At 42.2% G+C, this 60,948-nt stretch overlaps 1 protein-coding gene across 2 annotated transcripts; it reads right to left on the reverse strand.

Annotated features, from left to right (window-relative positions):
• Positions 1–28,779: 28,779 nt before the first annotated feature.
• On the reverse strand, positions 28,780–60,200 carry SLC26A7 (solute carrier family 26 member 7). 2 transcript variants are annotated; one of them, XM_075270310.1, is made up of 18 exons: positions 59,999–60,200; positions 57,304–57,414; positions 54,208–54,380; positions 50,397–50,561; positions 49,129–49,281; positions 47,893–47,975; positions 46,321–46,468; positions 44,996–45,109; positions 43,530–43,607; positions 43,357–43,452; positions 41,044–41,150; positions 40,196–40,262; positions 39,447–39,560; positions 36,989–37,037; positions 33,921–34,018; positions 31,684–31,738; positions 31,503–31,609; positions 28,780–28,946 (listed from the first exon to the last, which is right to left on the reverse strand). In XM_075270310.1, exons 1-18 carry the CDS (start codon positions 60,195–60,197, stop codon positions 28,902–28,904), a joined length of 1,962 nt encoding a protein of 653 aa, XP_075126411.1. In that variant the 5' UTR covers positions 60,198–60,200; the 3' UTR covers positions 28,780–28,901. The 2 variants fall into 2 exon arrangements, with proteins under 2 accessions (XP_075126411.1, XP_075126412.1); XM_075270311.1 differs by having other exon boundaries at positions 44,996–45,106; positions 46,318–46,468.
• Between the last annotated feature and the right edge of the window lie 748 nt (positions 60,201–60,948).

Below are 60,948 nucleotides of genomic sequence, written 5' to 3' on the forward strand. Positions count from 1 at the left end.
ATCATTCTTATATAAATAATGTGATTAGATTATTTGCCGTCCTGGACAGATTAGAGCCTTTTATACTTACCTGTTACAGTTATGGATCCTATCCGTCTATTTTGGGATATGCCTGATGATTCTTGGTCTTTGCGGGAATTTCTTTTCTATTTCCGCGATCTTGGCCTGTAACTCTTCGGCTTCCGTATCCGTGCAGAACATTTTCAGGATAGGACTGGCCATGCGCATGCGCAGTTTGGTTCCGTGATGTAATTGTGGCCATCTTTTTTGTGGGCAAAGAAGTAGTGAAGTGGAGGTATGTATCTCAGGAATATTGCGCACGTATACGATTATTAGCTTCGGTGCCTGGGGTGGGATCTTTTGTATACGGATCCACTTTGGAATCCTGGCAACTTATTAGGCATTAAGTGGATGGATGTGATACATTTCATCCTATGCTTATCATGTGCGTTTATGATGCGTTATTATAGTTCCTGGTTGGATCATTGTTACATTCGTGGTGGTACTGATAAGTATCGGAATTATTACATATTTTTTGTGTGCGTTATCCTTCATGTTTTTTAATTTTTTGTTCTTTTTTCTGTATTTTATGTGTACATTTATTTAATTAATGTTATTATGTTCATGTGATGTTGCACTATTTAAGGAGGGTGGGTACTATTGAACGTTTGGGCTATGACTAAGACACGCACGTGTTGAAACGCGTCAGCCGACGTCAGTTGTTTCTTGGTGTATGGGGGTAAGGAGCACCTCTAGTCGTATGGACACATGTTTTTTAATGGATAAATAAAGATTTCCCATTTTATTCTACGTGGATGCTGGATTCAAACAGTTTTTATTTTTCTGTTGCGCCCCCTTTGGGAAACCTTTAGCATATTGCTTACGTTTCATTAACTCTTTCTTATCAAGAATGCAAAAAAAAGTCAGTTTTGCCATTTTTTTATGTTGTATATTTTGTGAGATTTTTAATATTTTCTATTGTATTCAGTGTGTGGGATAAATAACATTTTATTTTTATACTCATGGTTCTTACAAACATCAATACCACATATGGATAATGATACTAATTATTATTATTATTATTATTATTATTATTATTATTCCTGTAAAAATATTTGGAAAAAGGTTATTTATTTATTTATTTTATTTCTAATTTCATACTTTATACATTTACACTTAGTCCCATACTGGCACTTGAACACTAGGTGATGCGATAATTACTATAATAGATGGCAATGCTTCTGCATTGCCATGTATTACAGTGTGCAAAGAGATGAAAGCCTCACTATAAAATGTTGCCAGTGTTCTTCAGTAGGCCCATCATTGGCGCCATCTTCGTGACATACTACCCTGTTTCCCCTAAAATAAGACACCCCCCTTCACCTTCTGGATCACATACAACCGGCAGTCATGCCGGCGCTCCGCTAAGGAAGCATCAGCATGACTGCCGATTGTTCCCCGCTCCAGCCGCTGCATAAGACATCCCCCGAAAAGAAGAAAGGTCATATATTTCGTTTGATAATTAATTATAAGAAACTGTCTTATTTTCGGGGGAAACAGGGTATTAATAGCACAAATAGTATGTCATAGAGAGAGAACTAGTTAGCACCAATGAGTATCTGTTAATAGGACATACTAGATTGGATTGTCTGAGCCCCTTTTATTTCTTTGTGAACCCTATTAAAACATATGGACATTATAAAGGGGTCATCTTCAACCAGCCATAATGGAGAGATGATAAATTATATTAACCCTTCTTCTCTCTGAAAACTTTTTATGGTTATGTATTACCGTACATATATATATATATATATATATATTGTATATTATATATGTATTGGACCAAAAGAAACTCCCCAGTAATAGCTGATCATGTTTTTTTTCTTTTATGCAGCTGGAATTCCCAAAAAGCTCAGCTTACATGGTGTCGAACTAACATTGTCCGACTCTTCATCTTTTGTCCCTTCTACGTAAAGGTGCATTCTTGTTACCTTTTCTCTTTGCGGGGTATGTCCATATACATGTGTGAAAAGAATATACAAATAAGATCCTTGATGGAAAAAGGAAAACCTGCTCTAGCACCACCTTTTAGAGAGTAGCTCCCTATCAACTAACACATGGTTTTCCAGAAATCTATTCACATGATTTTGGAAAAAAAATAGTCATCTGTGTACAGCTTTGGGTTACTGCCCATCATCAGTGTGCTTCATTTTGGAGGAGACATTCAAGACTTGGCTTTAATCCCAGTTGATGTTTCTAGGTTTATGTAAAACCAGGCATTGAGATGGCACTACAGAAAGTTTACCTTATTCTACCAACTAGAACTTATTTTCACATCCTTTTCCCAGAATTTTTACCTAAACCCATGTGTGTCAAAACATAATTTTGGGATAATGTAGCGTCTCTGCCTGTTCGGGTCACTGCACCACCCTCTGCTCGCAAGCTGCGGTGCAGGAGGCGTGTGCAGTTTAATTCCTTGCTTAGAGTTTTTGGTTTATTTACTTTATTTTTTATTATATTTTTTTTAAAACTTCTTTTTTTTTTTCACTATTTTATGGGAGATTCTATACATTACTATTGTGGCTGGTCTTAGACCCCCCTCCCCCCAAAAAACAAAAACTGTGCTGAAAAATTCGGCTTATACTCGAATATATACGGTATGTTAAATTTAAAAAAAAAAAAAAAAAAAGAAAAAGAAAAATTCATTCAGAACAAACTTAGACCCCAGAATGCTCCCCTAAATTAATTTGGACCCCAGATCAGCCCAATTTTTTTTATTTTTTTATTTCTTTATCGTTGCAGCTGTTTGAAGACTTGCTTTTAGTTACACAAGCTTTCAGCGGTATCATTTTGGGACAAGGTAACTCATCTAAATTCTGGTATTTTCTTATTTTGAATTTTGCACCCATCACTGGATGGCATAAATAATGTTACCACTATTTTGCAGGTCAGTATGATGCCTAATGTATATGTTTTTTATGTTTTAAACATTTTATACAATTTTATATATTTATACATTTTTTGGAAAAAATATGTTTTTGCATCTTCTAAGAGCTATAAGGTCTCGTGCACAAGGAGTTAACGCGAGCGCATTTTAGCATAATACACGTGTATAGAATACACGTGTAAAAATAACACTCCCATTGACCTCAATGAAATTTTTTACACGTGTAAAAAACGTGTCAAAATACGTGTCGTGTTTTTGGCGTGTATTTTGACGCATTTTTTACATGTGTAAAATATGCGCGTATCACATTGAAAGCAATAGGGAAAAAAGCCTTCCATTGATTTCAATGGGGAGCGTTCTTATGCCGGCACCATTCAAGCCAATGGGAGCTGGTTTTTACGTGCTCATTCTGAACCACTTTTACGTTCAGAATGAGCGAAGCGTATACTCCATGTGAGGGCTCCCTTATAGTATAAAAATCCTTTCAGTATTGACTGTGGCATCTAAAGCGGTGTTCACACAACCGACATGGCTGGGCGGTTCCCAGCCAGACTGTCAGGAACACCCTTGTGACAGTGAAGAGGTAAATGCACCGATAGCTCTTCACTAGAGATGAGCGAACACTGTTCGGGTCAGCCGATCCGAACAGCACGCTCCCATAGAAATGAATGGAAGCACCTGTGACGCCGTCCGGCCGCCGGCAAAGTCAGCGTCACAGGTGCTTCCATTTATTTCTATGGGAGCGTGCTGTTCGGATCAGCTGATCTGAACAGTGTTCGCTCATCTCTACTCTTCAGCCAGGACATATCTGTAGTTCTCATCAGATTCCTATAAAGAAGTGTTCTGATTTTGGTAAAGTTATCGAAAAAAAAAAAATAACAGTTACAATTTTATTAGCTACTTTTCTTCATAGTTTACAAGAATTTGACTTGCTATCACTAAAGGGAGTCTGTCACCAGAATCCAGGATATCAACCCAGACCTGCAGATAGATAGGTTAGGGCCACCTAAATCAAATCTTGTTTTCTACTTGTGAAACTCTGCCTCTGTTGCCAAGATATCAACATTTTTGTCAATATGCAAATTAGCTCTTTAGAGTCACGAGGGCGTTGACACTTACCTCTTTGAAGCAACAAGAACACCCTCATTGCTCCAAAGAGCCCACCTGAATGTTGACAAAAACAGAAGTATTATACCAACTGAGCCAACAAGGGGAAAAAGCATTTGATTCAGGTAAGTCTAACCTATCTATCTGCAGGGCTGGGGTGATATGCTGGTGCTGGTGACACTAACCTATCTATCTGCAGGACTGAGGTGATATGCTGGTGCTGGTGACACTAACCTATCTATCTGCAGGGCTGGGGTGATATGCTGGGTCTGGTGACACTAACCTATCTATCTGCAGGACTGAGGTGATATGCTGGTTCTGGTGACACTAACCTATCTATCTGCAGGGCTGGGGTGATATGCTGGGTCTGGTGACACTAACCTATCTATCTGCAGGGCTGGGGTGATATGCTGGGTCTGGTGACACTAACCTATCTATCTGCAGGGCTGAGGTGATATGCTGGTTCTGGTGACACTAACCTATCTATCTGCAGGGCTGGGGTGATATGCTGGTTCTGGTGACAGTAACCTATCTATCTGCAGAGCTGGGGTGATATACTGGGTCTGGTGACACTAACCTATCTATCTGCAGGGCTGGGGTGATATGCTGGTGCTGGTGACACTAACCTATCTATCTGCAGGACTGAGGTGATATGCTGGTGCTGGTGACACTAACCTATCTATCTGCAGGGCTGGGGTGATATGCTGGTTCTGGTGACACTAACCTATCTATCTGCAGGGCTGGGGTGATATGCTGGTTCTGGTGACACTAACCTATCTATCTGCAGGGCTGGGGTGATATGCTGGGTCTGGTGACACTAACCTATCTGCAGGACTGGGGTGATATGCTGGTGCTGGTGACACTAACCTATCTATCTGCAGGACTGAGGTGATATGCTGGTTCTGGTGACAGTAACCTATCTATCTGCAGGACTGAGGTGATATGCTGGTGCTGGTGACACTAACCTATCTATCTGCAGGGCTGGGGTGATATGCTGGGTCTGGTGACACTAACCTATCTATCTGCAGGGCTGGGGTGATATGCTGGGTCTGGTGACACTAACCTATCTATCTGCAGGACTGAGGTGATATGCTGGTTCTGGTGACACTAACCTATCTATCTGCAGACAAATCCAAAAGAAAAAGGGGGAATGGGGAATAGGGAAAACCACAGCCTCCAGCAAAAAAAAAAAAGTCGCTTTGGACACAATTCTAACTTGCTGATACAGTCCAGTAAATGCAATGAAGCAATCAATTAGAAAAAAGAAAATAGAAAAAGGAAACACTCACTGTTATGAAGGAATTACTGTGCGGAACATCCACATTGATTCCCCTGGCTGGGAATGTGATATCACCAAGAAATACGTAAAAAAATTGGAGTCCAGCAATCCTTCTATATATTAAAATCCATCACATTTATTAAGTATATAAAATTAAAAATAGCAGGTTCAGTCAAAAAAACTATTTGGTGCAGTATCTGATGGAATAACGCTGAAGGGTATAATAGCACTGGTGTCACTGACGCGTTTCGAGAGTAGGTTCTCTCTTAATCATAGTCCTGACTCCTATCTATCTGCAGGACTGGGTTAATATACTAGGTTCTGGTGACACTAACCTATCTATCTGCTGTATACATAGAAAGAAGGATTCAGCTCACCCATACTTATCTTCTTTTGCGGCTTTGAAACATCAGTTCGGGGTGCACGGCACACTCTATTCCGTGAGTGTTATATTCCAATAGAAAAAAGACTTTTACCGGCAGCTCTCCGTGTATAAAATTTAACTTTTAATTATATAACATCATAAAATGACATAAACATTGATGTCTGAAATAAATCAAAAAACAAAAAAATAATCCCCCTAAAAACGCAGACGCGTTTCGGAACGTCTGTTCCTTGCTCAGAGCGTAACAACAATGAATTATCTATGGTATATATAGGTTACAACATATCCAAACTTCCGGTCATTAATACTGATTAATTGCACCTATTAGATATATTACCTTAAATTATCATACTGAAAAAACTTTACCTAAATAATTTAAGGTAATATATCTAATATAAATAATAGTATATATTTGGTCATGTGGTAAATACTATTGGAAAGCTGATATGGTATTTTCTTTGTAATCGATTATGTTTGCATTCAACTATCGTACTAGGAGTGATGTAGTTTTGTGAACTATGTCCATGTTACTAATTCACCCAGGTTTAGGTGCAATTAATCAGTATTAATGACCGGAAGTTTGGATATGCTGTAACCTATATATACCCTAGATAATTCATTGTTGTTACGCTCTGAGCAAGGAACAGACGTTCCGAAACGCGTCTTTGTTTTTAGGGGGATTATTTTTTTGTTTTTTGATTTATTTCAGACATCAATGTTTATGTCATTTTATGATGTTATATAATTAAAAGTTAAATTTTATACACGGAGAGCTGCCGGTAAAAGTCTTTTTTCTATCTATCTGCAGGGCTGGGTTGTTATGCTGGTTCTGGCGACAGAATCCCCGTTAATTATAGGCTGTAGACTGTACAGGTTAGTGGATAACCACAGAGGTACATAGCCCATTACAAGGAAGGACTCTGATGGCTGTACTGCCAATGTAACATACCATACACCATACCATATATGATCATTACATGACCAAGACAAATTCTCACCCTCTAAAAGTATGATATGAACATTCCCATAACAGTAAGATATCCATCATAATTTAAACATGCAGTGGAGACCAGGCAGCAATGCCCTCAACCAGAGATGCCCCCAATGTCCTTGTAGGCATTTAACTCTTTGGATGTCTTGGTTAATTGTAATTGAGACATCCAAAGATTTCTTGAGATTTTTGCCCCACAAGAACTATGACAACTGGAAAACTACTAAAAGTTCCGAGGCCTGTTATTGGTACAACAGAAGGGAATTGATTTTACAATATACTACAATACATTAGTATTGAAGTATATTGCACGGGCATTCACACCTCCTAGAGTTTAAAACCTCTAAGGAATAGAAAAATGAAAAAAAAAAAATTATTTAAAATCCCCTTTTTTTGTGCAACCAATCAGAGGCGTTACAGTTCCTGGGCCCCAATGCAAAAATTGTAACACTACCTACCTTGTGTCATTTAGAATAGTAGTATATGTTATGCGGCATGAGCTTTGGCTCGCCCTCGGTTACAAAGCCCAATAGTGACTGCTACTACTCAACAATAGCAATATAATTTTTTCAAAAAATTGCATTAAGTTAAGTGGAAGTGGTAAGAGAACAGCTGGAATGATGATCATTGTAAATGGGCCAGAGTATCTAGTAAAGTCTATGGCAGGCACCTAAATGTATATAAGAAGAAATGGTGAGACGTCTGATTTTAAAAAATTGAGGGTAACATCAAAAACTGTAAGTAACATTCTAAGTTGTTTTTCTTCAAATCTACAAAAGTGACATATATAGCAAAGGGACAATATGTGTCACTGTAAAGAGCTTTGTAATGCGGTAGTAGCAACTGAATATACTTCGAGGAGGCGATTGACTTCCTTAAAAAATAAAACAGTAACTCTTATGGAATCCCAACAGAAAAAGCCAAAGACAGAAGTGAACAGAGCTTATCTGTAGTGGTTATTGTATTCATTTATATAGCCCTAACATATTCTGTAGAGTTTAGTACCTACCAAAAGTGATCCAATCCCAATATAGAAGATCTACTAGTTCAGAAATGTATGAACAGTTACTGCTGAATAGGATTGATGTCCTTATTGTATCCAGGTTAAGGACTCGTTCACATCTGCGCCCGGTCTCCGTTCTGCAGGTTTCCGTTTTCTGCATAAAACAGAGCAGGAGACGGAAACTTGCAGGATTCTTTCTCACCCATTCATTTGAATGGGTGAGAAAGCTGTCCGGCCGTGAGCGGCGGTGAGGGTTTTATACTCTCCGCCGTGAAACCGGGTTTTTTAATCCAGACACAGAGTCGGACATGCAGTACTCTGTGTCCGGATTTTTTTTTAAAAAAAACGGTTTCGCAGCGGAGAGCATAAAACGCTCACCGCCGCTCACAGCCGGACCCGGTCTGTGGTTTCCGTCTTCTTGCATGCACACTACATGTATGAGAAGATACCCGTTTCTGTCTTCTTGCATGCACACTACATGTATGAGAAGATACCCGGTCACAATAAGGAATCATGGCTGGGTATCTGACAAGTCCCAGACCATAGGAGTCCTGCATTCATGGTCATATCCATTGGCAATCAAGACAACATTGGCGATCAAGACAACAGACGTCACCACTAAGATGGTTACAGAAAATCTTTATCACTGTGCAAAAATTTTTATTATTTAGAGTTGCAAAAATGTTTCACTTTTAATCATTATGTTTATGGGAAAACCTCTCCAAAGTATCACAGCTTGTGGAGTTTGGGGTTACATATCGGCAGACCGCCCACAGTGCCTATGATGATTCCTAAATAGGCTCTTAAGCATTAGAACTGGACCAGGCAACGATGGAAGAAGGTCGTCTTGTGTGGTGGTCTGAAATTGTGTTATATTTCACATCCTGCAGACAGTCAGGAGCGTTGTTTTATCTACTTTCTGATTTCCTTGGATGTCTGGCAGTCTGTGCACAGTAACTTTATCACACCTGCCCTCTGATGCACTAGACCAGTGATTCTTAACCTTGTTTGAGGTACCGAACCCACCAGTTTCATCTGCACATTCACCGATCCCTTCTTTAGTGATAAATCAAATATGATTTTTTTACAAATTCAAGACATAGGTATATGTTTTTTTACTGGTACACAAAATGAACCGTGCATAGGGCCTAGGGTTCGATCAAACCACTGCATTAGAGTAAGACAGATCAAGGAGATTTAGGATACATAGGCTTCACTGTCAGAAAGAAGAAAATTAAAAGGGTTGTCCAGGATATGCAATTTTCTGCAAAGAGGCAGGGGAAGGCGAAAATTTTTAAAAAATTTAAAAAATAAAAAACCATACTCACCTGTCCCTGGTGCTCCAGTGTCCCCTGCTGTTGTCCAGTTCTGCGGAGGCCGAGTTCTCCTTCAGGCGGTAGTTTTGCATCACATGACCACTGAGAGCAGGGACATCACTCACAAACGTTCTTTCCTCAGCGGTCACATGTAGCAAGAACTCCCACCAGAAGTAGCAGCATCGGACCACAGTGGGAGACATTTTCCTGGCCTCCTTGTGAAAAATTGTACATCCTGCACAACTCCTTTAACTTTTCAAAGAAGATGGGCAGTCTATATTAAAGGAGGGAGGAAATCTGAAGCAACAAGAGGGGTACAGACAGAGAAGAACAGGACAATAGAAATGCTGCTCAAAGGGAAGTGGCTGACAGCAATGAGGAAAAGTTGTGCAGAGGGGCCCAAGCTGAGCTTTTGCACCAGGGCTTCTGAGTCTTCAGCTACACCCCTGGAAGCATTCTAGTGCAAATGGTGTGATGCCCTGGGCAATGTTCTGCTGAGAATCCTCGAGCCCTGGCTTTCACAATAATGTTACTTTGATATGTATCACCTACCTAAACATTGTTGTAGTGCACCTCTGCATGGTAGCAGTTTCTGCAAAAAAATTGTTCAGTAATGGTTTGAGGAACATGACAAATTCCCCAGATCTCAATCCCGCTGAGCATGTGCAGGATGTGCTAATCCATGGAGCCCCACCTTGCAATTTACAAATCAGAGGACCTGCTGCTCGGGCGGACACAGACAGCCAAGGGCCCCTGTGCATATACAGTTTTCGGTATATCAGCACATAGCACCTCCCTTATGTCTCTATAAAAATCTGCAAATAATCATTAGCCATGAAGTTGATTATTGTCACCACAGTCTAATAGACAGTAAGGTGGTGGTAAGGCGATAGGGCTCCCTGACCTGCTGCACCAGTGGTATGTCCAGATCCCACAGCACACCATCAAAGGTCCTGCTGGGTCCACACCTTGATGAACGAGAGCTGTTCAGGCTGTACATGGTAGACTTGGATAATATAAGGCATGTTTTATAGCTATGGCTGATCGATCCATCGATGACACTTGTGAATGGCGTCTCCATTACGTTTTTTTATATTGCACTTTGTTTTTTTACATTTATCTAAATAACCTGCTAGAAATATAGAACATATGGAATATTGGGCGAGCAAACACCATCAGAGAGCGGCAACAAACCACTTAACAACAGGTACAATTAGCCAGAACTGCTGCTATATCCTTAAGTATACGGGAAGAATGATACGCGGTGTGTTAATTACATTACGAGATGATGGTTGTTACTAAGAATTCTCTCGCAAATAACCACATCCTAGTAAAACACGTACCCGGTGAGTGATTACATCTGACTTTGTACTAGCATTTATTCCGTGTAAGAGACCAAGTAAAATTGTTTTTGTTCTATTGTATTTGCCCTACTAATTACCCAGGGGGAAATTAACGTACGGTTACCCAGAGCCTGCCGTGCATTTATTTCTGAAAAATTATAAGGTGTTTAATTCAGCTCTGTGTGTTTACATTGTGCCCGGCGCTTAGCAAGCCATTGTTTATTAGCATCTAAACAGAATCTTTGTGTATTAATATAACCTTTCCACATAAACACACTTCACTAAACAAATACAACATTAAAATTGATGAAGCAAAGCTTAATGAACGAGAAAAATTCTTTTATGCATCAAGAGTCATCAATAAATCTGGCTTGGTGTTTCATGTTTCCTGCTCACTTCGCCCCCCACCCCTAGAGCTGCCCCCGAGCGGTTTATCTGCCATTTCCTCCACCCACAGTTTTCATAGCCCGGTTGTGTCACCGCTTTCCCCTTCTTGTCTTCGGTACTAAAATGATGGATTATTTAGTATAGATATAAGGCTGGGTTCACACTAGCACTCAGTCTCCGTTTGGCGATTCTGTCCCCCATTCCGCTTGATTTTTCTTCTTTTCTCGACACATTTCTCGGATGGAAACAGAGCGGACCCCATTATAGACTATAGTACACTGTACACTGCTGACTTTAGGCACAACTCCTCCAGCTGTTACTTACAGAAGTACTCCGATGACTCTGCTATAGTAGGCCTTATCACTGATGGCGACGATAGGGAATACAGAGACTAATACCGGGACTTTGTTGAATGGTGCCAGCAGAACCACCTCAGGATTAATGCTGGGAAGACGAAGGAGATGGTGGTGGACTTTAGTAAACGGAGAAGTGCTCCGACCCCGGTGGAGATCCAAGGGACATGCATTGAGATAGTCAGGACCTATAAGTATCTAGGTGTGCTCCTCAACAATAAACTAAACTGGGCTGATCACCTGGAGGCGCTGCACAGAAAGGGCCACAGCAGGCTCAGGAGGCCTTCGGAGTCCAGGGGACACTTCTTAGGGCCTTTTTCAACTCTGTGGTTGCTTCAGTCATCTTTTTCGATGTTGCCTGCTGGGGGGGCAGTATATCAACCAGGGACAGAAATAGACTTGACAGGCTGATCAGAATGGCCAGCTCTGTCCTGGGGAGCCCCCTGGACCCAGTACAGGTGGTGGGTGACAGAGGGATACTGTCCGTGGTGACCTCCATGCGGGAGAACAAATCCCACCCCATGTATGGGACCTTGATGGGACTTGGCAGCACTGTAAGTGACCGTCTGCTTCACCCCAAGTGTGAGTAGGAGCAATCGCAAGTCCTTCCTTCCAACCGCGATCAGGCTGTATAATCTACATCAGACCAAGCGAAGATCACTCCGCACAGAGAACTAATGATTATGACTATGACGTCTTCCTTCTTTCTCTTCTCTGTTCCTTAGCTGCTATGGACTCCTAGTATATCTTCTCTTCTCAGTATACCTGTGTCTACGTCTGTAATATATTACTCTGTATTATCCTGTACCTGTATTACTATGCTGCTGTAACATGCTGAAATTTCCCCACTGTGGGACTATTAAAGGATTATCTTATCTTATTTTAGTAGGGTGAGCAGGTTTCTGAGGGTAATCGCTTTTTAAGTAGATTGGGTTTTGCTTTTTTAGGTCCCCATGCAGACCTGAAGAAGTCCAGTAGTCCAGTAGGAGGTCCTATCAGTGATTTGCACCTACCAGTATATGCACAGTCATATTGGAAGGCTGTCAATCACTGAGTAGAACCGCCCACTGGACTCCTTATACCCAGGGAGAGGTTTCAATGTATAAATAATGGGGTATGCTATATCTTTTCCCATCAATCTGCTCAGCTCTATAACATACTACCTGCAGATCAGACATCATATTCAATATCACAGGTTCCCTTTAAGACTTCCACTTTCCCATCCCTAAAATATGGCCTTGCCCAATCTTTATCTCTAGTGACTCTTGGCAAACCTTTCTCATTGCTGTGGTATCACTTAGATAATATAATGTGATATTATTTAGGTACTAGGCAGTACTGTAATATAGACATTGTATAGCACTGTGTAGGTATTAATAGCATTAGAAGACGGTAGGTACTATTATTTGGCACTATAGGGTAGTTTTACTTAAGCATATGTCGCTATTATTTGGTAGCAAGTAGGGATCTTCTCATCAATCTCTGTTGACATTCGGTTGGTAAGATAAGATAAGATAATCCTTTAATAGTCCCACATTGGGGAAATTTCAGCGTGTTACAGCAGCATAGTAATACAGATACAGGATAATACAGAGTAATATATTACAGACGTAGACACAGATAAGCTGAGAAGAGAAGATATACTAGGAGTCCATGGCAGCTAAGGAAAAAAAAAGAAGAGAAAAAGGAAGACCTCATGGTCATCGTCATAATCATTTAGTTCTCTGTGCGGAGTGATCTTTGTTTGGTCTGATGTAGATTATACAGCCTGGTCGCGGTTGGAAGGAAGGACCTGCGATAGCGCTCCTTCTCACACTTGGGGTGAAGCAGACGGTCGCTTACAGTGCTGCCAAGTCCCATCAGGGTCCCATACATGGGGTGGGATTTGTTCTCCCGCATGGAGGTTACCGCGGACAGTATCCTTCTGTCACCCACCACCTGTACTGGGTCCAGGGGGCTCCCCAGGACAGAGCTGGCCCTCCTGATCAGCCTGTCAAGTCTATTTCTGTCCCTGGTTGATATACTGCTTCCCCAGCAGGCCACACCGAAAAAGATGGCTGAGGCAACCACAGAGTTGAAGAAGGCCCTAAGAAGTGTCCCCCGGACTCCGAAGGCCCTCAGCCTCCTGAGCAGGTAGAGTCTGCTGTGGCCCTTTTTGTGCAGCGCCTCCAGGTGATCAGCCCAGTCTAGTTTATTGTTGAGGAGCACGCCCAGGTACTTATAGGTCCTGACTATCTTAATACATGTTCCTTGGATCTCCACCGGGGTTGGAGCACCTCTCCGTTTACTAAAGTCCACCACCTTCTCCTTGGTCTTCCCAGCATTAATCCTGAGCTGGTTCTGCTGGCACCATTCAACAAAATCCCGGTTTAAGTCTCTGTATTCCCTATCGTCGCCATCAGTGATAAGGCCGACTATAGCAGAGTCATCGGAGTATTTCTGTAAGTAACAGCTGGATGAGTTGTGCCTGAAGTCAGCAGTGTACAGTGTGAAGAGGAATGGGGCGAGAACTGTACCTTGTGGTGCCCCCGTACTACAGATCACAGTGTCGGACACACAGTCCTGGGCTCTCACATACTGAGGGCGGTATGTCAGGTAGTCTAGTATCCAGTTGGACAGGTGATGGTCCACTCCACCAAGGTTCAGCTTCTCCCTCAGTAGCCCTGGCTGAATGGTGTTGAAAGCACTAGAGAAATCAAAGAACATTATTCTCACAGTGTTCCCGGGTTTCTCCAGGTGAGAGAGAGCTCTATGAAGAAGGTGAATGATGGCATCATCTACCTCAATGCCTGGCCGGTAGGCAAACTGGAGGGGGTCCAGAGCGGAGCTCACTAGGGGGCGTAGGTGTGTCAGGACCAGTCTCTCTAGGACCTTCATCAGGTGTGATGTCAGTGCTACAGGTCGGTAGTCATTGTAGCCCATCGGGTTGGGTTTCTTTGGGACTGGTACCACGCAAGATGTTTTCCACAGTTGAGGTACTACTCCCAGCTTCAGGCTCATATTGTACATGTGCGTTATAATACCACACAGCTGGTCACTGCACATTTTAAGAACTCTTGCGCTTATACCATCAGGTCCCCCCGCTTTGTTCGCTCTAATATTCTTCATTTCCTTACACACCTGAGACTCCTGCAGGATCAGATAGTCAGATTGCAGTTGACCGCAGGTCGGTGGGGGTTGGGTCTTGGTGTGTGAGGAGAGTGGGGTTGGCTGACATGCTGGTGGAGGGAGCATTTGCTTGGAGTCGAATCTATTGAAGAATAGATTAAGCTCGTTAAGCCACTTCCTGTCCCCTACTGTTCGGTGCCCTGTCTTTTCCTTGTGTCCTGAAATTGCCTTAAGGCTGTCCCACACCTCAGAGATTCTACCCTCCCCCATCTGTAGCTCCATCTTCCGCCTGTAGTTGGCTTTCCCTTCTCTGATCAATTGTCTTAGCTGTTTCTGAACCGCCCCCAGGCCATTTTTGTCCCCAGACCTAAAAATTCTCTTTTTTTCCTTGAGGAGAGTTTTAATCTCAGAGTTGATCCAAGGTTTGTTATTGGAGAAACACCTCACCTTTCTAGTTGGTACCGTGCTGTCCACGCAGAAATTAATGTAGTCCGTTATGCAATGTGTGAGTCCCTCAATGTCCTCTGGAAATGAGTCTTGAAACACTTCCCATAAAGTTATATCAAAGCAGTCCATTAGAGACTCGACACTTCCCTCTGACCAAATCTTCACTGTACGGGTAACTGCCGGTTCTCTGCGCACCAGTGGAATGTATGTGGGTCGCAGATGTACCAGGTTGTGATCTGATCTGCCTAGGGGTGGTAGGGCAGATGAGTTATATGCATCCCTCACATTAGCAAAGAGCAAGTCCAGTGTTTTGTTGTCTCTTGTATGGCAGGTTACATACTGTGTGAAGCCTGGTAGAGTGGATGCTGAGACATGGTTGAAGTCTCCAGACACTAGGAGCAGGGCATGGGGGTGAGATGATTGCAGCTTACTCACAACAGCATGGAGGACTTCACAGGCAGCGTCAGCTTTAGCAGAGGGGGGGACATATGCAGCTAGTACGATAACATGTGATAGTTCCCTTGGCAGGTAAAAAGGTCTCATGCTCACGGCTAGCAGTTCAATATCCTTTCCACACAATTGTTTCTTAACCACAATATGTCCTGGATTACACCATCTCTCATTGACAAATATTGCAATCCCTCCGCCTATTCGCTTACCGCTCTCCAGTGTTCTGTCCGCCCGAAGAAGTTTGAAGCCCTCCACGGAGGCAAGTATGTTAGGAGTGATTTCAGTAAGCCAAGTCTCTGTAAACAGCATCATACTGCACTCACGAAACTCCTGTTGATGTCTGGTCAGTGCTGTCAGTTCATCCATCTTATTCACAATTGATCTCACATTCCCCATAATGATGGACGGGATCACATGCTTTTTGTGTTTTTTTCCTTCGCGTCTCAGTATGCCGGCTCGTTTTCCGCGTTTTCTAAGTTTCCTTATTAGTTCGTGGGGGATGGTAAGAGCATGCTTGTACTGTAGCTTGTCCTGCAGCATGCTTCCAAGGTGTAATAGTGTCTCCTTAGTGTAAACCAGTCTTCCTTGTCTGTGTGGAGGCATGCTTCAGACAAAAAGGCTCAAAAAGGATTTCTTTATAAGAGTTTCTGCATCAAATTCCAGCCCATGGTAAGTTCTTATACTAATACTCCTTATAGTAATAGAAAAAAGTGAAGAAAAGTGAAGAAAAAAGGACGGGATAGAGAAAGATCAGTTTAGTTTTCAGCAGCTGTAAACACATGCAGCCTTCACATACAAGCCATGTGCAATGTATTTGTAACATATAAAAGTGATTTTATAGAAGACACTTGTTTTAACAATAAACACTCCCATCATTGAAAACCACTTCAGGTGTATCTAATAGCTTGTAATCAGAAAGACTCTGACCTCCATGTTACAGTGTAAGGGCAGAACAGTACATTTAAGATAGCAGAAAGAAAAGTACCAGCTTATATGTTATGTCTCAGGGTTATATGCTCACTGAACAGTCTCAGGGTTATATACTCTCTGAACAGTCTCAGGATTATATGCTCTCTAAACAGTCTCAGGGTTATATACTCTCTGAACAGTCTCAGGGTTATATGCTCTCTGAACAGTCTCAGGGTTATATGCTCTCTGAACAGTCTCAGGGTTATATGCTCACTGAAGCGTCTCAGGGTTATATGCTCTCTGAACAGTCTCAGAGTTATATGCTCTCTGCAGTGAGATCTCAGATGGTGAAGTCTCAGTGAATTAAGGGTGATTGATCAGTGCAAGAGGACGGGGGGGGGGTAAGGATGAGAAATGCCTCATAAGTAGGGTTGAGCGATCGTGTTCGGAAAAGATCGGATTCCGATCGGAGATCGAGAAAATTTCACGGAATTGGAATTCCGAACACAATCTTTTTAGGTGGGATCGAGATCGGTGATTATTTCCCACAATGCTTTGCTACTGGCCAAGCATTATGGGAAAAGCTAACAATGTTAGCCTTCACACTGAGTATACGCTCCATTCATTCTGAGCGGAGTGAATACTCAGTGCGAAGGCTCCACTGCGGTTCCATAGGAATGAATGGAAGCAGCCGGCACACAGCCTTAACCCCCTGCGCACTGGCTGTGTCCATTCATTCTAATGGGAGACTAGCTAACATCTCTATTAGCTACTTACCTGCAGAGATGGCTGATCCGGTGCCCGGTGTTCTCATTCTTCTTCGTCTCGCTGCCCCCGCCTCCCAGGTTAGTGTTAAAGAGCTAGGAAGAAGGCGGGGCTTGTAGTTTAGGAGAGTGTGGGTGGGTACAGGGCGGGGAGACATGATGTCTCCCCTCCCAGTACCCGCCCACACTCTTCTAACCTGGGAGGCAGGGGGCAGCGAGGCGAAGAAGAATGAGAACACCGGGCACCAGACCAGCCATCTCTGCAGGTAAATAGACACCAGGGGGACTAAGTAGCCAGAGGATTAAAAAAAATCACTACACAGCGTGGATTCTAACAATTAAAGCGTTTGATTGTTAGATTCCATGCTGTATAGTGAATAGGATTGTTTTTAAAATCCGATCTCCGATTAGTAAAAAAATCCCATTGACTTGCATTGGGATCGGAATTGGGATCGAGATCGGGTTTAAATGAAAAATGATCGGAAATCGGATTTCAAATTCGATCCTGAAAAGTCAAGATCGACTCAACCCTACTCATAAGTGGAGAAAGGGGTATTTTTCTCTGATAATCTTGATATAATGATCTTATAATGTTTAGTATATTTCCATCTACTATTGATTTATGCAAAGTTTTGCATAACTTTAAGGCAAGGTCAATGCAGTGTCAAATGAATGGCCGAGCACAACTCGTGCTTTTTATTCCGTCTTATAGAGGAAGGTTGCGAGCAGGGACTAAAAAGACTTTCTCCATCCTTTGATATCATCCCCTTCAGAAAAGCTGATTCATTACCGCTAAGAGTATATAGCATAGGAGCAGTCAGTTTCAATTACATGGCGGGGAATAATTGGCAATTAGAAAGTGCGGCTATTTACAAATCACGTAAAATATTAACGGCAATGGTTGATACATTGAATAATTTACACATCAGCAGTAAACAAGGGAAACAGAAGTGAGAGCGTCATTCTAATTATAGACATAGACCGGGGTCTCCTGGTGACTTTTAGCATACGCAGCCTCAGAGATTTACGCCAGAAATTGGGCCTTGGCGGGCTCGTTTCTGAACATGTATGGCCTAGGGAAAAAAAACAGCTGTTTGAAGACTGGCAAAAGCGACTACTGTACTCTCAGTCAAAGCTTTGAATGTGGATGTTAGATTTAATGGAACAGATGTTGTGTCTTAAAGCTCCAGAGTTGCCTAAGACTTTGTCTGGTGTCAGCTTTTCACTGAGCGAGGATTTCCCCCCCCCCCCCCCACCCCTTATAATGAATTCAGTCATTAATAAAAGCAATTAAACCTAACGGTTTCTCTGTGGCTTTGCAGCGCCGTCATCCTGTTCTGTTCCTGAGGATGGCAGAAAGCTTTTTTGTGTCCCTTTTTTTTTTTTTTTTTTTTTTGTTACAAAGCTAATCATTTTCTTTTGAAAATCGTAGAATGAAAAAAAAGCTCAATGCGAAAAGATGGAAGTCAATATCCCGTCTTGTGTTCAGATGTACGATTTTAATCGGCATAGTCTCCTTGCAGATGGTAGATATTTACGAGATACAATCCTAGAGGAGTTTTACATCCTGGTAATTAATAATTATGCGAGGCGGAAAATGGAAATGAAAGGTTCAACCGAGTCGCCTGTGAAATTGTTAGAATAGAAGACAGAACTGGGGGGTTTATAGAGGACGGCACGTAGCGGTGATGGGAATCCACATCCATCATGAATATAGTCATAGTCTTATGCAAATCGGCACATTGCTAGGATGGAATTGAATATGAGATATGATTTTAATATTTCTGTTTTATTATAATTAGATGGCATCTTTACAGTGTGTCAATTAGCCATATAGATCACAACCTCCTGTACATGGCCATATTACACCCCTGACAACCTATATGATTTATGGCAGCCATTGAAGACAAAGAATTGAGACTCTGGATTTGGTTATATTTCTGGTACATAGTGTCAGACATTGGCCTAGATTTACTAGCTGGGCTGCACCTCAACTTGGCACTTTAATGTGCACAATGGTGCATCTCTGTTCCTTTACCCTACTTGTCACTTTGAGACAATGGACGGAGCAGAGCAGGAATCTGGTTGGGCCAAGGTGGTGGACCCGAGTCCATCAGATTTACTATAATGAAAGTCAGTTTGGCATGAGTTATACCACAAATCTACACCAGTAACTGACTGTTGCAAACTTGGTTCACATCTGTACTTGGTAATCCATTCGGGGAGTCCACATGGGGACAGACTACAAAACACATTGCCAAGCGGTATGCAGTGAAAGCAACAGAACCCATAGACTATAATGAGGTCTGTGTGCTTTCCGTGCGCTGTCCGAACAGAACATGCGGACCTATAAAGTACTTCAAGATCTACTTCCATGTCCATACGACTCCTGCAGGCATTATAGTGTGTGGGGTCCGTGTACTTTCACCACTGCACACCGCTGTTCCCCTAGTTATAAACTACGTATCATAAATGAATAATACTGGTTAATGTATGAAACTTTTCAGGCAGAGTTTCTTTCTACATATTAGTCTATGAAGAGGGGATAGAAAAGACACTCAAGTAATTGCTGCTTTTTTAGGCCGGGGCCCCAGTGTTTTACAGTACCTGCTACGTGGATGGGATTCATGTCAATCATATGCCCACTTTGTGGCAAAAAGTTTTTGGAAATCGCGGTTTTGGAAATCGCAGCATGTCAATTATATCTACGGAAATGCTGGCTGCTTTCCCATAGATATAATGGTAACAGAAAGTCCGCAGAGGAAAACTCCCTGAACTTTCTGTTCAAAGTGCTGCGGGAAGAACCATGATGCGTTCCCACATTGCTTTAGTGCGGCGTTTCCGGCTTGTGGGACTTTAGCCTTACTCTGCTATTCTAAACTATTCCAACACTTCTTGGTTGTAGATAAGAGACTACTGGCATAGATAATGAGGCAATTAATTAACTAGCCACCATGACCATCCTACTCCCCCCTCCCTTCTCCATACAGACTAATATAATGCCCCCCTCGGCTTATAATATATACAGTCCTATGAAAAAGTTTGGGCACCCCTATTAATCTTAATCATTTTTAGTTCTAAATATTTTGGTGTTTGCAACAGCCATTTCAGTTTGATATATCTAATAACTGATGGACACAGTAATATTTCAGGATTGAAATGAGGTTTATTGTACTAACAGAAAATGTGTAATATGCAGTAAACCAAAATTTGCCCGGTGCAAAAGTGTGGGCACCCCAAAAGAAAAGTGACATTAATATTTAGTAGATCCTCCTTTTGCAAAGATAACAGCCTCTAGTCGCTTCCTGTAGCTTTTAATCAGTTCCTGGATCCTGGATGAAGGTATTTTGGACCATTTCTTTCTACAAAACAATTCAAGTTCAGTTAAGTTTGATGGTCGCCGAGCATGGACAGCCCGCTCTCAAATGATCTGAAAACAAAGATTGTTCAACATAGTTGTTCAGCGGAAGGATACAAAAAGCTGTCTCAGAGATTTAACCTGTCAGTTTCCACTGTGAGGAACATAGTAAGGAAATGGAAGACCACAGGGACAGTTCTTGTTAAGCCCAGAAGTGGCAGGCCAAGAAAATATCAGAAAGGCAGAGAAGAAGAATGGTGAGAACAGTCAAGGACAATCCACAGACCACCTCCAAAGAGCTGCAGCATCATCTTGCTGCAGATGGTGTCACTGTGCATCGGTCAACTATACAGCGCACTTTGCACAAATAGAAGCTGTATGGGAGAGTGATGAGAAAGAAGCCGTTTCTGCACGTACGCCACAAATAGAGTTGCCTGAGGTATGAAAAAGCACATTTGGAGAAGCCAGCTTCATTTTGGAAACAAAGATTGAGTTGTTTGGTTATAAAAAAAGGCGTTATGCATGGCGTCCAAAAAGAAACAGCATTCCAAGAAAAACACATGCTACCCACTGTAAAATTTGGTGGAGGTTCCATCATGCTTTGGGGCTGTGTGGCCAATGCCGGCACCGGGAATCTTGTTAAAGTTGAGAGTCGCATGGATTCCACTCAGTATCAGCAGATTCTTCAGAATAATGTTCAAGAATCAGTGACGAAGTTGAAGTTACGCCGGGGATGGATATTTCAGCAAGACAATGATCCAAAACACTGCTCCAAATCCTCAGGCATTCATGCAGAGGAACAATTACAATGTTCTGGAATGGCCATCCCAGTCCCCAGACCTGAATATCATTGAACATCTGTGGGATGATTTGAAGCGGGCTGTCCATGCTCGGCGACCATCTAACTTAACTGAACTTGAATTGTTTGTCCAAAATACCTTTATCCAGGATCCAGGAACTGATTAAAAGCTACAGGAAGCGACTAGAGGCTGTTATCTTTGCAAAAGGAGGATCTACTAAATATTAATGTCACTTTTCTGTTGAGGTGCCCATATTTTTGCACCGGTCAAATTTTGGTTTAATGCATATTGCACATTTTCTGTTAGTACAATAAACCTCATTTCAATCCTGAAATATTACTGTGTCCATCAGTTATTAGATATATCAAACTGAAATGGCTGTTGCAAATACCAAAATATTTAGAACTAAAAATGATTAAGATTAATAGGGGTGCCCAAACTTTTTCATAGGACTGTATGTATATATATATATATATATATATATATATATATATATATATATATTATTTTTTTAGGAGATGTGTATGGGGGGGGTGTCTATGACCAGCCGCAATATCATTGTATAGAATCTCCCATAAAATAGTGGGGGGAAAAAGAAGCTTTAAAAAAAAAAAATAAATAAATAAAAGTTGTAAATCCCTCCTTTCCCTAGAATACATATAAAAGTAGAAAATGACTGTGACACACATACACATTAGGTATTCCTGTGTCAGACAGTGCCCGGTCTACTGAATATAGGGGATCTGCAAGGGAAGGGGTTAATAGGAGCACTGCAGATACCCTATATTCAGCCAGACTGAATTCCAAGTGGGGGGAAAAAAACTCAGTATTCAAGCTCAGGGAAGGGGCAGACAGACAACCAAAACACCCCCTCCCCTTCCCCAGCACCAGCAACTACTGCACCCAAAAACTCCGATCATTTTAATTTTTGCAATTTTCCAGTAGCTGCTGCATTTCCCCCCCCCCCCCCCCTCAGCTTATACTTGAGTCAATAAGTTTTCCCAGTTTTTTATGGTAAAATTAGGGGTCTCGGCTTATATTCGGGTTGGCTTGTACTCGAGTATATACGGTATTCTGTACAATGTACTGAGAAGCTGGGAAAAAAATTCATAATGGGGTGGAATTGGAGAAAAAGTGCATTTCTGCGACATTCTTACGGGCTTCATTTTTATGGCGTTCACTATGCAGCCAAAATGACATGTCGCCTGTATTCTATGGGATACAAAATTTATATAAATGTATTTACATTTTAATGCCTTAAAAAAATCCAAAACTTTGCAAAAAATGTTTTTTCTTAATTCATATTCAAATTTTTATCCAAGACGAAACGCTGTACTATAAAAATATTTTTCTAAGTTTATAGAGCGGGCATTTTCAGACCACAGGGATACCTAATGTGTATGCGTTTCATAGTAATTTTTTAGTTTTAGATGTATTCTAGGGAAAGCAAGGTGATTTGAAGTTTTAGTTTTTTATTGCTTCTTTTGCATTTTTTAAAACTTTTTTTACTATATTATTATTCCCCTAGGGGCTTAACCTGCATCTGCATTGCAGACTATGGGAGATTTGCTACATTACTATTGAGGCTGGTCATAGCCCAGGGGGCCACTGCGTAATGTAATGCATGCAGTTAGAGCAGTGGTTCTTTACCTTGTTTGAGGTACCGAACCCACCAGTTTCATATGCACATTCACCGAACCCTTCTTTAGTGATAAATCAAATATGATTTTTTTTTTCAAATTCAAGACATAGGTATATGGTTTTTTTTACTGGTACACAAAATGAACCGTGCATAGAGCCTAGGGTTCGATCCCCAAATAAGAACCACGGAGTTAGAGTCTACTCTGGATCTCATTAGCTCTAGGTCTCTGCCGTAAAGTACAGTGGAGACCCGGTAGCTATGGCAGCTGCTCTGCAGCAGAGTGGCCACCACCTTTAAAGACCTGGTATCCGCCGTAATAGTATGGCGGATGACAGGAAGGAGTTAATATAATACATATTACAACATTTTTTATATTCACCTGTATTAGTCATTTATGAGAAGGTGTTTATTACTGGAGGTACACTCTAAGGGAAGACTGTCTACCTATTGGTATTTGGACTATGAAAGGAGGACTATCCCCTAGTGGCAGTCTCAGGCCGGGGCTCCATGGGCTGCAGTGAGCTCTTAATGGGGTTGTCTATTGTTGTACCCTGTGGGGCTAGTCTGACCCTGACTAATGCAGTTACATAAGTGTTGTTTTCCTATCCCCAACCAAAATCCAGCAATAATAGCGGCCACTGACATACCATGACCAGCCATGACCTCTCGAGTGCCATGAAGACACTTCAGTTAAAGCCTCACGTTGAGGAAACACAGCTTTTTTTGTTGTAGTTCTTGTTGCAGTTTTTAGATCCAATGCTAGGAGTGGATTGAGCAGGTGGTAGAAGTATAAGAAGCTTCCTATATAGTTCCCATTGATTTGTAGCCATTCTTGGCTTTGCCTCAAAAAAACACAGCAAAATCTACATCAACAAAAAAAAAGCTACATTTCACAACAGGCCTCGTCCACATCTGCATGGGTAATCCATTCGTGGGAAGTCTTCATGGGGACCCCCCCGAACAGGATACGAAACGCATTGGCAAGCGGTGTGCAGTGAAAGTACATGGACTGCATAGACTTAAATGGGGGCCGTGTGCTTTCTGCACAGTATCCACACCAGTCGTGCGGACAGGAAAGTAGATCATGAACTACTTTTTTATCCGCATGTTCTGTGCGGAAAGTACACGGCACCCATTAACACCACACTGACACTAGGTCTGTCAGGTTTCGCCCGAAAAATTGCAGACAAAAAAGTCCCGCTTGCAAAGCAAACACCGATCAAATGCAGATATACACCTTTAAGCATTGGTACATTGGAACCTAGAATATTAAGAACAAGTTCAACAAATGAAATCCATAGCATCTATAACATTAGTCAAAAAGCCATTTGTCAGGGGTCTAAAGGTGGGGACGGGGTCTGAATGTTTTTACAAATAAATTCTCTATGGCGCGTCGAGCCTCTGATTTTCCTAATGCATATCGCTTCATAAGAGACATATGGTAATTACACAAAAAAAACACAAATGGCTTTGAGAATAATTCTCGCAATGTGCAGAAATCTTTTGTAGACTGTATCCCACTGAGGGCCGCGCCGTTATTTCTTGTTATTTATGTCTCATTTTCGATGTTTTGTTAGCACACATTTGCCATACTAGTAACCATATGGACATGCAAACATTAATGTGGTAATTTTCTGATGATAACCAAATTATTTATTGAGCTAAGATGAGGATATACAGAGGGAGACTGGAACAACATAAGGTGTATCCTTCTGGACAACTAATTGTGAATCTGAGCACATTTGCACGTCCTCCCGGGAGAGGCTTGTGTCAGGATATGTACAAATCACAAATATTTGCTCTGGGGCATATTATGAACAAAACACAGGACAAAGACAAAACATACACCTAAATAGCGGCGCCTCCCTAGGCAGCACAGGGCAATTAAAATCTGCGCTCCTCTACAGCATCCTCCCATTATAACCCATTGTTTCCTGCACCCTGGAATCTTAACTTTTTCTTCTCTTGCAATTTTTTCTGTTGTAAGAATCATGAGAAATGACATCAAGCTGAGCAGCGAGATGGAAAGTCTCAAAGTTCAAGCATATTTATTATGTGTATTATGCTAATTCACTTTATTATGGTGTTTTTTTTTTCTTGTGTTTTTTTTTTGTAATCCATCTAGAAATAATAGTTTGGATTTATTTTATTAGCGACACTTGGGAAAATATTTTTACTGTTATTTAACATAGATGTACTGGTGGAAATATTGTCATGGGTTTTGTTGTTCTACAACAGGGGTGCTCACACTTTTTCAGCATGTGAGCTACTTTATAAACTGACCAAGGCAAAAGATCTACTACCCACTTCTTGTGGGCGGGGTCAGGGTGGGCCTGTGGGCGGGATGGGGCATGTCTGTGAGCGGGACCGGGCATGTGGGCGGGGTCGGACGGAGCGTGAGAGCAGGAGACAGCGGCGTTCTGTGGCTGCCCAGGGATCCCTGCTGTCTGCTTGTTCATAGCGCAGGCTGAGAGTTATCTCTGGACACTGGCAGGTTGGGGCTGAGGCATATCTAAGAGCAGGGAGCGCGTCATCCCCCGGAGCTGCTGCTGCCCGGCCTGCAAGTGTCCGGAGTGCTTGTTCACAGCGTAGGCTGAGAGTCGACTCTCAGCCTGCGCTGTGAACAAGTAAACACCGGGGATCCCTGGCTGCATCCCGCAATTGACCCATACGTCCTTTGCGATCAACCGGTAGATCGCGATCGACGTATTGGGCACCCCTGTTCTACAAAGTTCTTAAAATGGACAGCCCCAATTTTTTTGGCAATTGAACACTTTGTTACAGATTTTGCATAATCTGTATTTTGATATATCCAAAAGCTTATAACGTAGCTCTGTTATGTATGTCACTTTTGTAGATTTGGAGAAAAAACGTTGAAGGCTTAGGCAAATGAGGCAGTTGGTGCACTGGGGGCGGGCCTTCAGCTCCCTGGAGCACTGCCCTTGCCACTCAGACTCCCCCCACCTCCATATTGCCACTGCTATGACATCACCCATCCTAATTGAGTGGTAAGAGGAGTGCTCCTGCGGATAAAGGCCCGCCCCTAGTGCACCGAATGCCTTAAAATCTATAAAATTGGCATATACAAAAAAGATGTGTTGTGGTGTGAGCCGATGAATATGCTTGAGGCAGGAGGTAGACATCCTTTGATAAATTAAGCACAATTCCCAGCACATCTGAGGGTAAGTTCATATGGGGTTTTTTTGGTCCAGATTTTGACGTTGGAAGCCGCATGATAATCTGGTCCAACAAACCCCTCCCACGAATGGATGTGATGCAGTGCACCGGTATCCAGTCGCGGCATTCCGCTCCTGATTAGGCCCAAATGAATGGGAGTGTGAATTAGCTGCGGAATCCGCCTCAAGAAAGGGCATGTCGCTTCTTTTTTTCGCGAACGGGAACAAACCACTCGCGGAAAAAGTAACCCATTGATTTCAATGGGTGGAGGTTTTTTGAGCCGGATCTTGACGCGGATTCCGTCCCAGTGTGAACTTACCCTTAGATTTTATCCCAGTCTCGCTATTAACTGCACAGAGAATTCTCTAGCGGATTGCATTCTGGGATTTGTCATTGTTCAGAAGTTTGATGTAGCATAATGACATGTGTAAAGTTCGTTAACGTTATTGACCATTTACATTTTTTCAATTTTTTTTGACTACTAAAACTATAATTACTGTAATAATAAAAGAATATATAATATAAATTATGAGCAACTGTATGATATAAATTCCCAACAGAAACATGAAAAACAGACGCGTTTTGGCCATGACTGCCTCATAAATACCTACCATTTATTTACTGTAGATCCGAAGCATAGAGCGGGACTAGTGTGAACACAGCTTATTTTTAAGCAATAGTTTTTATTGAATTTCAACACAAGAAAGCACAACATAGTAACAAGAGAAAAAAATCTAATCTGGGGACATTAGTAATACTATACCCAGCTGGCCTATCATGGCTGGGGGCAATTATACTGGTAGGGGTCCAAGAACAAAGACCAGCTGTAGTAATAGCCAGAAATAGGCCTGACCACAGGGGAAGACAAGGGAGACACAGAAGGAGGGGGATGGGGATGGGGGATGCTCAGGCTGTATTTGGTTGGACGCAGCAACAACGGAAAGACATAGGTTGTCCAGATTTTTTTGTCCTGTAGATTGTGAGCGCCACGTAAACACAGGGAGAACATAAAAACTCTTTGCAGATGTTGCTCCTGGTGGGATTTGAACCCAGGACTCCAGCGCAGCAAGGCTGTAGTGCTAACTACTGAGCCACCGTGTTGCCCCGGGTCCCAGATTTTTTTGAAGGATTTGTGGGTGCTATGTGACAAGGCCATTAGCTTCACATTAACTGTATAGTAGTGCGTTCTGCTGTGGATTTCAGGGTTTGCTGCCTATAAGTTCCCGTTATGGTTTGCTTATCAGCCAAGAAGAAGAAGTGCATTAGATTCTGCTTTGTGCTGAGCGGACCTTCAATGGATGGATCTCCAAAGGGGTTCGACTCATTAAATCCAGTGATGGTGGAGACCCTAAAAGCAGTAGAGGGGGTTTGCACGCCCCAACTAATTTCGCCTCATAATGACGACCTATCCACAGGGTGCAGCACCCACACAGATCAGCTGTTCTGGTAACTGCAGTTTGCTCCTGTTACGATAATAGCCCCATCCACTGTATAGTGGCAGCACCAGGATACTGCAGCTCCGCTCCTATTAGCTTTTTGTGTCAAGAGGCTTCCGGAACAACTGATCCATTACTGAATGAAATGTATGGGACAAGCATTTGGGACTGGAAACCCCCAGAAAAAAGCGACCTTATGTGCTGTGCAGACCGGCGATAGATTTGAGGAAACCTTAGGTCTGCAGTTGTTGTTGGCATCATATTGAGCATAGCCAGAGCACAGGAGACACAAGACGGAAATGGGGGAGAACGGACGAAGAGATGAAACAACATAGAGAGAATTTAAGGCACAACTAAATAAGTATAGTAATGCAATAGGCTGCACAACCAGCATGCAGCGGGAGAGAACACCGTGTGAATACAGCTTGAACCGAAAAATGGTGGTCAAATTGAGACCCATGTTTACGGATCATGTCTTGGGCAGAGTTTCGCACTAGGTATAGTTTTCAGTTGCCTCTATTGTTTTGGTATTGTATATTAAGGAGGCACTAACATTGTGGTGTCTTATGCCCCGGGGGTATTAACAGTTGTTGGCGATTTATTTATGACCATACCAGCTGTGCCATAAGCTCCTGTCTCTGACAAAATGTGAAGAAACTCAAAAGTGCATTAGCACCACCAGGGGGAACCGCTAGATCGATCAATTATTCCTATAAAGGAAGTACCGTATACTGAACAATATCTACGTTTAGCTACATTAAAGGGAAAATATATTCCACAGAGGCAGCAAATGCGGGTGCTATTGGGTCCCTGGTAAAAGGGAGTCCTTATGTGAAATGGGTACTGAAAATATCTGCAGAAGTGTCCACCACAGGTCTCATAATGTAAGGAAACCATAGAAATAGGATGGGAGGCAAACAAGCAGTGAGTCCTCCTGTCCCAAATAATAAAGCTGTGGTAATATTGAATAGTCCAAGCAGAGAAGCCCCACATTAACCTTTGCCATAGGGCTCATACCCCCGATGTACTGTCCTGGCCTTGTTCATATTATAGACAGGCTAAGGCTTCATGTGCTTGGTCAGTGTATTAATCATGTTTATCACTAGAGATGAGCCAACACTATTCGGAACAGCCGTTTCGAATAGCACGCTCCCATAGAAATGAATGGACGTAGCCGGCATGCAGGGGATTAAGCGACCGGCCGCCGGCAAAGTCGCCCGCTTCCATTCATTTCTATGGGAGCGTGCTATTCGAAACAGCTGTTCCGAATAGTGTTGGCTCATCTCTATTTATCACAGCTAGCAGACCAACACATTATTTCCTATGGACTCATACACACCTGCATATTAACAGGGGCCCATATTTGGGGCTGTGAGCCCAGGGCAAAACTTTTACAGCACCTGGATCACTGAAGCAGATGAATAGACCTATGGAGGCACGGGCGGCACACAGATGTCATCGATGTACTGTCTGTGCCGCTTTACCAGCATCTAGCCTAAGGTTCTTGAAGATGTTGTAACCTCTTAAGAGAGTGTTACAAAGACCATAGTCATAAGGCTCTTGCCAACCGCCTGTCTGTTACTGAAAGAGCACTTTGTGAAATCATATGAAGGAAAAATAATAAAGAACAGACTGTATTCTTCATATGTACCCATAGTCCAACACAAAATAAATAACTTCCAATTCTCCAACTCTTGTCCTAGGCTTCAGATGCATCGAGCACTTCCAGACTGGATGTAGTGCACTAGAGAAATGCAATAAAAATAAGACATAAGTCATAACCAAGGTAATGTTCACAACTACATCTGTAGTCAGCTTAAATGGAGTCTGTCACCAGGAGGAGCAAGTCCACAGTGGTGCGGACCCAGTCAAGACAAAACGTGCAGCAAACTGGTTTTTTTTTATTAAAAAAAAAAAGGAAAATAAATAAACCTTGACTTCAGGCACAAAATAATGAAACAAAATAAATACCTGCTCGTCCGAGCCACTAGCTAAACAGAACGGATAGTCTAACTATACATGTGGCTTACTTCCAGCCACACAAACAAAACAGGAACAATATTGTCTCACCAGACTCAGGGTTACAGGACAGAACCAGACACCTCCTTCACCCCATAGAACTGCCCTGCACTGCAGGCTCTACTGCCTTTTCTGCCCAGTAATGAGCCCAGGATCTACACCCGAGTTGAGGCCTACTCCAGATCCGTCCTGGACCACACATAGGTCAGAGACCTGGGGCTGATATACCTGACTCCAGCACTCTGCCTGTCACCTTCTCACAATATATACTGGAGGAATAGATAGCTAAGGGAAAACAGAGTGATTCTTTAAAGGGAGTCTGTCCCCAGAACCAGCATATCAACCCAGACCGCAGATACATAGGTTAGGGTCACCTGAATCATACAGTGTTTCCCTTGTGATTTGCTGCCTCCATCATCAGTATAAACCTGTTTTGTCAATATTCAAATGAGCAATTTGGATCATTGCTCAGAAAATGTAAGAGGGAAGTCATCATTTGCATATTGCCAATGATATCTCGGCAACAAAGGCAGTGATTCACAGGGGAAAAACACAGTCTGATTCAGGAGATCCTAACCTATCTAGTATTACATTATTTCCTGATTCCATTGTATGTAAATTCATGCAATCCTTCTCTTCAGTTGGGTCATGAGATCTCATTCTGACTCTGATTGTGCAGGATCTAATGATCAGGGTACAGTGTTTCCTACAGGCTCTTCTTACACAGGATATCCATGACTAGTGATGATGACTAAACAGCTCCTGTCACACACTTATAATGGAGGCGCTCACAACTGACCATATATTTAAGGTATCCTAGGTTATTTAGAGAGAAGGATAATTACACCGTCCCCTAGGCAGAGATGGCGCTGTCTCTAGCTGCCCATGTGAAGCTCTGCTTAGGCAAGAGGAGACTGATAGCAGAGAATAGAGAATTAACAATATAAAAAGCAAGATGGCATCTGATCAGGAGTTAGATTGCAGGGATATTGAGTACAATGCATCCATAATATACATACTGTACGTATGAATGCATTGATAGACAATCAGGCGTAGGTACAGTGATGGAAAAGTGCCTTGCCACGGAGGCTTCTTTAAATAATGCATGAAGGAAACAGTAAGTGGTAATCTGGTAATTCCCAGGAGTCTAAGAGCAAGATTACCAATGAAATCCACTTGTGTTGCTGTCTACTTTGTGATGGAATTACTATATGCATTATATGAGCAATCCCCAAATATAGTTTCATTTCCAGAATTTCTCTCTTTAAATCCCTGAGTTGCATGCCTTCAGTTTTAGCATTTAGCATTTCACTCAATGTTTCATAGTTCTGTATACAGCTATTAGAGAACAGAGGAAGGTAAACTATAAAGTGTGTTCTCAATTACTACCACTAGATGGCGATGTGCTCCAATACACAGGCTGGCCACAAATACTATATACTACAGTATACAGTGATATCTGATATTGCAGAGCCGGCATATTATGTTTCTGTAGATTGTAAAAATATAAATCATGGAAACCATAGAAAATGCAGCAATATGTGGAATTATGAATAAAGGGGGGGTCCAAACAAACTTTTTTTTTTTATTAAACAGGTTCAGAATGTGGGAAACAATACTGCTGGACTCCTTTAGTATTATTGCAGCTTTGGTCAATGGAAACTCTTCACTCTTAAATTATTTAGGGGATGTTCTCAGTACTACTCTTCATTTTCTGCCACCAGCAATTTGGCGCGAGCAAGCTGCGACGGGATTCTGATACACTTCTTTTTTCTGCGTCCTGCTGCCATCTCTGCCTCCCATTGAAAACAATGGGAGGCCGAATCGGGAGGAATCTATCCCCAAATCCGCGACAAATTCCTCTGTGTGAACTGACCCTAATAATTTTATTCTACATGTCATAAATATGTAGAATATTTTTCTGTAACTCTGCTTTGATGTTATTTCTTGCAGCAATTTATCAATAAATAGACTACTGGATGGGTGTGTGCCCCTATATTATCAGACATTGTCCAATCAGTGTTGTCCATGTAATCACAAACCACCTTGACAAGGGGGATGGTAACACCCAGTTGTCAATTTATTCATAGATTTCTAGGAAGAACAGAACAACACAGAGTTCTGCTGAAGGGAAGCTCTAGTATTGTCAATTCATGGCGAGATTATAAAAATGAATAGGATAGATAGATAGATAGATAGATAGATAGATAGATAGATAGATAGGAGATAGATAATATAATCATGGACATACATATTTGATGACAATTACTATTAGTTTTACCGTCTGTAGTCTTGAGGCATGGAGCGCCGTCCGTACACTACTGTAGAAGTGCTGCTGCTTCGGGCCGCTGTCTGAGCCACAGAACATTATGGCCTTTACTAGAGATGCTACAAGAAATAGACATCTAGGATTAGATAAGTATAAAGAACAGACACATCTTCATATAATGGAGATTACTCACCTCTACAACCTGAGAATAACACATTAGTGTCATATTCTGTTAGATTCTGGAAAATCTGAAAATACACAGAAAAGCTGATGTAGACAGTGAGATAAGATAAGATAAAATATCTTCCACTACAGGTAATGAGCGCTTTGTAGAGGTGGCTTAGGCCTGTTCCCAATATTATTTTGCCTATTGGAGTAGCCCAATGTTATACTGGAGAGAATAGGGTTTTATTCACACATGGTGGTAGAACAACACCTGGTTTACGTATCTATAAGTGAATATACCCTTATATAACTCTTTCAGATGTGGAGACTGATATCAGGATGAAAGCTCTCACAGGGATATTATAGGTGCAACAATTATATTAAAGTGAGGGGACACAATGCAAAGGTGTATTTCTTGGTTTTGTATATGAGAGGTGGTTGGAGAGGGAGTCACATCCACAGTCCAATGATGTATACACAAGCTGAAGAGGTAACTGGCTTGATAGTTACAATCCTTTACAGATACACAAAGATAATGATCCTCATCCAAAGAATAGACACTTAGGTTGTATAAGGAATAATATCATTGTACTGTGTTATCCAGTGGATATGAAATATTCACATTGCAGCATTGTCTTACACTAAATATACTGTATACACATGATGTATCCGTCAGGCCTCCTGCAGACGACCGTGGCTGAGATCAATGTGCTATCTGTGTTTTACCAGGATAGCACACTGACCCATTCATTTCTATGGACCTGTACACATAACCGTGAATTACGTGTGCAGGCCGACAGTCCAGGCTGCAAAATATAGAACAGGTCCTATTCCTGCACTATTTTGCAGCCCTGATCCCGTGGTTCCTATTCATTTTATGAAAGGGGCCGTATAAGCACAGACTGCACGGGCAGCACACGGGTGACATCCGCAGGTCTCCTGTGCACCGCCCATGCCTTTAATTCCCGTCCGGCCAGTAGTACATGGTCATGTATAAGCGGCTTTAGACAGATGCCTCCTACAGATCCCATACAGTGGCATCCATATCGATGGGGTCCCAATATATACTGTAATCCTGGACTGCATGTGAACATATTGATTTTAATGGGGCATGTGACCATTGGGATAAAGAACAGGGCCTTGCTATATTTTGGTCCATTTTGAAGACCATGTATGTGCATTAAAGGCTATGAGTAAGTGAATATCATGGACAGCACAGGCTGCCATCTGTACACTGTCCATATCTCACAGACCCAGAGACATGGAAGAGTCTAGAATAGATTGGAAAAAATCTATAGACTGTCTCATAGACCAGAAAAAGACATCCTATGGTAGATAATACCATCTGTATACTGACAGTATATTTTCCTATACTCTACTTTCTATACTCTTATATATCCTTTACAACAATAAAAACCATTGAAACAGAAAAGTATAGACTTTAACAATGAATAGGATTTTGACCTGTTTGGGACTAACATGGACATCACGTGTCTGCTAAAAGCGGACCTGTGAATAAACCCAAACATATGAGCCCCACTTGCAGGAAAAACCTGTGCAAGGCTGGAAACTCAGCCCCCATACACGGTAGTGCCAGCATAGCGCCCCCTGGCTGAAGTCACCATCCAAGATTTCTATAGCCTTTGCACCTACACAGAGTCACATGGCATACAAGGATAGTAATTCCCAGTGGCGTAACCAAAGTCTTGTAGGCCCGCTGCAATCTTTTGTCCGGGGCCCCCTAGCTCATCTCTACAGTGAATTCTTGATAGTGATGGTTACGGGTGCTAAGGAGTTTAATCCACCTTCGTGTGGTTAGGGGTAATCTGTGGGTCTCCTTGGCTTATGGGCCAGATGGAAGCTGCAATCTCAATACTGATGTCAGTGCTTATGGGCCCCCTAAGGCTCCTGGGCCCTGGTGCGACTACACCCTCAAGTTACACCCCTGGTAATTCTCCACTATCATGTTACTGAACTATATGTAAACCACTAACCTTTCCACTAAAAAATAAACCATTATCGATTATACAAAAGGTGTGTCTCCTCTGCTCTGGAAGGAGAGCAGTGCAAGATAGCCCAAGCAACATGGCAATGAAGTATGACAGATAGGGCTAAAGCCTGGCCTCTTGTCACCTGCAGAGAATCTAGGTCGGGTTCGCCCAGTGACCCAATTCTTCCACCGAAAAGGAATTTTTATTCAATGCAAATTCTTGTGCCGGCTCTTATTATAAGAGCTCTCAAGCAGTTAATGATTTCTTTGAATACCTGAGCGAGGGTAAGAACTCCTGTGTAGTCCAGAAATGGAATCGCACTGCAGTCCAAGATCAAGGTCATGTTACGACTTGTGTCAGGCTGGAGTGTTCCTGAAACACAAATGATGATTGGTATCTATGGCCTCCATACAGCTGATATCGTTCAGTACATTTCAGCTCGGTCCTCATGCCGCATAGTTTGTGGTATGCAGTTCCCACGAACACAACCTTATTTAACCTCTTCTCGTTGTAGCCAGTTTTGGACGTTCAGAAAGATCTCAATCATCTCCGTATCACTCTATATGGTAATAAGTCTGGAATGTTTTAACTTACCCAAGTGATGTTGAGATTGCATTTCTAATGCCACATTGTACTTAGTGGCAAATGTAGGCCAATATAATTTGTCAAAATGAAAATTTGTCAAAATTGGAAAAATTCTCAATTTTCAAAATTTGGAATGCTCTGCCTTTTAGACCCAGTCCTTTCACCCAAAATTAGTTAATTCTTATCATTTGCCATATCTCTGCTTTGTATTGCCATAATTTTTAACGTCCTGTAATTTTTTTAGAAGTCTTATAAGTCTAACAATTTTCCACGTTTTCAAGAAAATTGACAAATCCAATTATTTTAGGAAACAGTTCAGTCCTGATAGAAATTTAAAAGGTCTATGTATTAAGAAAAAAAAAACATAAATCACCCAATTTGAAGACCTGTACCCCTCAAGTCATTCAAAGAAAGTTTGTTAACCCTTCAAGTAATTAAAGCAAAATGGAGGTGAAGTTTAAACATGTAAATTTTTTTTTTTCAGTAATATGTTCATACCTAAAATTTACAGTCCTATGAAAAAGTTTGGGCACCCCTATTAATTTTAATCATTTTTAGTTCTAAATATTTTGGTGTTTGCAGCAGCCATGTCAATTTGATATATCTAATAACTGATGGACACAGTAATATTTCAGGATTGAAATGAGGTTTATTGTACTAACAGAAAATGTGCAATATGCATTAAACCAAAATTTGACCGGTGCAAAAGTATGGGCACCTCAACAGAAAAGTGACATTAATATTTAGTAGATCCTCCTTTTGCCTCTAGTCGCTTCCTGTAGCTTTTAATCAGTTCCTGGATCCTGGATGAAGGGATTTTGGACCATTCCTCTTTACAAAACAATTCAAGTTCAGTTAAGTTTGATGGTCACCGAGCATGGACAGCCCGCTCTCAAATGATCTGAAAACAAAGATTGTTCAACATAGTTGTTCATGGGCAGAATACAAAAAGTTGTCTCAGAGATTTAACCTGTCAGTTTCCACTGTGAGGAACATAGTAAGGAAATGGAAGACCACAGGGACAGTTCTTGTTAAGCCCAGAAGTGGCAGGCCAAGAAAAATATCAGAAAGGCAGAGAAGAAGAATGGTGAGAACAGTCAAGGACAATCCACAGACCACCTCCAAAGAGCTGCAGCATCATCTTGCTGCAAATGGTGTCACTGTGCATCAGTCAGCAATACAGCGCACTTTGCACAAGGAGAAGCTGTATGGGAGATTGATGAGAAAGAAGCTGTTTCTGCAACCACGCCACAAACAGAGCCCCCTTAGGTATGTAAAAGCACATTTGGACAAGCCTGTGGACTGCTGAAACAAAGACTGAGTTGTTTGGTCATACAAAAAGGCGTTATGCATGGCGTCCAAAAAAAAACAGCATTCCAAGAAAAACACTTGCTACCCACTGTAAAATTTGGCACCGGGAATCTTGTTAAAGTTGAGGGTCGCATGGATTCCACTCAGTATCAGCAGATTCTTGAGAATAATGTTCAAGAATCAGTGACGAAGTTGAAGTTACGCCGGGGATGGATATTTCAGCAAGACAATGATCCAAAACACCGCTCCAAATCAACTCAGGCATTCATGCAGAGGAACAATTACAATGTTCTGGAATGGCCATCCCAGTCCCCAGACCTGAATATCATTGAACATCTGTGGGATGATTTGAAGCGGGCTGTCCATGCTCAGCGACCATCAAACTTAACTGAACTTGAATTGTTTTGTAAAGAGGAATGGTCCAAAATCCCTTCATCCAGGATCCAGGAACTGATTAAAAGCTACAGGAAGCGACTAGAGGCAAAAGGAGGATCTACTAAATATTAATGTCACTTTTCTGTTGAGGTGCCCATACTTTTGCACTGGTCAAATTTTGGTTTAATGCATATTGCACATTTTCTGTTAGTACAATAAACCTCATTTCAATCCTGAAATATTACTGTGTCCATCAGTTATTAGATATATCAGACTGACATGGCTGCTGCAAACGCCAAAATATTTAGAACTAAAAATGATTAAGATTAATAGGGGTGCCCAAACTTTTTCATAGGACTGTATACAATCATAGGGATAAAATGAGAAAATCCAGAACACAATTTCTCCCAAGTACAAAAGTACCCCACATGTGGATGTAGATTTGGGCACACGACAGGGTGATTCACTAATGGAAAGTTACGGAATGGGCACAGCTACATATATCCAGACAACAATATTAGGCCCCAGATTGGATAATTAAATTAAACAATTGCACTTTTCAGAAACCCAACCATGATGTCCTTATTGTAGCCGAGTCATCAGTCCCCTCCTGATAACCCTGTAGCAATAGAGACATCATGGCTGGGTTTCTGACAACTCCCAGACTATAGAAAGTTCCAGCATTCATGGTCATATCCACCGACAACTGATCAAGGCTCAAGACTAGAGATGAGCGAGTACTATTCAGAACTCCTGTTTCGAATAGCACACACCCATAGGAATGAATGGACGCAGGGGGTTAAGCGGCCGGCCACCGGAAAAGTCTGCGTGCCGACCGCTTCCATTCATTCCTATGGGTGCATGCTATTTGAAACGGCCGTTCCGAATAGTACTCGCTCATCTCTGCTCAAGACATCAACACTAAGATGGTTAGAGAAGATATTTAAAATTCTGCAATTTTTTTAATTTATATATTTGCAAAACTATATAAATGTTCATTTTCTACTCATCTAAATATGTTTATGTTCATGGAAGAAAAAAATCTTTAATAAGATGAATACATTTACTTACCATTACAGGCTGCTTTGGGGATTGACATCAATAGAGCTCCAGTTTTCTGCTAAAATACAGATCAAGTTATTAGGCCTTATGATACACAGAAAGATAATAGATAGATAGATAGATAGATAGATAGATAGATAGATAGATAGATAGATAGAAAACCCTGCACAGCAGAACATGGCAGCCATGTATTTACTGAATATATGATCATACGGCCTCCATGTGCATCTTGAGTCATCTGATGCCATATATACAGATGTGTCCTTTATTGCCTTTACTCTTGGCTGAACATGTCCAGATATGTCACCAGATGATTAGCTTATCAAGACAACACTGTTTCACAAACTAATATACAATATGTGTCTATGTGGGCCACAGAGTATTGTGTTGTGCAGCCTTCAAAAGGAGTCTGTCATCAGGATGAACCATATTAAACCAGCAACATATTGAGGTCAGGCTCACTGAATGTAACTCTATATTCCCTATGACAATGTGTTCCTCTGTTGAGATAGTTATATAGTTCACAATATGCTAATTAGCAGTCTGGAGCTCCTCTGTTGCTCCGAACTGTTACATACCACATCTGCTCTAATACAGTTACATTCGGGTGAGCCTCACCTATCTAACTGTGTTACTGGTTTAATATGCTTCACCATGCTGACAGACTCCCTTTAAAGGTTTTGTTAGCAACTCAAAATATTGTATTGAGTTGGTTTCCTAAATGGGAATCATTAAAGGGGTTGTCCCATCACAAGGATCCTATCTATACTGCTAGTTTATGTGGATTTAAGACTTTTCCTAAATACATTGCTTTATCAAAACGGCTTTGCTTGGCTGCTATCTTAATTTATTCACTTCATTGTTTACACTCCGTTTCTATGGCCCTTGGGATTATCTGCTCATTTGTCAAGTAATGTAGCTGCCTGCTCTCAGGGGGGGGGGAGGGGCTGGGAGCAGCTCTGAGCTGTTTGTGTCTGATAAGTAGCGGAGCTTCTCAGATAGGGGAGGTGAGAGCTCCGGGATTTCTGAGCTCTTATTAGTCGGTTTAATTGAATTTGGCTGATAAGGGCTGAGATAGGGAATCCGTTACCTCTGTATGTAATACAAACTGACTCAAATCCAGCTCTGCTACATCAGCTTCACACTGTGGTAATTCATTTACAACCAATGCCGTGCAAGTGAAACCCCGCCCACCAATGTGCTGAGAAAAGCAGGAAGTGAAGCGAGCACAACAGCCTGAAGATTAATGAACAAGCATCATGGGAATACCCCTTTAAATGGAACCTGTCATGTGAGAGATGCAGTCCAGTCTATCGGTGGCATGTTATAGAGCAGGAGGAGTTGATCAGATTGATATAGTCTTGTGGGAAAGATTCAGTATAACCTGTCATTTATTTAGTGAAATCTCTGCTCTTTCTCTGCTGAGAAGTCAAGGAGGCGGAGCTATCAGTGACTGATAGCCTCTCCTACATGACTGTACATTCATTTGAATTCTCGACATAGAAAGAGAAGAGATTTCAATAGATAAATAACAGGTTAGGGTGCATTCACATGGAGTAACGTGCCGCGTGACCTGGCACGTATGGCACGCAAAATCAAGGTTGCAAAATAATGAGGCGTATACGATCCTACCTCCCAATGAAATCAATGGGAGCGTTTACGGCGCTCAAAGTCTCACACACCGTATACGTGCCACATCACGCGGCACGTTACTCCGTGGGAACTCCCCCTAATACTGTATTTTTTCCCCACAAACCTATACTATACAAACCTGCTCTATAACATGCTACCTGCAGATTAAATGACATTTTCCATGTGACAGATGCCCTTTAACCAAATTCCAGCTACGGTTAGGGTGGACACATATGTTTCTATAGGTCTGTACAAACACCATCCAATGGAATATGTCCCTGCATGGGTAGGTATGGACTCTATATTATGGCTCTGTAAAAGTATGAAGTTATAGGAAGCTGTAATACCTCTGTGTGCGTGAGTCCTAAGGCACTTTGGTCTGTCCTTGGAGTAAACTAAGTGCAATAAATCCACTTGAAGACAACTTCATTAACCTATATTTGTCTAAATTCAACAAGGATAGTCACTGGTCTGGAGCCCAGCATCTATAGGGGTCCATCCACTCCATAATGTAATGCACTTAGTGGTCATGAGTGGAGAATTGAATGGAGATTGCTGGGAGATCCAAGGAAAATAAGTAAGGCACAGAATAGAGCTCCAATAATCTTGTAGGGTCTATGTTATGACACTTTGGTTTGGTTAAGTAGAGGGTCCCTCGGCCAAGGATTTGCAACCTTAATAATGCCTTAAATATAGGCCTATGACTCAATAGAAATGGACATCTAAGGCATGGTCTTCCCAAATAGGTTGGCCAACATGCATCATATATGGTGGAGTTGGTCTTCACAAAGAGGTAGCTTTGAGAAGAGGTTTCATTGTATTGATATATTCTTACCATACTCGAACCTCTTCTTGTTACAAATTTACGGTTCATCTCCAAGATGTCCATATTGAATTTTTTAGAATTGAGAAAGAGGAGTGGTGATCCAATAGAGACTATTCTTAGTTCCTGGACAAATGAGAAATGTGAAGTGTATTAGATAGATGAAATCACAGCCATTACAGAATTTGTGGGGCAGATATACTGATGTGTACCACCAATAGTGCCACCAACGTGTATTGGATAAAAAGTAAGCTGTATATCAAATAAACACCACAAAATCAGCTTATATAACCAATAACTGCAACCACAGATAGGACACAGCGTCACTTGTTCCATTCATTCCCAGAATATAAGGTGCAGATGTCTACTCAGTTTTATGGATATGTTATTGTTGGATTCAGAGCTCCATCACTGGGCCCAATAATCAGGCCGAAAATAGAATTTCACGAGAGGAATTTATTAAGACTGTAATATTGATAAGGTATGACCCAAACACCAAGACCCCCATTTGTCATGTCAATGTAGTGGTCATAGTGATTGCTTAAACATCACTCGGATCCATGTGCCATGTCCAATACTGCAGCTCAATTCCATTGGGCCAAGTCACAATACACAGACACGGTAGTTGGGCTAAATCGGCCCGGCATTCTCATGATCAGTAGGAGGTTTCAGCACTTAGGCCCTAGAGATTGAGTGACTAATATTTAGGCCTCTACAAACCCCCAGATTATGGATTTGAGTATGATTTATAACATCCTTACTGGATACTTGTCTTCTGTCACGATGTTATACTCTTCGTTCATATAGACTACATGCAGTATCTTTGCTCTGTTGAGTTAAGAACATTTTTATTAATTCATAGGTCAGTTATAATGTGACCTAACAGCAAATCAAAGTAGACCAGGGTGCGTTCTATACATTTATTACATCACTGAGATATGATGGCTTGACATTAAACTGAAGCTGCACTACTTCTGACAGGTGTATGCTGCAGACCTTGTGGATCAAACCACCAAATACAAATTTCTATCATATTTTGAATAGTGACATTTAAAGGGGTTTCTGGGCAAAATATTGATATATCCCAAACATAGGTCATTAATATCAGTTATGTGGGGGTCTGACACCTGGCACCACCACCCATCGCCTGCTCTCAGCAGCTGATACACAGAGAATAGAGCAGGAAGCAGACAGGTCTGTTTCTCTTTCAGCACTGAGACAGTGCACCTTATGAATGGGAATTCATCTGCAGTACCTGGTCTGACCACTACGAAGAGAACAGAGCTGTCTACTTCCTGCTCCGTTCTCTCAAATTGGGCACATTACGAATTGATACAGAGAATGGAGTTCCCAGGTGTCTTTACAGGTGGAGCTGCAGGTTGCACATGTGTGGTGCTACTCCATTCAGTTCTAGCATTCATATGGATAGAAAGGTAGAGTGCAGGTGTGAGCTTTCTCTCTATTCATATGGCACACAACAGAACACCATTCTCTTCTTCAAAGAGGGCTCCATAGGTTGGACACCCAACAAATCAGACAGTTATTCCCTATCCTGTTAATAACTTGTAGGACATAGCATGTTAATGAAATCTATACAAATGGCACTTACCTGGTTAATCTAAGCACGCCAACTGCTATGCTGAACAAAACACCAAACAAGAGACCAATATTCGCAGCAAAGCAGATTGTAAATATATAGGTACAAATCCAGATGACCTACAAGTAAATGAAGGCAGTAAAGTAACCAAAATTAGGTTAAAGTTAATCTGTCGTGTAGTTTTTCCATCCTAAAGTGACCCGGCACGTTCTGCATCAAGTAATGACCTTCCCTACTTCTTACTAAGCTTTCCCGGTACTATTCCGTTATCGGGCCAGCAGCAGCGCAGTTCAGCAGCAGCTTTCGGGACAGCAGTTCAGCAGCGGGAATTACAATGACATCCGAGGACTGCTGGCCCGATGCTTGTGCCCAGTAACCAGTACATCGATGACCCCCCTCCCCCATCCTTCTCCTCCTGCCAGTGCTGCCCCCCAGCTCTCCTTACATCTTCCCCGTACCCTCTCCCCGCCACACGACTAGGCCTCACCTCAGCGCTAGTACCGAGACCGAAAGGAAAGACACCGGGGCTCAATCCAGGCCCTGACAAGAAACACGCCGACTATAGGAACGGTGAGCTACAGCGAGCCGGAGGGACAAACTTTCTGCAGCGTCCGGCGGCTATCTAGTAGCATTCATTGCTCAAGATTTACGGTGAGGCCTATTACAGGGAGAGGGTACGGGGCAGATGTAAGAAGAGCTGGGGGGCAGCACTGGAAGGAAGAGGAGGATGAGGGCATCGATCGATGTACTGCCTACTACACACAAGCACGGCCTCTATCATCGGGCCAGCATCGGCTTAGTCATGTGGCGGGGAGAGGGTACGGGGTAGATGTAAGGAGAGCTGGGGGGCAGCACTGGAAGGAGGAGGAGATGGAGGGGGGGTCATTGATGTACTGGCTACTGGGCACAAGCATCGGGCCAGCAGTCCTCGGATGTCATTGTAATTCCCGCTGCTGAACTGAACTGCTGTCCCGAAAGCTGGTGCTGAAATGCGCTGCTGCTGGCCCGATAACGGAATAGTACCGCTTTCCCTTGCTAAAAAGTCAGACTAGAAAATTTTAACCCCTTCCAGCCACACTCATTTTTCAATCGTGTTATTTTTTTACTCCCCGACTTTTTGCTCCACAAATTGTAGTTCGTAATGGTACCGTTTAATATTCCATACAATGTACTGGAAAGATGGAGGGAAAAAAATGAGAATGGAGGGGAATTAGAGAAAAACGGTTTGTGCCACTTTCTTATGGGTTTTGTTTAGAGATGAGCGAACACTGTTCGGATCAGCCGATCCGAACAGCACGCTCCCATAGAAATGAATGGAAGCACCTGTGACGCAGACTTTGCCAGCAGCCGGCCACTTAACCCCCCGCGTGCCGGCCGCTTCCATTCATTTCTATGGGAGCGTGCTGTGAGCGTGCTGTTCGGAACGGCTGCTCCGAACAGTGTTCGCTCATCTCTAGTTTTGTTCAGCGTTCACTTTGTGGCCAAAATGACAAGTTATTTGTATTCTGCCAGTCGTTACGATTGAGGTAAAACTAAATTTATATAGTTGCTATGTTTTAACACCTTTAAAAAAAATCCAAAACTATTTTGGGGAATGTTTGAAATTTTTATCACTTTTTGTTTAAGTTTGGAAGGTGAAATTTCAAAAATACAGCCAAAGGAAGAGAGAAATTATTGGCCCCTTCATATCCCAATTTCTAGAGTATACTATAGATAAATATGGACTCTATCTACTAGTTCTGATGCATGGACCTCTATCCTTTGTTAGAAGGCGACAGGCAGAGTGCTGGAGCCCCGATATATCTCCCCCAGATTTCTGACATATGTGTGGCCCAGTGCGGGTCTTGAGTAGGCCTCAGTGTGGGTCTTGAGCTCATTACTGGGCCATAAAAGGCTACAGAGCCTATACTTCAGGGCAGATCCTGGGAGCAAGAGGAGCAAGCCACACGTATAGTTAGCTTTTTACTGTTTAGTTAGTGCTCGGACAAGCAGGGTTTTGCCTGAGGTTAAGGCTGTATTTTATTTCCTTATTCTGTACCTGAAGTGAAGGTTTATTTATTTTGATGTTTTTCCAAATAAACATGTTTGTACCAGACAATATGCCCCCGTCTCTGACTGGTTGGGTCCACACCAGTGCTACTACTGAGCTACCATCCCCACATATTTCATTAGGAAACAAGAAAGAGAGGGCCCAACCACTTGTTTGACCACTTCCATACTATAGAGAGAATGACTTTTCAGGACTAAACTAAGGACTCATTGATAGACCTTGAAACTCAAAGATGTATTTATTAAAGTTCAATAGAGAAAATCTGTTCTTCTTACCCAATCGTATTTATCAACATTCCAATATTTCTTCAAATCCCTGAACTGTATGAGCATACCCTTCAGTCCTACAACAATAATAGTTGCCAAGACACACTGCAATGGAAATGTAGGTTAGTAGTTTTATATTCCAATAATCTCAGATGTATTCCCCTTACCATAAATTTCCTTACCATAGGTAGCCAGTATAAAAGTGGTGCTACAAAATAAATAACAAGCAGGACCAATACACATGATATCAGACCAGTCACCTAAAAAACAAGGAAATATCTGTTACAATAAAGATATGTCCCTGTGTACCTTTACTTTTAGATATACATGAGCAGATACTGTATGTATCACAATATGTTTTTAAAGGGGCTCTATCACTGGATTCTCGCTATTTTAGATAAACATATGCCTGAATAGCCTTTAAGAAGGATATTCAAGTCCTACCAATCGTTTGTTAAAAGACACCCCCCCCCCATTTTAATGAATTACCTTTTAAACGGATATGTAAATTATCCCTCCGTGCATTGTGGGTGTTCCCGTGCACCCCTCACGTCCATACTCTGTTCACACCCTCCTCTTTTGGTTCTTCTATGTAACTCCCTCTTCCTGCTTTCGATTCCCAGCCTCACAACTGTCTCTTCCCTGCTAGTGGTACAGGACTTGTGATGATGTCACTACTGCTCTGTGATTGGCTTGTCCCCGTAATGATGTCACTGCAAGGTCCTTCTAAGTAGTGATTATGCAGAGCAGTGGCTGCAGCTCCATGTGTCTATCATAGACCTCCATGTGTACAGTAGATCTATGCTAGCTGAAGCCCCTGCTGTGCATAATCACTACTTAGAAGGACCTTGTAGTGACATCATCACAGGTCCTGTACCACTAGCAAGGAAGAGACAGTTGTGAGGCTGTGAATCGAAAGCAGGAGGAGGGACTTGCGTAGAAGAACCAAGAGAGGAGGGCGTGAACAGAGTATGACGTGAGGGGTGCACGGGAATGCCCACAGTGCACGGAGGGCTCATTTACATATATTTTTAAAACGTAATTCATTAAAACGAGGGGGTCTTTTAACAAACAATTAGCAGGACCTGAATAGCCTTTTTAAAGGCTATTCAGGCATATGTTTATCTAAAATAGCGAAAATCCAGTGATAGAGCCCCTTTAACAAAACATGATACTCTGTCACAAGATGTCTGTCCTTTAATTTTCTATTTGTTTCACCCTTATCCAGCCCCCTAAGAATACAGAATTTCGCAGCTGATTGGTCACTTATATAACCTTACATATAAAGCTTAGCTCAGAATCGGGTTGGTCAGGGCATTCACCATAACAGGGGCAGGTAGACTCATTCACACACAAGCCAACCCTTTAGACTCATTCACCTCAAAGTAAAAAGTCTAAAAAGGCACAAAGACACACAGAAAAGATCAAATCTACTGGATGTCCGCTATTTAATATCATTCTGATGTCTTCTGTCAAAGATATGCCAGAAGAATATTCCTTTTAGCTATGAGCTAAACAGTCTATGAGCACAATGGCCAACATGTTGGAGGATCTTTCATGTAAACTGCCAGGACACCCCAGACATGTGAGCGTATTGCTTCTACTATACATTTCCTTCCACATTACAGTAATAATGGAGTATGCTGACCTGGGTCTTCGATCCAACGTTGTATGATAGAAAAGTACGGGCTGGGGCTCCTGAATTTGGGATGCAAAAGAAAAATGATGGAAGGATATTGCTGAGCCCATGGGCAAAAAGCTCCTGAAAGAAACATAAATGAGAAGAAATCTCATTACAAAGACTGTCCATCCTGCCAACATAACATAGAATATTGTGTGCTGGTGTAATGTATATCTCGGACATATTCCCATTGCTCAGACAAGGCTCTTGAAGGATATTGCTATTGCTACTTCTAATGTTCCAGCTATTTATAGCAAAACTTCTTTTATGTGATATTTTTGACCCAGAAATTGTGGTAAACCAATATATTAATCCTTTATATACCTGTAAAATAATCTGTAATCTCCCAAAGCCATAAGCAACAGTGCAGGCAGAAGTAACATAAAATGTGACTACAAAAAGTCAACACTGTTTTTCTATCCTTACAAGTACGTAATATAATTTTCTATGACTTACTGGAAAGAAGAGGTGTTATTGTCTGATACTTGGTATGAGGATTGTTTTAGCCTATGCTTTTATAATGGAGTTAAAGGGCTTGTCATCTATAGACAACACAGTTCTATATACAGTATTACAATGTATACTGTAGATAATACCAGCGAGTGCCCCATAGGCTGCAAACCGCAGCTCTTCATCTGGACAAACCAGTCCTCTGGGCTCCTGAGATTCAAGATTATATTGCAGTTCTGAGCTGGAATTACACAGTCCAGTGACAGAGCGGACCGCTGAGAGACGTGCAGGAGGAGAGGGGATGTTGTGAAGATGATCACTGGGATGTTGAGCCATGCCGACTCCAGTGCCGTGGCCAGCTGCGCTAGGTTACACGGATGAGCATCCATGGCGCGAACAACCCGATCGAGGTGGTCCCACAGATTCTCAATTGGGTTCAAGTCCGGGGAATTTGCTGGCCAAGGGAGTACGGTAAACTCATCCTGGTGCTCCTCGAACCACGCACGTACACTGCGAGCTTTATGACACGTCGTATTGTCCTGCTGCCATCATCCTGAGGAAAAACATTTCACATGTAGGGGTGAACATGGTCCGCAAGGATAGATGCATACTTGTGCTGATCCATCGTGCCTTCCACAATGATGAGTGTACCCAGATGGCTGATGACACGTGCCTTCTGCCATTGGTTATTTAACGTTGATGTCATAAGTAGGCTTCGGTCACATTAATATGACTGGACTGTGTATGTGCCAAGACATCGGAATTGTCATTTCTGAATTACTGGATGAAATTAGATTTACTATACAAATACAATAATTTCATAAAACATAAGTGTGAACTACCTGATTCTCACAAACAGGATACTTAAACCTCTTGCTTGAATTGTAAGCAAGAAATATAGACACTGCATATCCAACTAAGGCGACCCCAAATGCTTCCACAACGACATTCTGGAGGGTATCCATCGGTGGTGGTTTTGGAAGGGGTATTCTGAAAAGGCAAGACAAAATCAGCCATGGCTATAAGATATTATCTTCAACTCAGTCTTCAGGAAGGCTATTCTACCACATATGGATATGCTACATGTGTCTATGTGCCCACTTAATAGTTGTTTAAAGAAGTGCAATCTTTCAAGGGTTAACACTTTGGAGTCCTTATCCAAAACTAAGATAAAATTCAACACATCTGTAACTTCCAGCTATGGGTTTCCCAGTGAGAGATTTCCACACAGCTCATATTTAGTATTATACCTTCAATGTTCTATTCATAAGGCTCTTACGATAGCAAATCTAACATATCTAACATACAATAACTTACGCCATAAATGGTTAGCGTAAATGGTTTGACCTATCCTTCAAGTCACACGTTCAAACCCTCAACACCTCCTGCCGCCTCCAGCTCAAGAACATCCATCAAACCTGCTCCTTCCTCACCCCTGAAACTACCAAGATGCTCGTCCAGGCCCTCATACTCTCCCACTTAGACTACTGCAACACCCTTCTCCATGGACTCCCAGCAAACACCCTCACCCCCCTCCAGTCCACCTTAAACTGTGCAGCTCGCTTAATTCACCTCAAGCCCGATCTTCATCGGCTGCTCCCCTCGTCCAGTCCCTCCACTGGCTACCTATAGCCCAGTGAATTGAGTTCAAGCTATTAACGTTAACATTCAAAGCCATCCACAACCTGTCCCCTCCATATATCTCTGAACTCATCTCCCGCTACCTACCCACACGTAACCTCAGATCCTCCAATGACCTCCTACTCCGCTCTGCTCTCATCCGGTCCTCACACAACCGCCTCCAAGATTTCTCCCGTGCATCCCCCATACTCTGGAACTCCTTACCAAGACACATAAGACTGACCCCCACAATCACAGGCTTCAAGAAGGCTCTGAAGACTCAGCTATTCAGGAAGGCCTACAGCCTCCAATAACACTATCACCGCACCGCCATCTGTACAGTCTCCCCCTCTCCTTCTGTCTCTACCCCCTTCCCTCATAGATTGTAAGCCCTCGCGGGCAGGGCCCTCTACCCCTCTGTGCCAGTCGGTCACTGTCAGTATTATATCTACCTGTATATTTTGTGTACTGTATGTAACCCCCAAATGTGAAGCACCATGGAAGTAATGGTACTATATAAATAAACAATAATAATAATGGCTCTATGGTCATTTCTCTGCCTACAATGATCATGCGATGGCTAATAGTGGCCCACTATGACAAATGTTAAAGGGGTGGCCTAGGGTGAGGAGACCGTCAGTATGATTGTTATATGTCGGGGCAGACAGATGAACAATTTAGGGTATAGTCTTAGAAGTGTATTTACATTGTGCCAGTATAAAGAAATGTTGGGAAACCATCAATTTGGTCAATTACTCAAATAAACCGACATAAATTAAAAGAAAAGGAATTACCCTGTTGGAATTGGTCCAATAACGTCAATTTCATAAGTTTCAGGTATATCGGCAGAGTAAAAAGCAAGAGAAGCTACGATAATCTGTAGGAGAAACAGAACTTGTACAAGTTATTAGTAACCAAATACTACAACCCTAGTCCTAGGTCGTGTCTGACACCAGTGACCCCACCAGTACCAAACCCTTGTTAGGGCAGGTCTTTGGGGTTGGTCATGCAGCTATCAGACATTTATAGCATACAGATGTGTCCAGCCTTACTCTAGGTTGAATTTGGTTAAAGGGGTTTTCAGTTTCTAAGTAGATCTGTGGGAGTCTGACACACGGGACTACCAAAGATCTTCGGTACCAAGGCAGCGTGGGAGAGCCACAATGCTCACTCGCTGTACAAATTGTAGAGGTGAGTGTAGAAACAGCAGCACTGCACCATAGACTTCAATCTGTCTGGTAAGTGAACAGGGCAAGTCTCCCATGCTGGCTCGGTAATGGTGACCTGTGGGGGTCCCAGATGTCAGACCTCTGTAGATCTAATATTCATGGCCTATCCTAAGGATAAGCCAACAATGTTAAAAAAATGGATCCGATCTTGAAATTTCAGGATCGTTTTTAAAATCCGATTTTCGATCATTTTCTAGCCGATCGTGATCGTGAAATTTGCTCAATCGCCGATCGGGATCCGATCATTTTCTGATCCTGATTGCTCACTCCTATTCATGATATATACATGAATGGTGTTGAGCCGATCTTGAGATAACCTCCGACCCCGATCCCGCCGGAAAAATTGGTATCGGAATTACGATTCCGATCGTGAAATTTACTCGATCACCGATCGGAATCCGATCTTTTACAATCCCGATCGCTCAACCCTAATCCTTTAAGGATTACATTTGTCATGGAATCAAGTCAGACCCTTGAGAGCCTGCAATGCAGAACACAATCACTAGGAGGTCATACATAGACACATATAGGATAGACATGTAAAATTGTGTTGTTTTAAAAAGCTGGTCATCTTGTTATGCACATATCTGGACATGACCATCGAGGAAGAATGGAAAGAAAGAACATATCTGTATCCTGTGGATATACAATATATTCTATTCCAGATATGCTGGGTCCTCTATGACAGTGGTCCCCAACCTTTTTTCCACCAGGGACCAGTTTCAGCAAGACAATTTTTCTATGGGGGGGCGGGAAGGGGTGTGGTTGGGGGCGGGGTTAAGCATGGGGGTGTAGACTCACCAATGCCAGGTCAATGGGGATAACAAATCCGATTTTACTTTTGTACTTTTCATTGAGCTCCTTTGTCAGGATCAGCACCACAAGCAAAACAATGGATATAAGTACAGCTCCTACATGAGCCTGACTGATGTTTTTAAATACATAAATATAAATCTGCAAAAATAGAAATAATCTTAAATATTATTAGGAAATGGAAAAAATGCAACACAAATGCAGAACATTACTTGGTGGAAATTATATTTTCATTTTTAAAAAAAATTAGATTTTTAGGAAAGAATCCTGGATCACGCATGTCCTATAAAATGTGAGTTTGGGCTTACGCCTGGTATTGGACATATTGAATTTTTATACTTTATGCATCCTGTTATGTTTGCAGTTGCTCTTTATGTCTTAAATATCTAGTAAATGTAATTTATTTGACCCAGGAACAGGTTTTTCAACTTCCTGTCTGGCGCTTGGTTCACATCTGCACTTGACACTCCGTACAGTTATTCCGTTCCCCTCATGAGAAATGCGAAGAATGCAAAACTTTTCTCTCCACATTTTTCGTCCTTTTTGAGCAGAAACAGAACGGAAACCACATGGACCCCATTATAGTCTATGGAATCCGTGGGTTTCCTAAAATAATCGCTTTTTTATGCGGATTAAGTTTCCGCTCAAAAGGTCTCCAAGCAGGCCCCCCGAATGGAAACCTGTGCGCAGATGTGAACCAAGCCTTACTATGATTATGTGTTGACTTGGTCCTTGGTCTTGTATTTTTTCAATTATTTCTTGCATTTATAAAATTTTGATTTTTTTTTTTTTTTTACAGAGGATCTTTCAATAGGCCCTGCGCCACTGACTTCTGCACAGTTGCAAGTTTTTCTCTAGCCCCCATGGTTCTTAAAGAATCAGTGCTGTTAGTTTCAGCACCCAATATGCTAACTAGGCTAACTACTGTCAGGTGGGCGGTCCTGGACTGCAGCAGACTAACAGAGACCACCCATCTGACAGTAGAGAGCCTAATTAGTACATTGGTGCTAAACATACAGCACTGATTACTCAGGAATGGTGGGGACTAGAGAAAAAATTCCAACTTTGCTGGAATGAGTGGAGTGACATTTATTGAAAGATCTGGAAGAGTTGAAGCTGATGGAAGTCGGTTCAAGGACCTCTTTAATGGTAAAAGTATCTATGAGTGATTCTATAGGTGCTCCCCTTTAACCAGCAGGGATATGACACCTATAAAACCTGTATTGTGAGCCTCTACAGTACTGCATGATACTTACATGAAACATTCCTAAGGGTCCTGATATATACGGCATCTTCATTCCTAGCAGGAACTTTACTTGTGACGTCACCACATGAGTGGCCGCGCCCGTTGTCATTGCACTGACTACTGGTTCTGATAATAAGACGGTTGTACAGCCCAAATTCAACAAAAACATGGACATCTGTGATAGGAACAACAATGTTAGCATTTCATTGTCTCTTAGGTTATCTCTGATAAATTCAAGGTCTTTGGATCAGATCTTATTGTGGTCCTATGTTACATTCACATCCGTGCCAAGAATTCCATTTTTCGTGTCTGTTAGAGAACCAGACGAACCGAAAAACGGTTCACCAGATGATGAAAACAATAATGAGGGGCAGCACGGTGGCTCATTGGTTAGCACTGCAGCTAAGTCCTGGGTTCGAATCCTGACAAGGACAACATATGCAAAGAGTTTGTATGTTCTCCCTGTGTTTTATGAATTTCCTCCCATACTCCAAAGGCATACTGATAGGGAAAATGTAGATTGTGTAAAAAAAGAAAATAATAATGGACACAATAATAATGGACTGAAATTGCTGTATGAAAAAGCAGATGTGAACATAGCCTTACTAGAAAGCAATTTCTTTAAGGAAATTATACAATATAGTCCATAGCAAGAAAGTAACTAAAATATAAAATATGTGTTCCCAACAACCTTACGAAGATCCAACTAGTGTATAAAGTCTTATAGGCAATACTCCATGGAAAAAATATGGACGTTAGCTCTTCTGTCTCTCAAGTGCCATCTATAGGTATCTGCCCTGTAAGCCAATGTTCGAGCTACTGGAGAGTCTTAAAGGGATTATCCGGTTTCCAACATTGATGGCCTATCCTTAGCCTATCGTAAGGATAGGCCATCAACCCCTGCAGGTCACCGGTACCGAGACAGCACAGTTTGTGATATTTTTTACATAGATTTGCCACATAGATTTTAATGGGACAGGCAATCAATGTTAAAAAAAAACAAAACGGAAAACCCCATGAAACATGACTGTAGTGTGCAGCACAAGGATCTTTAAGAGGACCATTCATGTGCATTGTTGGCTTTCTAGCAGTATATAATGTCGCTGATCTGCGAAGACATGAAAGTCTCTTTAAAGTCTCATTTAGGCCGGAAACACCGCGCTACAGCGCTAAGGGAACAACCCCAGCGGGAACGCATCCCGGTTCTTCCCGCAGCGCTTTGAACAGAAAGTTCATGGAGTTTTCCTCCACGGACTTACTGTTACAATTATATCTACGGGAAAGCCGCCAGCGTTTCTGTAGATATAATTGACATGCTGCGATTTTCAAAAACACGCTGCGATTTTTTCTGCAAGGTGGGCATGGGATTCCATCCACTTTGCTGTTACTGTATAACACAGTGTTTTTTCCCGTGGCGTTTCCATGCTGGTGAATTGCGGTGTTTCCGCCCCGTGGGGCCCCAGCCTAAGGGTCTCTCTTGAAATTGCACCTACAGGGGGCAGTAGGGAGACAATGTTTTCCTGCTACAACAAAATCTACTTTAGAATCTACATACGTCTTTTGTTGTATCAACTCTCTAAGTATATTTGCTTTAGTAGTCACACGTCTAACCCTGACTGACCTTCATTGTGTGTCTGTTCTTTCTGTTATCTAATCACTCGCTAGTCTCTGACTATATCAACTTCTGCTTTATTAACTCTATTAATTGAAGTGTGTAATACACCTAGATATACTCAACAACATATTCCGCAGCCCGATCCCATATAGGGCTCACAATCTAAACTATGCCTTTGTAGTATGGGAGGAAACTGGAGTAACCAGAGGAAACTCATCCAAACATGAGGAGAACATACAAACTCCTTGCAGATGTTGCCCTTGGTTAGAATCAAACCCAGGACTCCAGGCCTAAACACTGAGCCACTATACTGACCATGTAGAGAAATAATATAAAAATGTTAAAGAATTTCTAGATATGGATATCATTTTTAATTTTCTTGTCCATATAGTTGAGCAGTTGCTTTTGTTTTTTTATTGTGGCATCAGCTGCATTTTTCAATGGCACCATTTTATCATTTTTGGGGGGAGTGGAGCTGTACACAGAGGGGCAGATTTATGAAGATTAGAGGTTTCAATAACATTCTTTATAATACAGAGCGAATGGAGGTAGCGCATCATTTATGACAAGGCTCACCCTTTGTTGAGCCATGCTGGCATATACTTTCACATTAATGATGATCAATTTGGTGGAGTGAGGAGTGTTGGCCCCACCCTCTGCAGTCCATTGCCACGCCCCTTTTCAAAAACGTGGCAAGGATAGCACAGAAGTGAAAATGTCAAAAACTGGTGTACAAGGCCTAATAGATCTGAGTTGTTAACTGTCTACAGGATTTTATGATCACGACAACACCATTAATATTTATAGCTTTCTGTGTATTTTAGTGTTTAGCACAATTGAACCAGATTTTATGAGAAAAAGTAATTTGTTTCACTACTTTTTAAGAGTCAATAACTTTTTACATCGGTGTAGGTTTATGATGACTTGTTTTTTTCCCAGGAAAAAACAAGCCATTTACAGTATGTGTTATGATAAAGTCTCTGGAGCAAATATCAGAAATTGCAGGATCTGGCTAACAACGAGAGCAATAAAACTAGTTGTTTAAATCTTATACAGTTCTCTGAGCTAGATTTCAGACACTCATATGCCTTCACCAGCGCCAGCTGCGAAGCCAGATGGACTTGTGCTGCATTTAAGACCCAAGTTATCACGGCAAAAACTGGTACAAGAAATAGATGATCCACAAACCAAAGTCAAACTAAAACCCATGATGAAGACACAGAAAAACTAGGAGTATGTATCAGGAGCGTGAACGTTCAAACCAAAATCAGGAGACAAATGTATTACCAGTGACAAACCAATGGTCAGTTCCGAGAGGTAATGTCAAAGCCAAAATCATAAGACAAGTGGATTTCCAGTAACAAGCCAATGGTCAGTATAGAGCAGTCCAGCACAAATGATCATATTCTAGAAGCCCCAATAGGTAAAAACAAATGGCAGACACCTGGCTGAAAAGAATGAGGATATAAATATCCCTCCTCGGCACCCTGAACACTGCAGGAAGGTTGGCACTACTTCATAGGTTGGCACAGTAACCTAAAAGTAACTACAGCTAAATAAAAAATCCTGACATTAAGTGTTTATTAATTGTTATATATAATTGACCAAATACGTCATAATTTTTTGGGATTTTGTATGTCAAGCACTATAAACAATGTTGTAACTTTACCATCGGTTGTTAGTAATGCAGCAATACCATAAGTATTTTTATGGTGGTTTTAATAGGTTTATTTTTTTAAATGAAACTTCATTATAAAGTAACACGCCATGTGACATAGTCAATGATGGTCTGAAGATGAAATAGGACTATTGAACTGGAATTTAAGGGGTCAAAGTGCAGAGAGCTGAATTGCCTGCCATCCCAGCAGCCGTTTTAGGAGTATGGATGGGTGTTACTGCCTCGCTTCTTTCTAAATCTTGTGCCGACAAACACCCGAACCTACAAATGCACAGTGATGGATACAGTATACTGATCACACTCCTGCCTGTGATGGATAAATCCAAGGTCATTCCATGATAGTTAACATCACTAATGGCTATGCTGCTTTTAGGACACACAGCTCCTCTAGTGGTCACTCCCTGAACTAACATCTCTAGGCTTCTTTCTCCTTAATCACTACATTACAATATCAGAGTAGTACAAATGTGTGGCTAATACAAATAATAATATATACAAATACTATATGAAGAAATAGAAGACTGTTACTTGGATAACGCCGCCAAGAAATGTCACAGCTGCAGCGACTCCTATTCTTTCCATTTCAAAGTCAGATAAACCAAGATCACCCGGCAGCGAGGTATTGGTGACATTCCTGTTGTTTAGTGGAACAAGCCGCTCAACGGCTGCACAAGATATCAGCGATGTGATAGCAAAAGTCCCTGCAATGCAAACAAAGAGGACGGCAGAGTGCTTTATGATACTGAAAATGGCTGGGAAGGGACATTAAAAGAGAATTATTCATGGCAGTCACAAGAGGATTTCTACTTTCTACCCATCAACTGATCAGTATGTGATAAATGTTCCCCATAGTGTATGGACAGTATGTACGGACAGACTCTCCCTGGCAATGTTTCGTTAGGGTGTTGCTAGGGAGAACTATAGAGCTTGTTTTCTACTAAAAGATAGTAAAATAAGTTAATAACATATATTACAAAAATGTTCACCAAACAGTCCCCTACACAATTGCAAAAAAAAAAAGTGAAATGATGCTTTATACTTTAGGTAATATTAGGTTTAATGAAATCTGTATACGTCTGAATGCTGGGAGCGCCCTCTAGTGGTGGCTAAATGCAGGAAGCATTGTATATTTAGTAACTAGCACTTATTTCACTATGCCTATGCACCTTTATAGAGTTAATAGAGTTAATAAGTGAAAGTGTAGCAGAGCTGAGTTTGACATTTATCCATCTCATGGTGAGCTAAATTTTCTATTGAAATGCTTAGTTATGTGTGCACAAATGAAATGTGTCATTTAATCCTGGGGCAGACATTGTAGATGGTGGTGAAAGCTATATCTGTCTCTATGACAAGAAAAGTGGAGAAGGCAGGAAAGACAGGTATAATATGTATGATATGTGATCGGCTGTTGTTTAACAATATTTGTAATGGACTCTCAGCTATATATTATACATTATCGCACTAGGGTGTCTAGAGCTCAGCGTTAAAACTTATTCTGGGGTCCCCATTGTACAGCTACAACCAAATATTACCTGAGTCTTGTCTGCAAATTCCAAAAATGTCACCAACAAAAATAAATTTTTCACTTATGCCTCTATGGGACATAATACTGTGTGCAGGGGCCGCTATGGGACATTATACTGTGTGGAGGGGCCACTATGAGATATTATACTGTGTGGAGGGGCCACTATGGGACATTATACTGTATGAAGGGGCCACTATGGGACATTATACTGTGTGGAGGGGCCACTATGGGACATTATACTGTGTGCAGGGGTCACTATTGGACATTATACTGTGTGGAGGGGCCACTATGGGACATTATACTGTGTGCTGGGGCCATTATGGGACAGTATACTGTATGAAGGGGCCACTATTGGACATTATACTGTGTGGAGGGGCCACTATGGGACATTATACTGTGTGGAGGGGCCACTATGGGACATTATACTGTGTGCAGGGGTCACTATTGGACATTATACTGTGTGGAGGGGCCACTATGAGACATTATACTGTGTGCAGGGGTCACTATTGGACATTATACTGTGTGGAGGGGCCACTATGGGACATTATACTGTGTGCAGGGGTCACTATTGGACATTATACTGTGTGGAGGGGCCACTATGGGACATTATACTGTGTGCAGGGGTCACTATGGGACATTATACTGTGTGCAGGGGTCACTATTGGACATTATACTGTGTGGAGGGGCCACTATGGGACATTATACTGTGTGCAGGGGTCACTATGGGATATTATACTGTGTGGAGGGGCCACTATGGGACAGTATACTGTATGAAGGGGCCACTATTGGACATTATACTGTGTGGAGGGGCCACTATGGGACATTATACTGTATGAAGGGGCCACTATGGGACATTATGCTGTGTGGAAGGGCCACTATGTGACATTATACTGTGTGGTGGGGCCATTATGGGATATTATGCGGTGTGAAGGGGCCACTATAGGACATTATACTGTGTGGAGGGGCCACTATGGGACATTATACTGTGTGCAGGGGTCACTATTGGACATTATACTGTGTGGAGGGGCCACTATGGGACATTATACTGTGTGCAGGGGTCACTATGGGACATTATACTGTGTGCAGGGGTCACTATTGGACATTATACTGTGTGGAGGGGCCACTATGGGACATTATACTGTGTGCAGGGGTCACTATGGGACATTATACTGTGTGGAGGGGCCACTATGGGACATTATACTGTGTGCTGGGGCCATTATGGGATATTATACTGTGTGGAGGGGCCACTATGGGACAGTGTACTGTATGAAGGGGCCACTATTGGACATTATACTGTGTGGAGGGGCCACTATGGGACATTATACTGTATGAAGGGGCCACTATGGGACATTATGCTGTGTGGAAGGGCCACTATGTGACATTATACTGTGTGGTGGGGCCATTATGGGATATTATGCGGTGTGAAGGGGCCACTATAGGACATTATACTGTGTGGAGGGGCCACTATGGGATATTATGCGGTGTGAAGTGGCCACTATGGGACATTATACTGTGTGGAGGGGCCACTATGGGACATTATACTGTGTGCAGGGGCCACTATGGGACATTATACTGTGTGCAGGGGCCACTATGGGACATTATACTGTGTGGAAGGGCCACTTTGGGACATTATACTGTGTGGAAGGGCCTCTATGGGACATTATACTGTGTGGAGGGGCCTCTATGGGACATTATACTGTGTGGAGGGGCCACTATAGCATAGTATACTGTCTGGAGGACAGTTTGGGACATTATAGTGTGTGTAAATGGGGCATTATACCATGTGGGGACCAAAAAAGGGGGCGCTAAGCCGTAAGGTGGGGGGGCCCAAGTCAAAAGTTTGCAATGGGGCCCAGTCTTTGCTAGTTATGCCCCTGAAGATATCTTTAGCTGTAAGTGAGTCAATGGTGGCTAACCCAGGGTGTGTATGTACCTGGGCTACTCTGTACACATACCCTTGTCAATTGCTGACTTTAATAGAGGCTGAATAAATATGAATGAAGTGAGCGCCTTCTAGTGGTGGTTACAGGCAGAAAAAATATTGACATTGATTTTAAAGTCTGTGTGAAGGGAGGCAAAGACTTCTCTCCTTTTCTCACCTGTCATAACATGGCGACTCATTCCAAAAATAGCATATATCAATGGGGGGAAGAAAGAGCCATATAAGCCAAATACAGGATGGACTGATGACATCACTGCGAAGGCAAGACCTGCAAGAAATAGGAACATGCATGAGGACTATAGGACTAGAAGCAAAGAGAATGGTGGTGATGACATAACATGCTGAATCACTGGACCCTGAAGGGGTAAGGGCCCGGGCAGCAGGCGCAGCCTTCCATCATTTACTAATAAGTATGTGTTTCGCTGTGTATATGCATCTGTTCAGTGTCCGCAGATGAGATGTACAGATGTAGCAGAGCTGAGTTTGACATTTGTAAAAAATTAAGTTATTCATTCCTGGAGCAGCTGGTGTTCAGTAGTATATCTGTCTCCATGACACTTCCTAGAAAGGCGGGGGAATTCATGTATATTATACATATATACATACATCTATATACACACACAGACTTATGTAAATTTATGTGAGCATACAGGGATGTAACTAGCAGGGTAGCAGCGGTAGTGGCTACCACAGGGCCCGGGATATTAGGGGGCCCACAGGCAGCCATTACCACTGTGGATTTCTTTTTTTGTTTTTTTTAATAGGCCATTACATGCTGTAATGTCAAAATTTCGCCAATTTTTTCCAGCTAATCAATCATACAGCATAGTAAATGGTGCCATTACAAAGTACAATTTGTCCTGCAAATATTAAGCCCTCATATGGCTCTGTGAACGGAAAAATAAAAAAAACTATGGGCCTTGGAAAGCAGGGGAAGAAAAACAAATCAAAAAGTGCCTGTGGTGAGAAGGGGTTAAAGATTTCAATGCTAACCCCTGAAGAGGAGCCCCGGCTGCCAGGTGATCTTCCTCACTTCGGTGGGATCCTTCGCACTCACACTTTATACCTGGGCAACTCCATGTACTTTCTCTAGTCGTGAATATAATATGGTTATATGAGATTTCCATACTATTTCCATACTATTGCATTCTTGTTTTCTTTACAATTTTCACAGAATCCCAACCTTTATGGGATTAGGGTTGTGATTGTGTTAATATTTAGTGTTAAAGTTGTTTTTGCACTGTATACATGTATTTCCTATCCATAGGATAAGCTGGGGTACTCAACTACTTTTAGTAAAAGTCCACTGACCAGTGAAGGTGCAAGATAAACAGTAGATGTAAAAACCTAAACCTGCCCTGTCGTGACCACAACCCCTCTGATCCCATCCAATCCCTTTGTGCCCCCATATAGTAATAGTGCCCACCTTTGTGTAACAAATAGTGAAGAAGCTGCCTTAGTGCACTCACACAGTATAATGCCACATTAGCACTTCCAAACTACACAGTCCACTCATATTAATGTGACCACTGCCTACTTATGACGTCAACATTAAATAACCAATGGCAGAAGGCACGTGTCATCAGCCATCTGGGTGCACTCATCATTGTGGAAGGCACAATGGATCAGCACAAGTATGCATCTATCCTTGCGGACCATGTTCACCCCTACATGCGAAATGTTTTTCCTCAGGATGATGGCCTCTACCAGCAGGACAATGCGACGTGTCATAAAGCTCACAGTGTACGTGCGTGGTTCGAGGAGCACCAGGATGAGTTTACCGTACTCCCTTGGCCAGCAAATTCCCTGGACTTGAACCCAATAGAGAATCTGTGGGACCACCTCGATCGGGTTGTTCGTGCCATGGATGCTCAACTTCGTAACCTAGCTCAGCTGGCCACGGCACTGGAGTCGGCATGGCTCAACATCCCAGTGACCATCATCACAACATCCCCTCTCTTCCCGCACGTCTCGCAGCGGTCCGCTCTGCCAAAAGTGGTTATTCTGGATAGTGACAGGTGGTCACATTAATGTGACTGGGCCGTGTATGATACCCCCTTAGTGACCCATAATGGTTTATTGCCCTATTAGTGCTTCTACATAATATAATGCCCCTCAGTGCCCCCCCAGTATAATACCTCCATCATGGTGACACACAATATAATGATACATTTGTGCCCCCACACAATATAGAAACCTATTATCGCCCCCCTTATAGTACAATGCTTCCAAAGTGCCCCCACTGGCGTTGTAGGGAATTCACATGTAACTTTCTCCTTGCTCCTGCATGACCATTGTCTCTTTTGTACTGATATATTACAGTAGCTTCAGCAAGGATCAGTACTCGTCCCTGCTCCCTACACAGCACCAGAGCCATGCCAGTTGGAAGGTAAGTGTCTAGTCACCGGGGGACCAACTACTAGAACTCAAAGCAATCACAAAAATGGGAACCCACAACTTCTCCTGAGTGCAACATATGAATGAAGCACATGCATGGCCACTACTCCATTCACTTCTATGGGACTGCCGAGACAACAATCTCTGGCAGTGAATGGATCAGTTGACCATGCATGTGCACTAGAGTTCTATTCACATGGAACACTTAGAGGAAGTTGCTGTCCTGTAGATAAGAGATAACGAGGGATAAAAACCTTCAATACAGTATAATGCAAGCCACTAACACATGTAATGACAAGAGGGATCAAGTAATACAAGGAATAGAAAGAACAATAGGAACAGAGTAACCCGAAAGGTTACCATCTATAGCATATACATCTGCTTGCCTACGTCAGATTGATGTAACAGGTATTAGTGCTCATGGAGTTATACCAGAGCTGAATACGTTGTGTTACCTTGTGCTACCTGCTGGATACTCAGCATCATGCCTGCGATAAGGTCTGGAAGGAAATATTCCCGTAGTTTGTACTTGGGAGCCCACTCCAGTATCGGGATTCTCCTTAGCCACCATCGCTTCACTTCTGACAAGGTTATAGCAGATACTCGCTCCCAGAGAGAACACACACAACCTTTCCTTGCTTTCTTGCTTGTCATCTCTTCCCTCCACTCTTGCATATGACAATGTAGCCGGCTACAGAGAGTAATACCGTTCTCTAGTTCTCCTCCTCTACTCACCTGACGTCCTCTGTGACCATTACTCATTTGCATTGTTTCCCGCCCATGTGTATAAGGCAGACACGTTGTGTAATATGTGTAACAGAGCCCTATGAGAACATTGACCTCATACACTTGGCATTAGTACGGATGATATAACACAATTATATATTGTTACAGTAATGAGGACATTGTAGTATCTGATACATGTAGACAAGTATCAGTTTGTATGTTCTCCCCGTGTTTGTTTGGGATTCCTCCGGGTACTCCGGTTTCCTCCCACACTGCAAAGAACAAATAATAAGGAATGTAGATTGTGAGCCCTATATGGGACAGTGACTGACACGTTCTGTAAAGCGCTGCGGAATATGATGGCGCTATATAAGTAAACATAATAAATAAATAATAATCATCTGTTTTTGACCTTTCAGCAGCCGATTGCACATTGTTGTTTTTTTTTAAAGGTTTTTCCAGGCTTTATAATACATGACCTGTCCTTAGGTAGGTTATCAATTACATATCAAGAGATTTTGATCCCTGAGCCCCTGACCACTCAGCGGTTTGATGAGGCTGCAGAATCTGAGTGAGTGCAGAAACCTTTCAGTACTTGTCAAGCACAGAGCTGTACATTTGAATAGTGCCCTTTAGGGCGGGTACACACCTGTGCCGATGCCCGCTTTAGACAATCCAG

The sequence above is a fragment of the Leptodactylus fuscus genome, chromosome 4 (genome assembly GCF_031893055.1).
Source record: "Leptodactylus fuscus isolate aLepFus1 chromosome 4, aLepFus1.hap2, whole genome shotgun sequence".
In the NCBI taxonomy this organism is placed as follows: Eukaryota; Metazoa; Chordata; class Amphibia; order Anura; family Leptodactylidae; genus Leptodactylus; species Leptodactylus fuscus.

Excerpts from the sequence above, each read along its gene's own strand:
- SLC26A7 (XM_075270310.1), bottom strand. The coding sequence starts at position 60,197 with ATGACAAGCAAGAAAGCAAGGAAAGGTTGTGTGTGTTCTCTCTGGGAG. Across the intron at positions 54,381-57,303 it reads GAGTCGCCATGTTATGACAG|GGACTTTTGCTATCACATCG; the intron begins GTGAGAAAAGGA and ends TTTGCATTGCAG. Across the intron at positions 37,038-39,446 it reads CAAGAAGAGGTTCGAGTATG|CAGAAAACTGGAGCTCTATT; the intron begins GTAAGAATATAT and ends TCTGTATTTTAG.